Source organism: Henckelia pumila, chromosome 1, assembly GCF_033568475.1.
Source record: "Henckelia pumila isolate YLH828 chromosome 1, ASM3356847v2, whole genome shotgun sequence".
In the NCBI taxonomy this organism is placed as follows: Eukaryota; Viridiplantae; Streptophyta; class Magnoliopsida; order Lamiales; family Gesneriaceae; genus Henckelia; species Henckelia pumila.
In genome coordinates this window covers 73,136,729-73,208,817 of record NC_133120.1, presented here as the reverse complement: position 1 = coordinate 73,208,817, position 72,089 = coordinate 73,136,729, and the positions used below count along the sequence as shown (strand labels likewise).

Genomic DNA, 72,089 nt, shown 5'->3' with positions numbered 1-72,089 from the left:
TCATTCAATAAGCTCTAAAAACCTTAACTAAGCTATTGCATACTCCTAAATAATTTAAGGAGACCATAGCTATACCTGCATCAGTCGTCAGCCCACTGATGACAACTATCCCGCAACTAGGGGTACACCCCTGCTGCAGCACCACAGCTTCGAGCACTACTCCGCTACACGAGCATTGTTCCGCTACTGTGTCAGACACTGTCTGACTATACTAAAATATGTTCCCTACTCCAACTCTAAAATAAAAGTACCCAAAGCCCTAAATAGAGCCTTGCAGGCAAAGGAGAGGAACTCAGAATTGGCAAAAAATGAGGAGCTCGGACCTCATATTTATAGGCATCGATCGGAAGCTCCGTTCCTCGATCGGAAGCTCCGAACGTCGCAGATCGAAATCTCCGTTCCCCGATCGGAAGCTCCGATCGCCACGCGTCAATTCCTTTACATACAACCACACACCTGTCACCGCCGGCCGATCGGAAGCTTCGATCACCGATCGAAAGCTTCGATCTCCTTGCTTCCGATGTGGTTCCAAACTCACCAAGATCGGAAGCTCCGATCCTGGATCGGTGGCTCCGATCCTGCTCGAGTCTTGGGACCCTCTGGACCATTTTCGAGTGTTCTGGATCCATTTCCGAAGTCCGTTAATTCATCTGGAATTTCCTTAATCATGTTTTACTTAGTCTCAACATGATTATACGATTAATTACTCATTAATCATTAGTTTTGAATACGGGCTACTACATTCCCACCACCGTAAAAGGATTTCGTCCTCGAAATCTAGAGTAAACCCCGGGAATATAGTATAAACCATTCGTCCAATTCATTAATAGTTTCGGTTCAAAACATTGGGTCGAATAACCTTCGACAATACCAAACCTCGCTAAACCTGCATGGTCTGTTCATTCACTGAACCACATCAGAACATAAACTCGATTTATAATTCGCACTGATTTCAAACTCGCATGCTTTTAACGATCACTCTGGAAATCACTGCCTTCTTATCAGCAATCCTGCGAGAATCGAATAACACTACTGACTATCGTCAGTTATCCATCGATAACCGCAACAACACGACACCTTCGGTCCAAATTGCCGACTGTATCAGCCATACTGCCTACAAATCTTAGCGATGGCACTCCTGCTAAGATCGTAACTAGCCATCAGCTATTCTCTAAACATGCACGAACTCCATCGCTGCCCACGATAAAACCAGATACAATACATTGTATTTCATTGGTCTAACGGTAACATCGCATCCCTTGACGTTATCGCAAAGTTCTAAAAAAATTGATCTAAATTTGACTTTCGGTCAAATCCTAGATATCCTTCTTCCAAGAACTCATGTGAGTTACTCTTTATCACTAAGGATAAAATATTTCTTCCCAAAACAGTACCTTATGCGAATAGAAATGGAAACTACCGGCCACCAGTTCGCATAGCAATCGCACCACTGCACACCACTCTAACCATCTGAAATCCTCAGACTGATTGCGATAAACCTTGATCCGAATCTCGCTATCGTAGATAGCATCTACTCGATCTCATTAGTCATCCTTCCATGGATAACAACCAAGATCCTGACAATTCCTGGCGTCATAGTACCTACTTTCAGTACTCACTCTGCCCGATGAATGTTTCCCAAAGAACACCAACTAAGTAAACAGATGACAAAATCTTTATACACAATTTCTTGTCTAAATGCATCCTTCGAGGTCGTCGCCTCGAAATTCACTACCATCCTGCTGAAACCCTCAGATGGACCAACACCACCCTCAGCATTAGTAGCCTATATCGAATGCTTACTTCTATCTCGGAACTAGAGATAGTATCGACGAAAACGATTCCGGTTAATCCTATTCCAGATAACCAAATCCTTGGCTCACTAGCGGGGATAACCAAACTGATTAAACTTGATCCCGCACAGAATCTATCAATACTAGTGGCAATTACGTTATCTAATCCTTTCAATGACACATCATATCAAAACGCACCGGGATATCAGTGACAACAATCCTGCAAGACTCAGAAACACAAGTCTCAGCTGTTGTCTCATCCCATGAAACAACTAATGCTAACCTGCTAATGTTCATTGAAATCCATGAGCACTTGTAGAATCGCCTCTCAACAACAAATCTTGAGAAATCTGCTGGAAGCCCTCAAGCTAAACATTCTGACTAGCAGTCCCCAAAATTTGTCCACTGACAATCCTGGGAAAATCACTGAATCCTATTTCCGCAAACTGGATAAATCATTGCTAAAACCAAGCAATGTTCAGATCAAAATCCGTCAATGGTAATCTCAGTAATGCTATTAACTAAAAAATGATCACAAGAGCCAAACTATGACTATTCTCATGATCTGCAGAATCCAAAAAGCCCCGATTCTCGCATCCCTGGAGATTCCTTAGCAACTATAGAATTCCCTAAATGCACTTGAATCGCTATATCAAAGCATACCATACTTAAGTACTATTCCCAGTACTTCTTGATTTACTATATCCCAATCAGTACCGATTGGAATAATCTGATCAGTCAAATCGATATACTGTAGCTCTCGCCATGCCTGACGGTACCAATTCTAATCAGACAATCATTGATCGATGAAACTCTCATGGCCGATCAATATCGATGATCTCACTGCCACACGTCCGCAGATCCCAAATACTTGGAATCAAAAGAATCACAGCTGATTCAATCACTCATCTTTGACAAAGTCAGACAACAGTTACAAGTAGTCACTAGTGCTAAACCTCCACCAGTCTAGACATACTATCCACTGTCTATATTCATTCAAGATGATCATAAGGACTCGTTCAACCCAAGCCGCAATACAAGTCCGAAAGATTTCAACTATCGCTGAACATGCTCCTGATAACTATATCTCTTGCTAAGACTGCAACAAATCGAAACTGATGTTACTTGCCGCGGTGTCCCACCTAAAATCACCATCAAGTGTACACTGGCATAAATCACGCTATCCTCACGCCTCAAATAGTCATGTACAATCCTTAGCATCGGATATAATCTATCACTGAAGGAAACCATCATTGCTAAAAAATACTCATCCCCGAGTCAAATGTTCCAGCAAGTTCACAAACCCATCTCCTGGATAACCCTTATCACAAGAGCATCCAAACACCAACTAGATCCACTAGTCTAGCAGTATCCAATAGGCTAGAATTATCTGCTCAGAGTACGCACTTGTCAAGGAAATCCCTCCAAGACTGGTCCTTATGACAAAACTACAAACCAATATCTCTGACGACAGTCAGTCGATATCTAAACCGCTGATACCTAACCAGGCATCTAATCCAATGTCATACCCCGTCGTGACTGTTACCGAAACTCTAGACTAGGTAGCCTTCCCACCGCCAATCCTGAAGCACAAAGGCTTCCAGGAATTCTCCGAAGTACAAAAGACTCCCAATGTAATACTGGCATAGGGTCGCGCTCCATCATGTCTAGTCATGATCATAGTCCACTACTCTCGGCATGTACTAAACTGGTTCCTTATGAAATCCCATCATCACGAATTCCCAACCTATGAAGGTCAATCAAGCTACTGTTCTACGGAAACAACCTAGAATGAAACTCAAAATTTCAAACAAGATCAAAATTCACATGCCCCCAGATGAATCACCTAATCACTGGCACTAACCCAGTCGAACGACTAATTAGGAAAACACCTAGACTAATCACATGTCAATCCATTACCGCTGGCTTACTCAAAATCCATGAGCTATCCTAGTTGATTAGTCAACTAATTCCAAGCCAAACTTTATAAAATTACTTGCAATCAATCACGAATTGCTGAATAAGTAACACATGTATCATTACTTCAAGTTTGTACAATTTCTTTATTACAATTACATGTAATATCATTACAGTATTCCGAAAATACAACAACATGTACATCCAATAACTTGATATGATACAACCAAATTCTGATGATATATTACAACTGAAATACTGTTTACAACTACAACAATACAGTATTTAACATCATCGAATCCTGTCTTCGTCCCTTGAGCATGAAGCTTCCCATCGACACACGCATCGATACAAGCATACTCCCGTCCAAGTCTCTCTACATGTCCTCCAGCGAAGAACTCCAGAGAAATGGCACGTGATAGCTAGCCAGCTATGCTCTGCGTCAGTGCATGTCAGTCGACTTCTTCTGCTCACGATCTACCATCAGCGTTCTTCTTGTAACCAAATCATGCTTTTGAACATGAAGTTTCCCATATGCCTACCAAAAGCATCGATACAAGCATACCGGCAAAACCATATTCTGCACAAGTTTACAGACCTTACGCTCGAAACCTTTCATGCCTTAGGCACTCAAGGTATCTCCGGTGAAGGTCTATCTGACAATATCTCCAGCTACGAGTGAAGAATCTTCAAGGACTGAAACCACATGGATTACTAAACACCATTCGTTCCAAAAAGTCCTCAGAGATATCTGACGCGATATACTCGATCTTCTCTTCCAGTCTTCCTTGGCTGGAATCCATATGTTCTTCGATCAACATCCCAATGCATCGAATGATGAACCGTTCACAGCAGTCAGTCTATCTATCGATATGCTACTACTGGTGTTCTCATCACTGTTGCATTCCTTATTGTAAAAACTTATGCCGCAAACCTCGGCAATGAAGAACAAATCTTCTTTCGCTAGGCCTCAATAAATCCTACAAGGATAATCAAGAAGTATTATTATCAATTTCCTAAGTCCCTTGCATGCAGCTCTGATACCAATAAATGTAGCGACCCGACCCGGATCCACTACCTAATCAGAGTTAAGAGCATAATTAAGCATACATTAAATAAAATCGCTGCGGAAGACTTAAATACAAATAAATCGGCGGAATAAAACCGGCTAAACAAACTCGATTACAACCCAATCGAATCGAATTTAAATAAAACCTATAGCTAATCCTGCTGTCTTCAGGGTCACTGGCTACTCCAGGCTCCTGGTGCTCAATCCTGCACCTACACCTGCCTCGTTGAATAGGGTATCCAGATACACAGAAAATACTGTACGTGAGCTCTAAGCTCAATACGAAAGCACGGATAAACATACAAGTATGATGCATGCAAATGACAGGATATCCATATCTGGGATAACTGTATATGAACTGCTCAGACTGGTGCCTGGGATATAAGCTCATCACATCGGGGTAGCTAACCACTGTGTGCGACCACTCATTCCCGAATCACGGACGCAGACCACGGAGTCCTTTAGGTATCAGCACCTAAGGGTACTCAATATCAAACGTTCTAACAGGGCTGAGCAACCCTAACTGGCTCATCTCAAAAGATATACAGATGTACAGGCACAAGATGATATGCACATGCCGCATAACAATAATAACATGCAAACACATAAATGCAACATATAAACATGCATATCCGCTGGTAATCTCAGTCAGTACTTACGTACCTTTTTAAGGCAGTCCTAGTAGTCTCACTCTAGGTTCCAAGCCTATCATCAAGTCTACAATGCAAATACTCATGCATCATTCAATAAGCTCTAAAAGCCTTAACTAAGATATTGCATACTCCTAAATAATTTAAGGAGACCATAGCTATACCTGCGTCCATCGTCAGCCTACTGATGACGACTATCCCGCAACTAGGGGTACACCCCTGCTGCAGCTCCACAGCTTCGAGCACTGCTCCGCTACATGAGCACTGCTCTGCTACTGTGTCAGACACTGTCTGACTATACTAAAATATGTTCCCTACTCCAACTCTAAAATAAGAGTACCCAAATCCCTAAATAGAGCCTTGAAGGCGAAGGAGAGGAACTCGGAATTGGCAAAAAATGAGGAGCTCGGACCTCATATTTATAGGCATCGATCGGAAGCTCTGTTCCTCGATCGGAAGCTCTGAACGTCGCAGATCGGAAGCTCCGTTCCCCGATCGGAAGCTCCGATCGCCACGCGTCAATTCCTTTACATGCAACCACACACCTGTCACCGCCGGCCGATCGGAAGCTCCGATCTCCTTGCTTCCGATGTGGTTCCGAACTCACCAAGATCGGAAGCTCCGATCTTGGATTGGTGGCTCTAATCCTGCTCGAGTCTTGGGACCCTCTGGACAATTTCCGAGTGTTCTGGATCCATTTCTGAAGTCCGTTAATTCATCTGGAATTTCCTTAATCATGTTTTACTTAGTATCACCATGATTATACGATTAATTACTCATTAATAATTAGTTTTGGATACGGGCTACTACATTGAGGGCCGATAAGCTCAGAAGATTTTGGAGTTTAGATTTTTGGAGGATTGAAGATGGTATAGTAAGGTTCTTTATTCGAAGATAGTTTTGTTAGAATGATATTCAATTGAATTTTTATTGGAATTCTTGATATTGTAGCTTGATCGATATTGGAAGCTACTTCGAATCGAGAAAGGTAAAAGATGACTTTGGAATGGAATATGACGATTAACTCGAATCCGGATTGATTCGAGTGTCCTAGGGAAAATTACATACTTGCATACTACTTGAAGTTTATGTTGTTTGTTGTTTGAATTGTACTTGCATTAATATTGAGCCTATTTTGTTGTTTTGGAGGGCATGGAGGCCCAAGAGATTTAAACGTTCTGGGAATTGTAGTCGAGTGACATTGGTGGGCGATTTACTACCATTTGTCGATCAACTCTCTATTGAATGCCCCAGAGTTTAGAGGATCGAAATATGCACCTTCCACCTCGATCGGGAGAGTCGGTGTGTTGTGTGATATTTTGTCCTCGGGATCCCAACTGAAACAGAGAATCGTTTCCTGAAATTATCCAGACTTGATTATGCATTTTGATTTGGAGTTATTGACATGCTATTGGAATTTCTTGTTTGGTTGTTTCCTATATCGCTTTCGATATATTATTTGATATGCATGTTTTGTCTCTTTTACTGGAAATGTTATTCTCACCGGATTATCCGGCTGTTGTCTTGTCTTTGTATGTGTGCTTGGCAACAGGTGGGCAGGACCAAGTCAGAGATCGCATGGCTAGGTGGTCGAATGGATAGAAGTGAGGCCTTGGTGTTTAGGAATCGATTTTGTATTCAAACTCGTTTGTATTTCGTGAGTTGTAAGCCTAGAAATTGAAGCATGTTCTAATAGTTTGGAATGGACGAATAATTTTAGAACTACTTTGTATGGTATTGTATTGTGCCTGTTGGACGAGCTCATGTTGAATTTGTTTAGTTTTGGTTTGTTGAATTGGAGGATAAAAGCCTGTTCTGTTTCTGATTTTTCTGGGCAGAGGACGCGCTCGATTGCGCGAGTTCACACGATCGAGCGCGGCCCTTCAATTTGTTGAGACAGTGGCATTGCAAGAATGGTGCGCTCGATCCCTCGAGTTCATCGGATCGAGTGCAACACTTGAGCTTTCCTGGCAGTGCTTAGGACTTTGAGGGCGCGATCGATCGTGTGAGTTCACACGATCGAGCGCGGCCCCCTTTTAAATTTTTTTTTTGGTCCTGTCTTGACTCTTGGTTTTAAATGATGAATGTTTACTTTATCATTATATTAGAGGATTAGAATCGAGGCCTCACAAGCGCCTAGTAGCATCTCCCCATGATTCCCTAGGTATCACTGATAGTGCCTCGAGAACCTTTTGATCATGGTTACAATACAGTACGGTCCCTTCATCTCATATATCTCGATCGAATCTTCAACTATTGGTACATCGAGGGTTGATCGAGATGCGATAATCATGTGAAACACATCAGAAGATACATAGTGACATCACATGTTCAACTAGAAAAACTATTTTCTTTAAAGCACATATTTTGCTCTGGCCAAAGACTCCACGCACTATTATCTCTTCAGATCACATAGGATATCCACGTCCGCAGGCGAGTAGTGAATCCCCGACTACAATATAGTAGCTCCTACATGAGTCGCAACTACACCCAACCTCACCACCTGATGATCCTCATGGAGTCGGTAAACGAGTCAAAGCGCAACCCTAGCACGTAGAGCCTCGGTGTTGTCCCGGGTCATAAGGACTAATGGTTTACTACCATAATCACAGACTTATCCACTCGATAAATGATAACCACTTGGAAAGTTCTAGGGAGGGTAGTTAAATGAACTCATAAAATGAGCACTCATCTTGTATGTTTGAGCATCTCTATGTTCTTACCAATGAAACGTGGTACACTACATCACAGAGGCTAGTTTCGAACTCAATATCCTTATTTTAGACGGTTCAATTGACTAGGAACTTGTTTAGAATATACAATAACTTAAATATGTGTTTTATGATTGTCATCATATGTACAATCTCATATTTATTATAGAATAATGCTAGAGATACAACCAATATATCGTACAACGATATTTACAACAATTATGTCGTGATATTTTGTTATTATCTCGTGAGATTTTGATATGATATCGTGAGATTTTGCATTCAATGTATCGTGAGATTTGATAAATTAAAATTTTGTATTGAATTTTTTGTGGTATAAAAATTGTTGTACAAATTTGGTTGTACATGTAGCATTGCTCTTTATTATACTATAATATATTCAATGTCTTTATCTATGCAGCTTGTATGGGTATACATAGACTTGGCCACTGGACGGGTCCGGGTCCGGGTTGGTATTTTACCAAACCCTTAATCGGCCCGCCCATGGTCGGTTTCGGTCCGGGTTGGTGAACCGGCGGTTCTGGTCCGGGTCCGGGTCCGGTTAACTGTCGATTCCGGGTCCGGGTCAACCCTTTTTTTTTTTTTTAAATAAATTTTTTAAAAATGTTATCAAATATTTCATTATCTCAATAAAAATCTATAAATTTATTCAATAAAAAATATATACATTTAAACTTTTAACATTTTATAATATTACATTTATTCAATAAAAAATATATTATACTTATTAAATTAAAAATATATTACATTTTAATTTTTTACATCTTATATTAAAAATTATATCTATCTCAATAAAAAAATTTATTACATTTATTCAATAAAAATATATATTATATTTCAATTTTCAACATATTAAAAACTCTATATATCTCAATAAAAAATCTATTACATTTTAACTTTAAACATCTTGTATAAAAATTTATTATATTTAATTATATTCAATCACATTCGATTAACCAATGATCTCTTGGCCTAGTGGCAAGAGTGATGCCCCAATACAATTTGGTTTTGGGTTCAAATACAACATTTGGATATCAAATTAATATATATTATATAATATTTTTTAAAAAATAATAAATATGTTATTTAAAAATAGGCCGACCCGACGGGTTGACCCGGGTCGGACCCGTCGGGTCGGCGGTTTTCAAAATGAAAACCTGTGGTCCGGTCATGGTTTTGGGTCAAACCCGTTGACCCGGTTAACCGGCATGTGATCGTTCCGGGCTGGGTTTGGGTTTGACCCGGCAAACTTGTATCCTCTTCACAATCGTCTCTAACAACAGAATTGACATTTATTATTTCTAATGGAGAACACATGTAGTCCTAGATACAACCCGTGTCCTTGCACCACACACTACAAGAAAATTGGCAATACACATCACTCAAAAGACACTGTTGTCTATGAGCATTTTTTTAAAAATACACAACGAGTATTCTAAACCGTTGTCTTTGTGTGTTATGTGTTTTTCTGGAAAAAAATAAAAGATAAAAAAACATTTCAAAAGACCAGAGTCGTGGAATTTTTCCCCCCACAAATGTTTACAAGTAATTGGGGATCGGAAAATCTCTCCCATGGCTAGCTCTAAATCGATCACGCATCAAACATCATCTTGAGCTTCCCCCTTTCCTGCTTGTGGTGAGATCGATTCTAAGTATCTGCCCTTTATCTTGAATCGATTCTCAGCCAGCTTCCTCTTTTCCTAAATCGATCGATTATCTCTTAGCTTTTCCCCTTTTGCTGCTCGTACGTTAATAAACAAAAATCAATCGATTCTCTATTAGCTTATTCTCTCCGATACGGCGGCAGAAGGAAGCGTTGTGGATGGTCGGGAGCTTCATGAGTTCATGTTGGAGTCAAGGTTGTTTTCGATGTGGGGGCTTTTCCCAATTTATGTGTATACTTCCTTTTTATTGTATGCTTTTCTCTTCATTATTTTGAATTCATCACAGTTTTACTACTTTGTTTAGGCTATTGTTTCTTTTGTCAGTGTTGTCCTTGCAATTTTTTCTTTTTGCTGCTTTTATAACCTTGTTGTTTTTTATTTCTTTGTTCACACATGAATATCCGTTGTGACATGGGCACGGTTTTATTAATTCAAATTCTTTGTTTTGTTGTCATATTATTATTTAAGTCCAGAATCATTTAAGACAGTGGCTTCTCAGATTTTTAGTTTCTTTTCAGCAGCTATGAGCCTTGCATTGGAATAGTTAACCGTCCAAAATGAAAATTTCTCCCAATTTCATGTGCATCATCCCTTTTTATTTTGAAAATTTAAGTTCCCCTTGAAGTTTTACAGTGAAGAGTATTAAACTTAATTTTTATGACCAAAGTTAAAATATTTTTTCATTCATTTAATATTTGTTTGATATATATGTTAGAAAGGATGAATGGATCACACGATTAGGTGTGGTAGTGCAAAAATGTTGAGTTATATATATGTTTAATTCGTAAATAAATATTTTCACATGCCATGATGTTTGTGTTCCATACTAGCGTGGTAATTGAGTAATTGACATAACACACTTAGCTGTTTTTTTTTCTTCAGATTTTTCTATATGCTTACACTTGGAGTTGTCGACTAGAAATTTGTTTATTTGTTCTCAATTTCAAATTTTCTTTTATATTCCTAGTTTGTACAAAGTGTATTGTTTAATTCTTATTGGCTAAATTCCATGTTAATGTATTTCTATTTCCATTTCCAAGATCACTTCCCCATCAATATGTTAACATGTCATGTGCACCACAAGTTTTTAATTTAGCGTAAAGTGCAACACTTTGAATTTTATCGGAGCTGTAAAAACTTTACACGAGGTATGTTAATTGAAATTATTTTTTGTGCTGTACTTATTTAATGTGCAAGATGAATTTATGTTGTTTATCCTTCTTTTTATACATTATGTGCAAACAGATGCAAATTTCATCATTATTTTTAAAGTCCAGAAATGTAATCTCCTCGGCTATGTGTCCAAAAATCTGTCCCGACCTTTTTTTTTTTTTTTTTTTTGTCGGGCTAGTTTATTTTGAGTATTACTACGTTATCTTCAATGTTATTTAAGAAAATTGGAGATAGATGGCACTACTTATTCACTCCAAGAATCCTGCTAATTAAATTGATTATGATTGTTTTGTTATTATTATGTACTTGAGATTGTGTTAAGATCTTATTGTATGATGTATAATTTTTTGAAGGTAGGTGTTGTCTAACTTTTGGCTGATTGGTTATATCTAAAATGGACATAGAATGGATGTCAAATCATAAATTATCAACTGAATATGATATTGAAGTAGAGTCTTTCTTGAAATTTTCATTGCAAAACGCCGACGATCCTGATGCAATCTCTTGCCCTTGTGCAAGATGTGGTAATATAAAGAAGAAAAATGTTCAAACTATAAGGGCACATTTGTACTGTAACGGGATAGATTTGACATATCATACATGGATATGACATGGAAAAAAATGTACGAGTAGGAACTTAATGAATTATGATGATCGAACGGGGCAAGCTGAATACAAAGCTTTTGCTAAAGAACCAATAGACAGAGGCGGACCCAACATAGGGTGAAGGTGGGCCACCCAAAAATTGTATGAAATATTTTGTAGTATTTATCTATATATTTCGTGAAATAATAATATATAAATACCTGGCCCCTTCAATTGGTGGACTATGTTCTAAACTTGGATTGGATAAGGTTCAGATTCGAATCTCCCCAAGATTTTTTTCCTTTTAACTTTTTTTTTTTATTAAAATATATAAATTTTTGTTTTCAATATATATATATATATATATATATATAATAATAATAATAATAAAAATTTGCAAACTAATAAAAAAAAAAAAAAGGGCCTATTCATTCAAACTAATAAAAATAAAAAATAAAACCCCATGTTCTTCTAATTTTCTTCTCCTAATTTCCTCTAAAATTATATAAAATAATAAATTTAAAAAGAAAATAAAAATAACATAGATATTCATCGTGAAAGTGAAAATACATATTTCAAACTAATAAAAATAAAAATAAAAGGGTTGTTCATCTTGAAACTAGGCTTCAAAGCAAAATAAATTATGATTTTCTCTCAAATGCATCGATGATATTTATTGAAAGAGACATTGTCAAAATTCTTTATATTGATGATATCATTGAAGATTTTGAAAATTTAAGGAATGTCGAATTACATTTAGTTACAAATATATTTGTTAAAAACAGTCAATTTTTATATTTTATCTTTTAATAATTTTTTTATATTTTGTAAGCGGCCCTCCCAAAGCCGAAATCCTAGTGGATGCACTAAATTCACAAAGTTATCTGCAATTGTGAAACTATTTAACTTCAAGGCAAAATACAGTTGGAGACTTAGAGGGATAAAAGTTTCACTGATCTACTTCTTCTGTTTGGAAATGCTTCCAGATGAAAATGAATTGTCTTTGTCAATGTATGATACAAAGAAAAGCTTACGTGCATTAGAGATGGATTATGTCAGAATTCGTGCTTGCCCTAATGAAACAATGTGGTTATTACGTAATGAGATTTTATGAAACAGATTACTGAAGAAGTGTCAAATATCAAGAGAGATTCACTACGATTGATATAACTATTATTTCTCTTAAATAATTTGAATTATCTATATATCATTTTAGAATTTCATTAATGGTTGATTTTAATAATATAACTCATGTGTGTGTTTCCAGTTCACGAAAGCAGAGTACACTATGGAAGAAATTGATGAGATGCACTCCGAAGTGGTTGAATGCATACAAGATCATATATATGATTAGGTGGGTTTTTTTTATTTTTAATTTTAAAAAATAAAACAAATTCAAAAATAATGTACTACAATCCACCACATGAGGACTTGCAAATGTGCAAACCCCCCCCCCCCCCCCCCCTTCTTTTTTTTTTCTTTTAAATTAATTTTATAATTAATTATATTTTTTAAAATTATTATTTATTTAATATCATTATGATAAAAAAAATTTCAAAAATCTGAATTTTAGTTCTAATTTTAAAAATTGGTGATCGGGCTAAAAAATTATTAAAAAACAAAACAAAAAATTTACGGTTAAAAAAATTAAATTGATTAAATAATTTTTTTGATCAGATATATTTATAAAAAAATTATTTAATCTAAATAAACATATTTTCATTAAATATATTTTATTTTTAAAATATAAATTTTATTTTTAACTTAAATTTGGATAGCAAAGTTATATATTTATTTTAATTTGTTTGGATTTGTAAATGTCTCTCGGTTCTGTGGATCAACTTCTCTAAATTTATCCACAGAACCGAGAGACATTTACAAATCCAAACAAATTAAAATAAATATATAACTTTGCTACCCAAATTTAAGTTAAAAATAGAATTTATATTTTAAAAATAAAATAAATTTAATGAAAATATGTTTATTTAGATTAAATACATTTTTTATAAATATATCTGATCAAAAAAATTATTTAATCAATTAATTTTTTTAACCCTAAATTTTTTGTTTTGTTTTCTTAATATTTTTTTAGCCCGATCATCAAATTCGAAAATTAGAACTAAAATTCAGATTTTTGAAAAAAAAATTATCATAATGATACTAAATAAATAATAATTTTACTAAATATAATTAATTATATAATTAATTTAAAAGCCAAAAAAAACCAAAAAAAAAAAAAGGGGGGGTGGGGATGGGGTTGCACATGGGGACGTGCAAAAATTGCAAGTCTACATGTGCTTATGCTGGCAGCGGACGCGCTGCTAATATTTACAGCGTCCGCTCTCAACCATAGCGGATTGTAGTAGCATGCATTATTTTTGTACTTGTTTTATTTTTTTAAATAAAAAATAAAAAAAACCCATGATTAGGTATATACATGACTTTCATAATTTTGAGTTTTTAACCATCGGTGTTTGACCATTTAGATTTAGATTTCTTTTTAATCTATTTATTGGTCCTTTGTTAGTAATGAGTTTTGGTGGTTTTAAATAGAGTGGGGGCATTGATATATCCAAAAATGTCAAATTATAAACCGATGGTTTTGAATATATGTTTGGATAATGTCATGTGTCGGTGCCAAGAGCAGCTTTCATTTCTGTGTATTTGCATTTCATCGAGTTTTGGATAAGGTTCTAAAAAGCGCAAAGCGTGACGGTTAAGGTTCAAGCTTCACAAGCTTAAACGAGTTTAGAACAAGCTTAAGCGTAAAAAAGTGTTTTTTTATTTTTTGTATAATTTTAGTTATATTAAATTAATTAATAAAATAATTAATATATAAACTTAAAGATTTTAAGAATAAATACATAAAATTTCAAGGTGTAGTTTTGGATCTTGAAAAAGGTTCTAAGAAAAGGTTGCTTATTAGAAAACCAATTCGATCCTTTTGTTTGGGTAGAAATTTTGGAACTTTTGCAGATTTGATAATTCACTTTTCCCTTACCATTCAAACCAGTAGCGAAATTACTAGTACGAGTATTTAACTGTGTTAGGGATCCCTTCTCATGTGCGCGAGTCTGAACTGTAGTCGAGAGATTGGGGGATCTATCTATCTATTAGTATGTGGTATGATCAAATTGCTCCGGTTAATTTAATGAATTACTATATTACCCCTGTATGATATAAATCGTAAAACAATCCATATTTCAGGAATGTTATAAATCATAATAGAAATAGATATGAGTAGAGAAAATTCATGAGTGAAGAGAGAATTCATATGAGTCAATACTCAAGTGCAAATTTCATTGAACTCAATCACTCCTATTTATAGAGAAAGATTACAAGATACAAATCTGTACAAATATTATCTTTACATATTTATCTTGATCACATATCTTTAATAAGATAATCATCTATAAATAATAATATATTTATAACACTCCCCCTTAGATGATTATTTGCACAAGCAACCAATTTTTCAAAATCTTCATTTGGCAAGATGGATGCTCGGGAACTTCATCGGGACTCAAGTGTTGCCTCGTTAAAACCTTGACAGTAAAACCCCGTGGGAAAAATCTGAACGAAGGAAAAAGAGTACAACAACATATATTTTCTTTGGATATCTTCCCGACGATGGATGCGCCTCGTTAAAACCTTATCAGGAAAAACCCAGTGGGACAAAATCCTAATGAAGGAAAAAGAGTACGACATCTCTGGATACTTGTTAATTGCCTCATTAAAAACCTTGTTATGAAAAACCACGTGGGAAAAATCATAGACAAGGAAAAAAAAAATACAACTTTAATTACTCCCCCTCTTGCAAGCATCACTTTAAATTATTAACTCTTAATATTTCAATCTTATGCACTGATTTGCCAAAAATTGATTCAGATGCTGATTTTGCCGTAGGTATGGTACTTCAAGACCAAATATATTTTCTTCTTCTTCAAGTTGGCAAAAACAATATTTTGAGCAACGAATCCTTCGAGGATGTTTCTATATGTATCATCATCAAATCAGTGCATCCAAGATAAGTGCAAATATTTTCTCATAATCCGCTTGAAATACTTGAAGAAACTTTGCTAATATTTGCTCATATTGCCACATATCATTGTTATTGAAAGTTCAACAAGTTGTAGTTTAAAATAATCATCATTTTGCGTAATAGCAAAACACACGAATGATTATATCATTTCGATCCCAAATAATTTGTGAAATCTCATATTTTGATATACTTGTTATTCTGCATGAATAACATAATCCAAATTGGATTCATTGAAATAATTGGTCTTTCACGCTTCTAGCGTCCTTTTTCATTTACTTGCAAGTAATATAAAATATGGTCCTGCAGGACGTCGATTTATTTCATAACGATCAGCCTCCATTGTTCTTTTCACATTGAGATATTCACTCATTTTCTTTAAAGGGGTTCTTCGTCACTAAAGACGATTTAAATTATTCAACTTGAACATAAATAAAGCTAAACGATCTTATACACAAGATCAAATAATGTATTTGAGATTTAAACTTTGAACATCATGTTCACTTTATATTTCATTGGGATCGATCTCAAATATTCTTGTAGCTTCTATTTCCTCCCCCTCAATGTTGGAAACATTGTTTTACAAGAATAATAAATGAGAATTTCGCGTCATAAAATCTCATTTCTCAAGATAATTGATCATAAGATTCAATATATTTCCAACATATTTACAATCCCTTCAAGAGATTTATTGTAGTGCATTTCTCGCACAAACATTAACTTTCAGTACATGAGCATTTGACATAATATTTATAATATATCTTTCAGATATTCCCAAATATGACGCATTTATTCTCATGGTTTAATAGTTGATTGGAGGCAAAATAAATCAACTAAACCAATGTATTTATAATCATGAAATTGATATGCATATCCTCTTTTGATCAAGCTTGTCTTGGTTAAATATTCTGGAAATTTTCTCAATATTGCGTATTTTCGCAAACATCGTGTTGCGATTCGTGGGCCCACGTTATTTATTCATTCCAGATAATATGAGGATTCTCTACCAATTTGAGCTAATGATAGTGATATCAAATTTGATAAGCCAATAAGAATTTATAAAATCTTCTGGATCTTTGATTCAAAAACATCCATATTTATCGATCCAAGAACTTTTGGATTGTTCATTAACAACTTTGTGCACTATCAATAGTTTTTCAACTATTTATATAATTTGAATGCTCAATTCAATCCATTATGCCAAACTCTGAAAGTATTTGTATCAATGATACTTTTGGAGCTTTTTAGCTCTTCTAGAAATATTGATTTGTAATATACTATTTAAACCAAATCAATATCTACTAGATTAAAAAATGCATATACGTCATTATTGTGTATCACTATTTTATAATATCAAGCACATCATCTTTTTTCATCGTCAATCAAGCGATCTTATAGATCTTTCAAACATTCAATCAACATACGATGAAACATATGATTTGGATAGACATCAATGGTCTCCACAAACTTTTATATCTTGCTTGATAGATATCAATAAATTTTTTTTACGTACTTCAGGTACGATAGTGATACGAGATACCGATGTACGTTTAGTACAATACTTGATTATGAAGTATATCTCAATATTTTGTATCGAATTTATGATTCACATCTCGCTTCATACGAGATGACATATTCTTCCTTGAAGAATTAAACTACAATGTATCAACTGTGTTCATTGGCACTGCCACGTTCTCTTAAAAGAACGGACAACATTAATCAGACAATTTTCATAATTGTTTTCCTTGAACAAAATACTATAAATAAGATATTATAATTAAAGAATAAAAAATCGGACGTACCTTTTCAAATACATGTATGCATCAAGTAGATCGTTTACCTTCAAAAGTAACATTCGATCTATCACGAATATCGTTTTACATTAAATTCATGTTCCTATATGTAAGATAATAACATGTCATAAAAATACTCTATCATTTATTTAAAAAATGATAGCTTAATCAAATGATTGAAAAAATTCAAAATTTATATCCACAATCAAAATTGAGGAATTTAAAATCCATAATCAAAATTTTATGGAATAAAGATTTAACAACCCAATATATCCTTAAACTATAAAAAATTTTAAATTAGAAATTTTTTCACCAAATTGCATATTCAATTAATGCAATAACTCATGCAATATATTGATAGAATTTATAAACTATAATCAAAAGTTATCTAAAATATATATAATCAATACATTAGGATTCATACTCCGAATACAAACATGAATCAACCAAATAATAAAATCAAATATGGAATATAAGATATAAACACGATCCATTTATGACATGATATATATAATTATTATCAATGAATATCAAATCATGATCACTTTTCATAAAAAGTGTGACAAATAATAGATAATGTTTCTTCTAGAACATTAACAAATATATGATTTGAATTGATATTTATTCAATATCTTTTGATATATATCTCACATATATCTTTAATAATTTTTTCTTATGGATATTGACAATTTTAGATCATATATCGATATTTTTTAAGAAATTGTACTAAATTTCTCAATTCATAAGATCCTCAACAACCAAAAGGGCATTATATTCTTCGAGAATATTTCCAAACCTTGGATCTTATATTAATATTCTTCATGAATATTATCAAATCTTACATCTTTTTATCAATATTTCAATATTGATATATTTTGACATGATATCAATTTTTTCAATGATATTTATAGATCGTGGATATCATATCAGATATCAATCATGATTTCTTCACTTTCTCAATATACGAAATCATATATCACATCTTTATCATGAATCTATTCAGATTCTCAATATATTATATTATAACTAGGAATCTCTTTAGATTCTCAATATATTTGATCTTATATTAAATCTTAATCTTGAATATTTCAATATTCAATATATTATATCATGAATTCATGAATATCTTTTGATATATCAAAATTGTAATCAGGAATCTCTCAAAATTCTCAATATATTATATCATGATCATTAATTTCTTCAAATTCTCAATATAAAATCATGTTGTGGTATTTTATAGCCATCAACATATTCATGATATTTCATGGACACCAATATATCAATTGTTTTCATTGTGCTACTTCTAAAACATCGATGAATATATCTTTGTGCTACTTCTAGAGCACCAATGAATATCTCTCATAAATTTGAGTATTGACAACACGTTGTGCTATTCCAATAACATCAATAAAACGAGAATTATTTTCATTTTCAGTTGGTTACAACATCGTGCTGATAACGTGTTATAAATCATAATAGAAATAGAGATGAGTAAAGAGAATTCATGAGAGAAGAGAGAATTCATATGAGTCAATACTCAGGTGCAAATTTCATTGAACTCAATCACCCCTATTTATAGGAAAAGATTACAAGATACAAATCTGTACAAATATTATCTTTACATATTTATCTTAATCACATATCTTTAATAATATAATCATTTATAAATAATAATATATTTATAACAAGGAACAAATTATAAAGTTTGACGAAAGTAGAAAAAATTATAAACAAAATCGCAATTGTACAAGTATGAAGTGCACAAAATAGAGCATGCTTTGAAGATGAAACTCCGAACGTTGAAAACATGGTTCAACGCATTAAGATTGTGGTTTTACGTTGTATGTATGCGAACTATGATGTTGTGCCTTCGTGGCTTTGCTAGCTTGCATTTCGATTTATTGTAATCAAGAATTGAACTCATGGATGCAAGTAAAGTGTGAAATTAAGAAAATTCACGATAGGATCAGCAACACAAGTGAAGAATAAAATTGGAACGAAATTGGGACAAAAGCTATCCGGACAAACATTCGTATATCCATACAAATTTTGTCATGATAAAAATTCATTTGCAAGAGATCCAAAATAGATAAAATCCAGAAATCACTAGCTGCACTCGGATGTGCTGATAGAATTTTCACTGTACACAGGTGAAAACAATTTGTAAGTTGGTTGGCTTCTTGCATTTTGTGGGTTCCCAGTATTAATGCCCGAAATCAAATTCCAACTGTCAGTACACGATTTCCTCTCGTTCACTTATCATTATCGTGTCTTTTTCTGAGAAATCAACGTTATGGCCTTATCCTTCACAAAAACAACCAAAACCCAACTCTTGGTTCACAAAGCACCGCCAATTTCCTCTTGCTTGTGCCAGTTTCTTGACTTTGAAGAACCCATCACCAATCACCATTCTCCAATTTTATCATCTTCCCATCCTCCCAGTTTCCGCTCTTTGTAGTTTGATTGGCAAAATCTTGAATCATGGCAGCTGATTACCCAGCAAGAAGGAATTCAAACACACAGATTCTACAAGAACTCGAGGAACTTAGTGAGACCATGTACCAGTCACACTCTTCAAATATTGCCCGAAGAACTGCCTCTCTTGCTATCCCAAGAACAGCAATTCCCGCCATTGATTCGACCGGGGCTGAGAAAAGCGAGACGAAGATCAACCCGAAACCGAGAACAAGGCGCATGTCCTTGTCTCCGTGGCGGTCCAGGCAGAAGATAGACGAAGAAAGCGAGCAGGCAGAACAAAGCGAAAGGCCAGCTCCGAAAGAAGGCAAGAGCAAGTGGACTGACGACCAACCAGCTGCTACATCGGAAAAGAAAGGGATTTGGAACTGGAAGCCGATGCGGGCACTGTCACACATTGGCATGCAGAAGCTTAGCTGCTTATTCTCTGTGGAAGTAGTTGCTGTTCAGGGCCTTCCAGCTTCCATGAATGGTCTTCGAATGGCAGTTTGTGTCAGAAAGAAGGAAACCAAGGAGGGAGCCGTGCAGACGATGCCATCCAGGGTGGCACAGGGAGTTGCTGATTTTGAAGAGACTCTATTCATGAGGTGTCATGTTTACTTCACCCCTGGTAGCGGAACGCAGATGAAATTCGAGCCACGGCCATTTCTTATCTATGTAGGGGCTGTTGATGCTGACGAGCTTGATTTCGGGAAAAGCACGGTGGATTTGAGTAATATGATTCAAGAATCAGTAGATAAGAGCTTTGAAGGGAATCGGGTTCGGCAATGGGATAGTACTCTAAATCTGTCTGGAAAAGCTAAGGGAGGTGCACTTGTTCTGAAACTGGGATTCCAGATCATGGAGAAAGATGGAGGCCTTGGGATATATAATCAGCCCGAGGGGCAGGGGCAGAAGCCCGGAAAAAGCAGAACATATTCACCCTCTATTGCCCGGAAACAGTCGAAGTCATCATTTAGTATTCCAAGTCCAAGAATGTCGAGTCGAGCTGAAGCATGGACACCGTCACAGACTAGAGAGGCTGCAGATCTACAAGGGATTGATGAACTGAATCTCGATGAACCAGCTCCTCCACCTCCTCCTTTAGTTTCTCTTCCGGTGAAAAAGTCCGAGGTACTAGAGACGAAGATGGATGATAATGATATAATCGACTTTGATGTTGAGGATAAAGGAGTAGAATTTCAAGATAAAGACAGAGATGAAGAAGAGCAGTCTGAAGAAAATTCGGACAAAGTATCATTCTCAAGTGAGGTTGTGAAGGAAGTTGTGCAAGTTCAGGATCAACCTCACATCACAAGGTTCACGGAACTAGATTTGATAGCTCAGCAAATAAAGGCTCTTGAATCTATGATGGAGGGAGAGAAACCAATCAAAACAGATGAAGAAACCATGGCAGAAATGTTAGATGCAGACGAAGATAAAGTAACAAGAGAGTTTCTTCAAATGCTCGAGGATGCAGATGATGATATGAAGGTTGATCATGACGAAGCCCATTTGCTGATGCTCAATAAGTACGAAAATACAGAAGACATGGATTCTGAAGCTTTTCTGCCTGATCTTGGGAAGGGATTGGGATGCGTGGTTCAAACAAGAAATGGAGGCTACTTGGCAGCAATGAATCCATTAGATACAGCAGTGGCAAGAAAAGACGCACCAAAACTCGCAATGCAGATATCAAAGCCACTGGTTCTTCAATCAAACAAGAGTGGATTCGAGTTATTTCAGAAGATGGCAGCAATTGGTCTTGAAGAATTGACCTCTGAGATCTTATCATTGATGCCTTTGGATGAGCTCAAAGGTAAAACAGCAGAGCAGATAGCTTTTGAAGGCATTGCTTCGCAAATTATACAGGGAAGGAACAAAGAAGGTGCCAGTTCAAGTGCTGCTCGAAGCATTGCTGCTCTCAAATCCATCGGAACTGCATTGAATAGCGGCAGAAAAGAAAGATTTTCAACTGGAATATGGACTGTCAGTGAAGAACCATTAACGGTCGATGAGATTTTGGCCTTTTCAATGCAGAAGATTGAGAATATGACAGTAGATGGTCTAAAAATTCAGGCAGATATTGCTGAAGAAGATGCTCCATTTGATGTCTCCCCACTTGATGCAAAAACCACTGCAGCTGATGGAAAAGTGTTCAATCACTTGTTTGATTCTGCAATTCCAATTGAGGACTGGATGAAACAGAAAAATGCAAAAGGTTCTGATGATGATGCAGCGACCATAACTATGTCTGTGGTAGTCCAACTACGGGACCCAATGAGGCAGTATGAGGCAGTAGGAGGTCCTATGATAGCACTGATTCATGCACCATGTATATCCAGCAAACCATCTTACAGTTACGAGGAGAACAAGTACAAAGTGACGAGTTTGCAAGTTGGAGGCATAAAAATGAGAACATCAGGAAACAAAACTATGTGGGATGATGAGAAGCAAAGGCTTACTTCACTGCAGTGGCTTGTAGCATATGGTTTGGGAAAGGCAGGAAAGAGGGCAAAATCATTTGCATCAAAGGGACCAGATCTTCTGTGGAGCATTTCGTCACGCGTGATGGCTGATATGTGGCTCAAACCAATAAGAAACCCTGATGTCAAATTCACCAAGTGATTGTCAAAGTTGTATTGATCCTCAAGTGATTTAACTCATGCATGTACGTAGATTCTTTTCAATGATCATAATATAAACGAGGAGAGATTCTTGTGTGTTTTATCATGTTTGCAACCAAACTTTTCATTAGAAACTTCATTAAATATCATTGTGCAACAGAGTTTTTGGTGGATTGTTCAACTTGGTGGTTTAAATATTATGGTTTTACTTTTAATTGGGAAAGCTAAGTTATATATTGATTTGACTTGTTAAACTCGAAGAATGGACGCTGTGCAACTCCCAGGACCAAGTAGCTTTCAATAAATCATTAAACACATAAAACAATAGGATAACATTGCTACTTATTGTGTCTATGAAGAGCATAACAGTCCACAAATAGATGAATGATTAGTGGCCAAAGGTAAACCTGAACAAGCTAACAATCAAGATTTCAGACACATAGCAGACAAACTAGAAAGGCTAAAAACAGAACCTGTGGTTGGCTCAAGTGACATTCTTAAATCCTTTGCTGTTTACCATCTCTTGATACGCGTAGAAGTTATTATAGCTGGAATAAACAAAATGTTGAGAATGACAGGAAGAATACAAGTTAATATGAAGGTGCAACACTACCATCATGACCTGCTAAGGCTCCATACAAGCACACAAATATTATAGTGAAGTAAATATTGGTGGCCACAGTTCCAGAACTTAATTGCTACTTTTGGTATTATTTCCCCCCCAAATTATATTTTCATCTCATTGCCACACCACCATCATACTTCTCTTCGTTCAACTTTTCATTTCATTCCAAAAAGCTTCACCATTATTTTTATTTATAACTTAGTGCACTATATTTGAATTTTAAGCTATCTCATATACCATTAAAAATGGACATATAAACATAAAAAAAAATCTTTAAAAAAAGCGAAATCAAACACACATCGTGTTTTCCGATACAATGTCTCAAACTACAATTACAAAAATACCAGAAACAGGACCAAACACAGAGAGAGTTTCTCATAAAAATGGAGCCCAAAAATCATTATCAGTTTAAGCAGTATTGAACCACGGAGCATAGTGCTGGAATACAGTGGCAAGGAATAATGTTACAAAAAATACACCATACGTATCAAAAGAATATGAATAAGAGGGAAAAAACAGATGAACAATAAACATACATAAGGAACAGACACAATTGGATAATGAGAATAAAACATTAAACGAAATACATCAACCATATAAAGGCTAAGAAGCCTGACCATTAATGTTTAGCTGCTATTGAGTATGCATTTTCTAAGTAGCACTTTGAGGGCTCACAAATGAATAATCAGAAAATAGAAAGCGACAAGTATCATCTTATTTGCTAAACAAGACAATTCAACGTATTTGTCCAAGACAAATCCCACACGAGCAAAAAACTTTTTAAAAGAAAAACAAGAAAGAAACATCCATTGATGAAAAGGCAAAGACATGTAAAAAACAATTACATACAGAAACCAAAATATTTAGATAAAACAGTGAGCAAAAAACTACTATAAATGTCTATAAAGTCAAGAAAAGACAAAGAATGTTATAAATAGACACAGAAAATTAGAGGGAAAATGAAAATAGTGAAGGGTGAACTGCGGAGAGACTGAGAGTTGTTCTATTATCGAGGGAGATCAAATGAGTATAATTAAGACATGCGTGTCACATCTCTGCATGACAATAATAACAATTTGCTTCTGACTTTCCATTTGTATATAGAATCCAATAATTTTTTTTGCTGGTCTATGCACATCGGGAGTTAATCTAAGGTTAATAGGCTATATGAAGCTTCCTCCAATAAAAAGATATAGAAACGGCTAAGTTGGTCTGACAAGCGTACTACACACCATGACCTACCAGTAATCCCCACAAGAACAAGAACCATCTCTGAAGTGATGAAAGCGATGTGCATCCCTAATGACTAATTCTCTGGATGTGGCTTCAGATATCAATTTCATCAGCAAATGACAGTCCCGACAAATTGGTAGACTCTTCATGATATACACAGTCATCCAAGAGGGCAAAGTCATCAAGCCAAAGGCCACAGCAAGCTTCTCACTATGACAACTTTTTGGCCCAGAAAACCCCAATTTATTGACATATTTCCCAGTATCCTCTATCTTCTCCATTAGCTTATCCAATTTTTCATAAACTTCCTTTCTTTGTAGATGACGAGTATCATCTGCAGTGAACACATGAACCCTGTTGTTGACCTGAATCCAGCTGCAGCCTGGGGTTTTACTTATTTGTTTCTGTCTCATTAATTTTCTCACATCTGAAAGACCTTCTAAATTTCCCAAATCAGAGTACATGTTTGACATAAGTGCATAGCTCCCAGAGTCCACCACTCCCAAATTTATCAAATGAGACATTGCTACTTCTGCCAATTCTGTATTTCCATTAATACGGCATGCACCAAGAAGAGCTCCCCAAACTGATGCATTTGGTTCCAGTGGCATTTCATCTATCAAATTTTCAGCCTTCTCCAGTAAACCTGCCCGACCAAACAGATCTACCATACAGGTGAAATGATCAGATGTTGGGGAGATGCCATGGCTTTCAGTCATCGAAATAAAATAATGTTGACCCTCGGATAAAAGTCCAGAATGGCTACAGCCTGATAGTACTGACAAGTAGCTTATGTGGTCTGGTTTATATCCCAATTGTAACATCGATTCAAAAACTCGATCACTTTTCTACCATAACCACTCTGAGCATATCCAGACATCATGGCATTCCAGGATATGGTATTTTTTGTGACTATTGAATCAAAAACTTTTTGTGCATCTCCTATTCTTCCACACCTTGAATACAGAGTGACAATACTATTCACCAGAGAGTTGCGTGAAGCCGAACCACATTTTTCAGCTGTGGATATAATTTGTTCTCCAAGTTTCATCAAAGCTAAACAAGCACATGCAGTCACTGATGTTAAAAAAGTAATATGATCTGGTTTACTCCCAAGTCTACACATCTGAACGTAGAGTTTGAGTCCGTCTTCCCAAAAACCATTTTGTATATATGTGGCTAACATTGAGTTCCATGTGATTACATTCCGCTCGGGCATTTCGTTGAAGTATTCTCTCGCTTTTTTCACGTTCCCAGCTCTAGAAAGTGCAGTTATTATCGTTGTCCATGATATTACATCTTTTACCGGCATCAAATCAAAGGCACGATCTGCATTTTGACCATTAGCACACTTATCATACATTGTGATGACAGCATTCCTCATACATTGTGATGACAGCATTCCCCACGGGCACAGAGGAATCTACTCCAATCCAAAATGAGTATGCGTGTTGACTGTAGTAGTTCCCCCATGGATTTGTCCTCCAAACGACAACAAACTCCAAGAACAGTAGCAAGAGTATATTCATCTGATGGTACAGGCACTTCCCTCATCCTTTTGAATGCCTCCATGGCTTCCATAGGGGAACCAAATTGAGAAACACCCCAAATGAAAGAAGCCCACGCAACCTGATTCTTCTCTTTCAACGTATTAAAACCCTGCTTTGCATACCCCAGCAAACCACATTTGGCATACAAATTGATCAAAGCACTGCCCATATATTCATCAAGATATGGCGTCATCCTAACGATTCGAGCATGTAGATGAGTACCCCACGACAAATCACCAATGCTTGCACACACACTTATAACAGAAGCATAAGTCACGGATTTTGGGATAAAACCATCTTGAAACATCTCACAAAACATATTGAGTGTCTGATTCACTATCCCATGCTGAGATAGAATCGAAATCATTGTGTTCCAAGAAACAACATCGCGCTCAGGGATTAGATAAAATAAGTTAAGAGCCTTGTCAACTCCATACAATTTGGAATACCCATAAACCATGCTATTCCAGCAAAACAAACTGGGTCTAGCTATCCTTAAGAATGTCAGAAGAATGAAATCTCTTATTTCTTCAACGTATGTACACTGGTTTAAATAATTACAGGGAGAAAGACTAAAAAAGGAAAAAATATAAACTATGGATTCATATCTACAAATTCCATAATCTATAGCAATTTACGATTCACATAATCAATCTAATTATATAGCCGATTTGATTGTGATCTCCAACACTCCCCCTCAAGCTGGTAGACATGGATCTTCCATTCCCAGCTTGGAAATCATGTCTTGAAAGGCTGGATTGTTCAGACCTTTAGTGAGCACATCAGCGAGCTGACCATTGGTAGGGACATACGGTGTACAAATAAGTCCACTATCAATCTTCTCCTTAATAAAGTGTCTATCAACTTCTACATGTTTCGTCCTATCATGCTGCACTGGATTGTGGGCAATATTAATAACAGATTTATTATCGCATAAAAGTTTCATAGGTCCTTCCCACTTGATTTGAAGATCATCAAGAATTATCTTGATCCACAATAACTCACATATCCACAAGGCCATTGCTCGAAATTCTGCTTCAGCACTTGATCGTGCTACCACATTTTGTTTCTTGCTTCTCCATGTCACCAAATTTCCCCCTAGGAAAGTGCAATATCCAGATGTAGATCTCCTGTCCACAGGTGATCCTGCATAATCTGCATTGGTATATGCTTTGATGCTCAATCCAGTATTTCTTTTAAACAAAACACCCTTGCCAGGACTTGTCTTTAGATAATGTAGTATCCGATGGACTGCTTGTAGATGTCCTTCTCTTGGATCATGCATAAATTGACTCACAACACTCACTGGATATGCAATATCCGGTCTCGTATGAGAAAGGTATATAAGCTTCCCTACCAGCTTTTGATACACTTCTCTATCGACCACAGGGCCTTTAGTGAATTCTCCAAACTTCTAATTAACATCGATTGGTGTATGGGCTCGTTTGCAATTCAACAGCCCTGTCTCCTTCAATAAGTCTGTGACATATTTCTGCTGTGAAATGAAGATGCCTCTGCTAGAATGTGCCACTTCAATTCCAAGAAAATATTTCAGCCTCCCAAGCTCCTTCACCTCAAATTCTTTTGTCAGACATTTTCTTAGAATCTGTTTTTCGTTTTCATCATTCCCAGTCATGATTATATCGTCAACATACACTAGGAGGATTGTGACTCCCCCTGAGCTTGAGTGTTTGAAGAAAAGCGTGTGATCTCCTTGACTTTGTTTGTACCCAGATGTAAGCATTACTTGGGTAAATCTTCCAAACCAAGCTCTTGGTGATTGTTTGAGTCCATAGAGAGCCTTTTTAAGTCTGCAAACTTTATTATCCCTTTCACCGCCCTTAAATCCTGGTGGTATCTCCATGTAGATCTCTTCATTCAAGGTGCCGTGTAGGAAAGCGTTCTTCACATCAAATTGATTTAAGTTCCAGTTAAAGTTGGCAGCAAGAGAGAGTAAGATCCTCACTGTATTCATCTTGGCAACTGGGGCAAAAGTCTCATGATAATCCACTCCATACGTCTGTGTATACCCTTTCGCAACAAGTCTGGCTTTGTACCTTTCTAAGGATCCATCAGAGTTGTATTTCAATGTATACACCCATTTGCAGCCCACAATCTTTTTTCCCGGTGGTAGATTAGTGATCTCCCAAGTGTTATTCTTCTCTAGTGCCTACATTTCCTGTTTCATAGCAAGTCTCCAATTCTCATTAGATAAAGCCTCAGACAAAGAATTAGGAATATCAATAGTGTTTAGACTCGTTAAGAAACATCTGTAGGATGAAGAAAAATTTTTAAATGTAACATGATTTGCCATAGGATAAAGAGGCCTTGTGGTACATTCTCTAGTTCCTTTTCGAATGGCAATAGGTAAATCATTTGTTTGGACAGATTGTGAGGCTGGGATTTCAGTTTCAGACCATACCTCAGTGACCGGATGTGGTGAGGCTTCTTGGACTTGTACAGGATCAGCGTCAGGCCTTCTCCTCCTTGAGTATACTTGGTTAAAGCGAGTATGACCAGTTTCATTGGAGGGTGATATGGATCACTCACTGCTGGAGTAGAATTTGGTGCTGAGGTGGTAGAAGGCAGTTCTAACAAGAATGCATCCCTATCTTCATCACTAAAAGATGACAAGTGTTCTTCAGGTGAATGAGGCTGGCTGAAATATGTACTGTGTTCATCAAATGTGACATCAATAGAGACAAAAAATCTTTTTGTAGGTGAATGATAACACTTGTACCCTTTCTTTGTAACACCCGGTATTTTAAATACGTAAATCCGCATGCATAATTAGGATATTTAATTATTTAAATTTTAGATTTATGGGTTAAATAATTATGTGAATTATTTGTGCATGATTTAATTTATATTTTAAGCATTTAACCCATAATTAGTGATTTTTATGATTTTTAGTATTTAATTGTTTTTGATCGCGTAGACGGGACCGTGGACGGACGAGATGACAACTTTCTATCCAAATTATTTTATGAGTCTTTAAAATATTATTTTGAGTTTTATTTCCTCAAAATTTTTAGTATCTAATTTTATATGATTTTAGGAGTCCATTTTTATCCAAATTGAGCCAAAATATTGACTTTTAATTACTTTTAAAATTCCCTTAATTATAAATTTCGGGATTTAAGTTAAATTATCAGATTTTTAAATATTATTTAGAGCTTTTAAGTTATATATTGTATATTTAAAACCCTTGTCAATATCTTAATTATTCTATATCCTAATTAAATCAAAAATCACCTAAAATTTCACCCCAAACCTCACGACCTAAACTTTCAGCCGCCTCCATCAGTTTCCTCACCCCCATCCATCATCTTCTTCCTCGAACCACAGCCAAGGAGGTTCCATAGCCGAATTTCTTCGAAGTTTCAAGGTTGCTCGTCGTCCCGTCGTCCCGGAATCGTTTTACACGTTGCTTTCTCTTCAACTTTGGTGCAAGGCATGATTCTTTCTCTTTATTTTCGTGTCATATCAGTTTTCATGCGTGTGTGGGTGTATGCATCAGTTTTATTCAAGGATTTTCAGAAAATATCGAGATTTGTTGGATGTATGCACTTGTTCATGTATTTGTTGAATCATGCTCACGTTTTTATTGGATGGAACGTTCAAGGTCTGTTGGCTAATGTCTAAGTGATGTCTAAGGGTCCTTCGAATCGAGCTAAGTCAGAGTTTTAAGGTGTAATAGGCTGAAACCATAGCATTTCTTTTCTGGTGCACAACTCGCGCAGGTTTTGGATTTTGAGGAAGAAGACTTCGTTCTCCTTCCTCGGGCCACTATTTTAGGTGAGGCCTGAAGCGTTTGAACCACCTAGATGTTGGTTAGGATTGAGAAGTGGTTTCACGGAAATATATGGCCGGAGTAGGAAGAACGATCGAAAGTCCCAGCGTTGCTCAGGTCTGCGCGCAAGTCTAGGATAGGCTAACTTGCAGAGGTTCGTTCTCCTTCGTTAGGTCATCATTTTGGCTGGTTTTTAGCTTTTTGGAAATTTCTTTGAGTGTACTACGTTCGTGAGTTGGTTTCATGTCCAAAGGTGGCCGGAGCAAAGAGAAAGAAAAGAATTAGTACAGCTGCTCAGCAAGCCGTGAGCAGAAAAATCTGCACAAACATAAGTTATGATTTTTGGGATTATTTCGGGCTGGGCTTGGGCTGGATGGTCCGGGTCGGGTCAGTAGGGTAGTGGGTCGGGTTAAGTTGGTCCGGGTCCGGGTTGGTGGGCCGGGCCCGAGTCTTTTTAATTTTAAAGTATTTTAGGATTTAATTGGTTTTCGGGCCAATTAATTTGAAATAAAATGATTTGGGTTTCATTTAATTTCTTTGGGATAAATTTAATTATTTTTGGGCTTAATTAAATTATTTTAAGTTAATCTCTTAAATTTTTATGGGCCTTGGGGCCCATGGAAGTTGTTATTGGGCCAGATTAAGTTGTTATTGGGCCTAGAATGTTTTAATGGGCTTTAATTATTTAATTGGGCTTAGAATAATTTTTATTGGGCTTAAGTATGTTATTGGGCCAATCCCAGTGTTAATGGGCCAGATTTAAGTAAATGGGCTTGGGTGTTAGGGCCAGCAGTCCAGTACAATCCATGAGAAATTTGCATGTGTCCTGATTATATATTTAATTATTTTTATGCATTGAAGTTATTTTAATATTTATATGTTAGTAAGAAATTAAATTAAATATATATGAAGGACACACATTTTATTTAAGTACATGCATTCATGAAATAATTTTATGCATAATTAAATGTTTAAGGTTGAGCAATAATAAAATATTTTATGTTGAAAGTTGAAGTAGTGTGACAATTTAAGGGGGATTCGTCCCCATATGTGAACTATTGAAGGGCAGTTTACTGCCAATTTAAGAGGTGATTCGTCATCGCCACGTACGTTGGTTTCCAAGCTGATCAGTATTTAATGTATGATTTAAGGTTACACTACGGATACAACCATGCGATGTTAGAAATTTAACTGCTCAACAATATTTATGTATTATGTTATTTAAGTTAATTTAAGTTATGTTTATGTCATGATATTTTTAAGCATGTTCATTCATGTATATGTTATGTATTAGTATCAAAGTGATTTAAATTATTTTAAACCCTTGTTATGTTAGCATGTTGGGCCTCTAGGCTCACTACACTGGTATGGTGCAGGTGAGTACGTAGAGGAGGATGTAGTACCCATCGAAGGCAAGGACGTATGAGCAGGCTGGCAGTGATCCCCGTGACCGTGATAGATGTCTGAGTCACATTGCATGTTTTTGATTATGTCAGCATGTTACACATTTTATATTATTTTTCAGTGGTTGTGAGTTTTGAGTATTTTATTGAATATTGTCAGTGCATGCAAACTTTAATCATTTTATTTATGCAGTATTTTTAATTAAATGTTTGACTCAGATATTTATTTTATTTAAAGAATGAAATTTTTATTTAAGTTATTTATTTATTTATTTTAAATTTTTTTATTCTGTGCATGTATGTATGGGCATATATGTGCATATTTTATTTAGTATGTATAAAAAAAAAAAAATCTTTTCGCATATTTATTTATTAATTATAGAGTTAGGGTCGTTTCAGTTGGTATCAGAGCCCGGTCCTTGGAGGGGTCATTACTGCTATGCGAGCTCAGAAATCCACGCTACCGGTCTGTAAGTTTTAAGTGTTTATAACATGATTTACTTTTAAGAATTTAAGTTAGCATTAATTTTAAAACCCCTTAGTTATGCATGGCGATTTACGTAAAGAAACATGGGGTGATGCAATATGCCTCGGAGACGAGTAGTCCTTAGGTGTGAAATTGGGTAAATTAAGATTTTGGTGCAGCTACATGGAAATATTTTCTGCGTGCAGGGAGAATTCTAGTAGGAGGAAATTCCACATGTGCGTTGCTAGATTCGGGAGTTACGCATTCGTTTATCTCCTTGGAGTTTATCAGACGGATAGACATTAAGCCCGAGGTTGCTGAAACAGGGTATGATGTAACCATGCCGTCTGGACAGGTTCTTTCTACCACTAGTACCTACAGAGGCTTGGAGATGGATTTACAGGGGCGCACTACCAGAGCAGAATTAGTGGTCTTATCGTTGACGGGATTCGATCTGATTTTGGGTATGGATTGGTTGTCAGTCAACAAAGTAGTGATTGATTTTCGGCAGAGAACAGTGGCAGTGAAACCGGAGGAGGGCGACCAATTTGTTTTCTATGCATCTCCGAGCAGTGAAATCTCGCCTGTGATTTCTTATACAAGTGCGAGGAAGTTATTGAGACGTGGTTGCCAGGGGTTTCTCGCCAGTGTAGTCACTTCATCAGAACCACCTAGCAGATCATTGTCAGATATAGAGGTGGTTTGTGACTTTTCAGATGTCTTTCCAGAGGACGTTGCAGGAATTCCACCAGCGAGAGAAGTGGAGTTTAGTATTGAGTTAATGCCCGACACTGTGCCTATCTCTAAGGCACCGTACAGACTTGCTCCTACCGAGATGAAAGAGTTGAAGGAGCAGATTCAGAAGCTATTAGAGAAAGGCTTTGTTCGTCCTAGCTTTTCTCCATGGGGAGCTCCGGTGTTATTTGTGAAGAAGAAGGATGGCAGTATGAGATTGTGCATCGATTACCGAGAGCTCAACAGGGTCACAGTGAGGAACAAGTATCCACTGCCGAGGATAGAGGATTTATTTGACCAGTTGCAGGGAGCTTCAGTGTTCTCCAAGATCGACCTGCGATCTGGTTATCATCGGTTGCGTGTTAGAGATGCAGATGTGTCCAAGACTGCTTTCAGGACATGATATGGGCATTACGAGTTCTTAGTGATGCCATTTGGGATGACCAATGCTCCAGCGGTTTTCATGGATCTCATGAACCGAGTCTTTCAGCCGTATCTAGATCAGTTCATCATAGTCTTCATTGATGATATCTTGATCTATTCTAGGAGCATTGAGGAGCATAGACAGCATCTTCAGATAGCCTTGCAGACCTTGAGGGAGCATCGGTTGTATGCCAAGTTCAGCAAGTGCGAGTTTTGGCTTGAGCAGGTGGCATTTCTTGGCCACATTATTTCGAGAGATGGGATTGCAGTTGATCAGTCGAAGGTTGAGGCAGTGCAGAATTGGGGTATTCCGAAGAATGCTTCGGAGATTCGCAGTTTCTTGGGTTTGGCAGGGTATTATAGGAAGTTCATCAAGGGTTTTTCCTCTATTGCAGTACCCTTGACTTCCTTAACCAAGAAGAATGCGAAGTTTATTTGGAGTTCAGACTGTCAGAGGAGCTTTGATCAGCTGAAGAAAGCACTCACTACTGCACCGGTGTTAGCGGTGACAGTACCACACGAGGAGTTAGTGGTGTACACCGACGCGTCTAAGCTGGGTTTAGGCGCAGTACTTATGCAGTGTGGCAAGGTTATTGCGTATGCGTCGAGGCAGCTGAAGGTTCATGAGCAGAATTACCCGACGCATGACTTGGAGTTAGCAGCAGTGGTTTTCGCTTTGAAAATCTGGAGGCACTATCTGTATGGCGAGAAGTGCAAGATTTTCACAGACCACAAGAGTCTCAAGTACTTCTTCACACAGAAGGAGTTGAACATGAGACAGCGCCGATGGTTGGAGTTGTTGAAAGATTATGACTGTGACATTAGCTACCATCCGGGTAAAGCTAATGTAGTAGCAGATGCTTTGAGTCGGAAGTCGGCAGTGGTCTCATATTTGACCATACAGTTACCACTGCAGAGCGAGATTCAGAGATTTGACTTGGAGTGTTATCCGAGTGGTCGCGCACCGAGCTTGTCAGTGTTGACGGTGCAGTCAGTTTTGCGAGATCGGATCAGGGATGGACAGTCTACTGATGAGGAGTTGCAGCGATGGAGACAGAGAGATGAGGCTAGGGGTGACCTCTTGTATACAGTAGTGGATGGTATCGTTCAGTACCGTGGTAGGATGTGGGTACCGAACGTCGATCAGTTGAGAGCTGAGATTTTAGCAGAGGCTCACACATCTCCGTACTCCATTCACCCCGGAAGTACGAAGATGTACAAAGATTTGCAGCTATTGTATTAGTGGCCCGGGATGAAGAGTGACATCGGGAGAGTGGTGTCAGAGTGCTTGACTTGTCAGCAAGTCAAGGCAGAGCATCAGCGTCCAGCAGGACTTCTTAAACATCTTCCTATTCCGGAATGGAAATGGAAGAATATTACGATGGACTTTGTGGTTGGCTTACCGAGGAGTGCCAGAGGTTGCACAGCGATTTGGGTGATTGTGGATAGACTCACCAAGTCAGCTCATTTCTTGCCGTGAGGACTACCTACTCATTGACACAGTATGCAGAGCTTTACATCAAGGAGATTGTTAGACTGCATGGCATACCAGTGTCGATTGTGTCAAACAGAGATCCGAGATTCACATATGCGTTTTGGAAGAGTCTGCACACAGCATTGGGGACTAGGCTTTTGTTCAGCACAACATTCCATCCCCAGACAGATGGTCAGTCTGAGAGAGTGATCCAGGTTCTCGAGGATCTTCTGAGAGCTTGTGTCATTGATTTTCGGGGCTCTTGGGAGACTAGACTGCCATTAGTGGATTTTACCTATAACAACAGTTTTCAGTCGTCTATAGGTATGGCTCCTTATGCAGCATTGTATGGGAGGAGATGCAGATCTCCTGTGCATTGGGATGAGGTTGGTGAGCGGATTTTACTGGGTCCTGAGATTGTGCAGCAGACAGCTGACATTGTGACTCAGATTCGAGATCGGATGAGGACTGCTCAGAGTCGGCAGAAGAGTTATGCAGATGCCAGACGACGAGATTTGGAGTTCGCTGTAGGTGATCACGTATTTCTGAAGGTGTCACCTATGAAGGGAGTAGTGTGTTTTGGCCGGAGAGGCAAGCTTAATCCGAGGTATATAGGGCCATTCGAGATCTTGGAGAGAGTTGGCACGTTGGCCTACCGTTTAGCTCTACCACCAGGGCTAGCGGCAGTGCACAACATTTTCCATGTATCCATGCTTCGGAGATATGTCTCTAACCCGTCGCATGTGTTGGATTTCGAGCCCTTGCAGTTGCCACCAGATCTATTGTATGAGAAGAGGCCAGTGCGGATCTTGGCTAGGGAGGAGCGGAGGCTTAGGACGCGGGTCATACCGATGGTCAGAGTCCAGTGGCTGAATCACTCAGAGGAGGAAGCTACTTGGGAGACCGAGGCAGACATGAGGACTCGCTACCCGGAGTTGTTCGGGTAAGTACTTTAATTTCGAGGACGAAATTCAATTTAAGGGGGGGAGAATTGTAACACCCGGTATTTTAAATACGTAAATCCGCATGCATAATTAGGATATTTAATTATTTAAATTTTAGATTTATGGGTTAAATAATTATGTGAATTATTTGTGCATGATTTAATTTATTTTTTAAGCATTTAACCCATAAATAGTGATTTTTATGATTTTTAGTATTTAATTGTTTTTGATCGCGTAGACGGGACCGTGGACGGACGAGATGACAACTTTCTATCCAAATTATTTTATGAGTCTTTTAAGAGCCCAAAAATATTATTTTGAGTTTTATTTCCTCAAAATTTTTAGTATTTAATTTTATATGATTTTAGGAGTCCATTTTTATCCAAATTGAGCCAAAATATTGACTTTTAATTCCTTTTAAAATTCCCTTAATTATAAATTTCGGGATTTAAGTTAAATTATCAGATTTTTAAATATTATTTAGAGCTTTTAAGTTATATATTGTATATTTAAAACCCTTGTCAATATCTTAATTATTCTATATCCTAATTAAATCAAAAATCACCTAAAATTTCACCCCAAACCTCACGACCTAAACTTTCAGCCGCCTCCATCAGTTTCCTCACCCCCATCCATCATCTTCTTCCTCGAACCACAGCCAAGGAGGTTCCATAGCCGAATTTCTTCGAAGTTTCAAGGTTGCTCGTCGTCCCGTCGTCCCGGAATCGTTTTACACGTTGCTTTCTCTTCAACTTCGGTGCAAGGCATGATTATTTCTCTTTATTTTCGTGCCATATCAGTGTTCATGCGTGTGTGGGTGTATGCATCAGTTTTATTCAAAGATTTTCAGAAAATATCGAGATTTGTTGGATGTATGCACTTGTTCATGTATTTGTTGAATCATGCTCACGTTTTTATTGGATGGAACATTCAAGGTCTGTTGGCTAATGTCTAAGTGATGTCTAAGGGTCCTTCGAATCGAGCTAAGTCAGAGTTTTAAGGTGTAATAGGCTGAAACCATAGCATTTCTTTTCTGGTGCACAACTCGCGCAGGTTTTGGATTTTGAGGAAGAAGACTTCGTTCTCCTTCCTCGGGCCACTATTTTAGGTGAGGCCTGAAGCGTTTGAACCACCTAGATGTTGGTTAGGATTGAGAAGTGGTTTCACGGAAATATATGGCCGGAGTAGGAAGAACGATCGAAAGTCCCAGCGTTGCTCAGGTCTGCGCGCAAGTCTAGGATAGGCTAACTTGCAGAGGTTCGTTCTCCTTCGTTAGGTCATCATTTTGGCTGGTTTTTAGCTTTTTGGAAATTTCTTTGAGTGTACTACGTTCGTGAGTTGGTTTCATGTCCAAAGGTGGCCGGAGCAAAGAGAAAGAAAAGAATTAGTACAGCTGCTCAGCAAGCCGTGAGCAGAAAAATCTGCACAAACATAAGTTATGATTTTTGGGATTATTTCGGGCTGGGCTTGGGCTGGATGGTCCGGGTCGGGTCAGTAGGGTAGTGGGTCGGGTTAAGTTGGTCCGGGTCCGGGTTGGTGGGCCGGGCCCGAGTCTTTTTAATTTTAAAGTATTTTAGGATTTAATTGGTTTTCGGGCCAATTAATTTGAAATAAAATGATTTGGGTTCCATTTAATTTCTTTGGGATAAATTTAATTATTTTTGGGCTTAATTAAATTATTTTAAGTTAATCTCTTAAATTTTTATGGGCCTTGGGGCCCATGGAAGTTGTTATTGGGCCAGATTAAGTTGTTATTGGGCCTAGAATGTTTTAATGGGCTTTAATTATTTAATTGGGCTTAGAATAATTTTTATTGGGCTTAAGTATGTTATTGGGCCAATCCCAGTGTTAATGGGCCAGATTTAAGTAAATGGGCTTGGGTGTTAGGGCCAGCAGTCCAGTACAATCCATGAGAAATTTGCATGTGTCCTGATTATATATTTAATTATTTTTATGCATTGAAGTTATTTTAATATTTATATGTTAGTAAGAAATTAAATTAAATATATATGAAGGACACACATTTTATTTAAGTACATGCATTCATGAAATAATTTTATGCATAATTAAATGTTTAAGGTTGAGCAATAATAAAATATTTTATGTTGAAAGTTGAAGTAGTGTGACAATTTAAGGGGGATTCGTCCCCATATGTGAACTATTGAAGGGCAGTTTACTGCCAATTTAAGAGGTGATTCGTCATCGCCACGTACGTTGGTTTCCAAGCTGATCAGTATTTAATGTATGATTTAAGGTTACACTACGGATACAACCATGCGATGTTAGAAATTTAACTGCTCAACAATATTTATGTATTATGTTATTTAAGTTAATTTAAGTTATGTTTATGTCATGATATTTTTAAGCATGTTCATTCATGTATATGTTATGTATTAGTATCAAAGTGATTTAAATTATTTTAAACCCTTGTTATGTTAGCATGTTGGGCCTCTAGGCTCACTACACTGGTATGGTGCAGGTGAGTACGTAGAGGAGGATGTAGTACCCATCGAAGGCAAGGACGTATGAGCAGGCTGGCAGTGATCCCCGTGACCGTGATAGATGTCTGAGTCACATTGCATGTTTTTGATTATGTCAGCATGTTACACATTTTATATTATTTTTCAGTGGTTGTGAGTTTTGAGTATTTTATTGAATATTGTCAGTGCATGCAAACTTTAATCATTTTATTTATGCAGTATTTTTAATTAAATGTTTGACTCAGATATTTATTTTATTTAAAGAATGAAATTTTTATTTAAGTTATTTATTTATTTATTTTAAATTTTTTTATTCTGTGCATGTATATATGGGCATATATGTGCATATTTTATTTAGTATGTATAAAAAAAAAAAATCTTTCCGCATATTTATTTATTAATTATAGAGTTAGAGTCGTTTCATTCTTAGTCGAGGAATATCCAACGAAGATACACTTCACAGCTCTAGTATCTAGTTTCCCTCTATTTTGACTATGGATGTGAACAAAAGCAGTGCACCCAAAGATCCGTGGGGTAAGAAGAACCAACATCAGTATCTCCTAAATATTCAAATTTCTGAACTAAACCATGCAATTGTAATGCAATCTTCGGATAACCTAGAGTGGCAATAGCCTCATCACGCAAAGAAAAGAAAATAAATCAGGAACACCATAACAATACCAAAACATCGTAACAAACACTCTCACCACATCTTCAGCTTTTCCATTTTTATAATAACCCGACATCATCGAGTTCCAAGACACCGTATCTGTTATGTGCCATTACTCACAAGGCCATACAAGTGACACGTACGAGGAGGTGGAGCATAAATCAGTGGAGATAGTGGAAGATTTGGTCAATGAGATGCATATTTAATTAATTGTTTATTCTATCTCATGATGGCTGATCTTTAGCTTAGTGGGTAGTTTATTCCTTAATTTTAGCATTAGTACGTTATTATTTTTCATTGTAAGACAAATATAAATAGTCTGAAGCTTATCGAATGAAGAACTAACTATTTTTGAGTTTCAATCCTCTTATTCTTTTGTCTTTCTTTCTTCCTAATCCTATTAAATTCATTCATATCAGTGGTAACAGAGACCACACATTCCATGGATACCTGTGGCAAAACCAACGCTGAATTTCGTAATGAGGTCCATGAAATCTTAGGCCGCCATGAATCCAACTTTGATCAGGTGCACACCACTTTGCAAATGGTGTTATCTGAACTACAAGCTCTTCGAACCTCGCATGGCTCATACACTACCCCACCTGACCCCAATGACCCTCGCTCACACAACCATAATACTCCTCATCAGCAACTTAAATTAACATTTCCAAAGTTCGATGGCGAAGACCCCATTGGTTGGGTATACAAAGCTGAACAATATTTTTCTTTTCAAAATATTGTTCACGGCCAACAAGTACAACTAGCATCCTTTCATTTAGAAGGAATTTCCCTCCAATGGCACCGGTGGTTGACAAAATTTCGAGGCCCACTCTCTTGGGAGGAATTTACCAAAGCTGTCCTACTTCGCTTTGGTCCGACTGATTATGAAGATCCATATGAAGCTCTGAGTCGACTCAAACAAACCTCTACGGTTTCGGCGTATCAAGAAGCCTTCGAACAGCTCTCCCACCGAATTGATGCTCTACCCGAGTCTTTTCTCATTGGTTGTTTCATTGCTGGTCTTCGCGATGAAATTCGCCTCGATGTTAAAATTAAACAGCCCAAAACTTTAGCTGACGCTATCAGTGTTGCTCGGTTAGTTGAGGAACGAAACAACTTACAAAAGAAACAGGGCCAGCCCATTCGCACAACACCAGCTTTTGCACCCCACAAGGCTTCCTTACCTCCAACAGATGGCATATTGGGACCTCCTCCCAATAAGTTCACTAATTCTACTTCTTCAACCTTTCGCCGACTCACCAATCAAGAGGCTCGTGAACGTCGTGAGAAAGGCTTATGTTATTATTCCGATGACAAGTTCATTCCAGGTCATCGTTGCGCACGCCCACAATTATTCATGATCGAAGATACTCATCTTCCATGCTCTGAACACATGAACACTTCTAGCCAAGTTCCAGGAGGTCCAGAAGAGGTGCCTGAAATTTCTTTTCATGCAATTTCCGGAACTAATCATCCTCAAACAATACGTGTGGCAGGAAAACTCAAAAACAAGAATATCATCGTACTCATCGATGGCGGCAGCACACATAACTTCATTGATCACGCCTTGTCGATAAGTATGGTTTACTCGTGGTTCATGACAAAAAGTTCCATGTTATGGTCGCTAACCGTGACCAAATAGACTGTTCGGGCTAGTGCCAGGGACTCACTCTCATTATCCAAGGACTTTCTATCACAGCAGATTTTTATGTCCTTCCGGTGGCGGCTTGCCCTTTGGTTCTAGGTGTCCAATGGCTGCAAACTCTTGGTCCTATTGCGACAGATTACAAGACACTCACCATGGCCTTTCATGTGAATGACATCCCCTATACATTCCAAGGGTTGAAACAAACCAGCGTTGAAGCCTTTACAGATAAAGAATTCAACAGTATTCAAGGTACTGGTTTTTTATTCCAGATCATTTCATCCTCTGTTTCTAGCAGCCAACCATCATATCCTCCGAACCTCTGTCAACTTTTAGCCGAATTTCCTCATGTTTTTATGGCGCCCACTCACTTGCCTCCTAGGCGTTTGCATGACCATCACATTCTGTTGCAATCACATGCTGAACTAGTTAGCGTTCGACCTTACCGATATCCTTAGTATCAAAAAACTGAAATAGAGAAATTGGTGGCAGAGCTCTTGCAATCAGGTTTGATCAGACCTAGTACTAGCCCATTCTCTTCCCCGGTACTCCTAGTCAAAAAGGCGGGTGGCAATTGGCGATTTTGTGTTGATTACCGAGCTTTGAATAAGATCACTGTCAAAGATAAATATCAAATTCCTGTTATTGATGAGCTTTTGGATGAACTCAATGGAGTTAAATTTTTCTCAAAATTGGATTTACGCTCGGGATATCATCAGATTAGGGTACAGGAAGATAACATTCCCAAAACCGCCTTTCGAACACATGAAGGCCATTACGAGTTCCTCGTCATGCCATTTGGCCTCATGAACGCACCTGCAATCTTTCAAAGTCTGATGAATGATCTTTTTCGTCCCTACCTTCGGAAATTTATTTTAAATTTTTTTGATGATGTTCTCGTTTTCTCGAGAACATGGGCTGACCATCTCACACATTTGCGAATTGTTTTGGACATCTTCTCTATCAACAGCTTGTTTGGCGTGGCGGTGGATCCCAATAAAATACAAGCAATTCTTGCATGGCCTGCACCGACAACCACCAAAGGAGTTCGAGGGTTTCTCGGGTTAGCGGGCTACTACCGAAAGTTCATCCGTCATTTTGGTTGTATCGCTGCCCCATTGAATCGACTTTTATCTAAGGATGGCTTCCAATGGAATGAGGCAGCCAGTGTGGCCTTCAATCAATTGAAAAAGGCATTGACATCCCCTCCAATTTTATGTCTCCCTGATTTTTCTCAAAAATTTGTGATTGAAAGTGATGCTAGCGGAATTGGAATCGGAGCAATACTCGCACAAAATGGCCGTCCAGTAGCATATTTCAGTGAAGTATTAAAAGGTTCAGCCCTAACATTATCTACCTATGAGAAAGAGATGCTTGTCATTGTCAAAGCAATCCAGAAATGGCGTCCTTATTTACTAAGGAAACCATTTACGGTACGCACTGATAAAAAAAGTCTCAAATATTTGTTGGAGCAACGAATTACTACGCCGGCACAAACTCGATGGCTCCCAAAACTTCTTGGTTATGATTATGAAATTGAGTATAAGAAAGGATCTGAAAATCAAGGTGCGGATTCCTTATCACGTGTTGTGGAATTTCAGTTGTTATCTATTTCATTACCACATGTCACTTGGTGGCCAATTCTCCAACAAAAGGTCCAGCAGGATCCATTTTATGCAAATTTCATCCAGAAGAATTCCTCTATTGCAATTCTCCAACGCGATGGTGTCTGGTTCAAGGGTGACAAAGTTTTATTATGCCCCAATTCTACCTTAATTTCCCGAATTCTTGCTGACTGTCACTCATCACCTATTGGTGGACACTTTGGGTTTCACAAAACTCTTTCTCGCATCAAGCAAAGCTTTTTTTGGTCAAATATGCGCCGCACCGTAAAGAATTTCTTACAACAATGTGATATCTGTCAGCGCAACAAAACTGATTGCATGAAACCGGCGGGATTACTACAACCTTTACCGATTCCTACTCAAGCATGGACTGATATTTCCATGGATTTTATTGAAGGGTTGCCGCCATCTAACGGGTGTACAGTTATCATGGTTTTCGTTGATCGATTGACCAAGTATGCTCACTTTGTACCCATGAAGCACCCATTTACTGCACTCTCGGTCGCCAAGGCATTTGTTGCTAATGTGGTTCGCCTCCATGGCACTCCAACATCAATTGTAAGTGATAGAGACAAGGTGTTTACCAGCTCCTTTTGGCAAGCCCTTTTCCAGTTACAAGGAACACAATTTTGCATGAGTTCAAGCTATCATCCCCAAACCGATGGCCAAACCGAGGTAGTCAATCGTACCTTAGAGCAATACTTACGATGTTTTGCAGGTGCACAACCACGAAAATGGGTGGAATGGATTCCGTGGGCCGAGTTCAGCTATAACACTTCAGTGCATTCTTCCACCAAAATGACTCCATTCGAAGCCGTTTATGGGATTCCGCCTCAGACTCCACTAGCTTATATCCCTGGCACCTCTCGTGTTCAAGCTGTCGATGAGTGTTTTCGTGATCGTGATTCCATTCTCCGCGAATTACGACATAATCTATTGGTGGCCAGAGATCGAATGAAAGTTCAAGCAGAACAACATCGAAGAGAAGTTTCTTTCAATATCGGAGATTACGTTTACTTAAAGCTTCAACCGTATCGTCAATCTTCTGTTGCTATCAGGCGTAATATGAAGCTTGCTTCCCGTTTTTTTGGGCCCTATCAAATTCTTAACAAAGTGGGTACGGTGGCTTACAAATTGGATCTTCCTCCAGGATCACAAAGTCATAATGTCTTCCACGTTAGTTTACTGAAGAAACATAGTGGCCCACTCACTCAAACTTCAGCTCCAATGCCTCCAGTTACGGATGACTCCACCATCCTTCCTCAACCGGAGTCTATCTTAAATCGTCGAGTCAAAAGTAAGGGAAAATATCGTCCCCACACTGAAATCTTAGTTAAATGGAGAGGAGCACCAATTGAAGATGCCACCTGGGAAAATGTGCGTCGTTTTTCCAAGTCATTTCCTAACTTTCTTCTTGCGAACAAGGATGTTGAAGAGGGGGGCAATGTTATGTGTCATTACTCACAAGGCCATACAAGTGACACGTATGAGGAGGTGGAGCATAAATCAGTGGAGATAGTGGAAGATTTGGTCAAGGAGATGCATATTTAATTAATTGTTTATTCTATCTAATTATGGCTGATCTTTAGCTTAGTGGGTAGTTTATTCCTTAATTTTAGTATTAGTACTTCATTGTAAGACTAATGTAAATAGTCTGAAGCTTATCGAATGAAAAACTAACTATTTTTGAGTTTCAATAATCTTATTCCTTTGTCTTTCTTTCTTCCTAATCCTATTAAATTCATTCATATCAGTATCTCTCTCGGGCATTTCGTCAAACAACTTATCCGCCTCAGACATCAAACCCGAATCCGCAAACCCATTAATCATCGTGTTCCAACTAAACACATTTGGACACTCAATCTCCAAGAACACCCTGAAAGCATCATTACTCAACCCGCACCTGGAATATGCGTTCATTAGATGATTCTGCAAAAAGGCTGGCGTGGATTCTTTGCGTCGTACACGTGGATTTCTGATAAGCGGAGGCTTTCAAGGCATCGCAGTACTGCTGCGATATGTCCATGTAGAAATCTTGGAAAACTGGGAATTCTTGAACAGCAAAGTGTTGTTGAGTTGAGATGAAGCGAGAGATGGAGAATGGGATTGTGAGACGCCATGATTGGAGCCTCTGTAGATGGCATAATATGAAACTATCGCATATATTTTGGGAATTCTTCGGAGTCCTGAGATATCGTTCCTCCAATGAGTTTGCTGCAATGGAGAAGGAAGGAGGCTTCGCAGCAGCAGTGGAAATTGAATTTGCCCGCCACTCGTGCATGCGAACCAGATTCTATATATGTATTGAAGAAAGAATTGAGTTATATATTATTATTATTATTATTATTATTATTATTATTATTATTATTAATATTTTGAATATAGGAATATTTCAATTAGACATTCTATTCCTAAGATAGAGATTACAGATTTAATACTAATATGAATATAGGAATATTTCAATTAGACATCCTATTCATAAGGTAGAGATTAGAGATATTGATGCATAAAAAGAAGATTTCATTGATTTATGAATCGATCAAATCATCTTATATAAAACACTCATCTTTTTATTTATATGATTGATGGATAATTTTATGTTGATTCGTACCTTATCAATAAAACTTAATGAGTAAAGGCTGAACCAAGAACTTACACTGTGTTTGGTGCAGGATTTGGATGAAATTTGGTGGAATTTAGATTTGCAAACACTGTTTTAGTGTTTGGAAAAATGAAATTCTAAAATAGGATTGGTATTTGATGGGATTTCATGGGATTTCATTTAACTAAATGAAATCCTTACAAAATTGGTCGGATTTCATGGTATTTGAGTTTATAAAAATAAAATAATTATTTCTAATAATAAATTTATAAACTTTAGTTATAAATTTAAGTTTTCTTAACAATTTTTTTTTCAAAATATCACTTTCTTAAAATTTATGCTATTAAATTTCAATATGTATTTTAACTTTTTTTCCAAACACCAAAATGAAATTTGAATTCTATGATTTTAAAATTCAAATACAATTCCAATTCCAATTCTAAATCCAAATTCTATTTTTTAAGCATTCAAACATACTGTAATGAGTAAAGGCTGAACGAAAATGAAAAAGAACAATAATATATATTCTTCTAATTTCAATTACCCAAAGATCTTTTAATTGATGGGTTTCTATCTTATGCACAATTATCTTGAATTTTGACGTCGGCAATGCTTTTGTGAATAAATCGGCTATGTTGTTGCTAGAATGAATTTGATGGACATCAATATGATTTTTCTCTTGGTGTTCATGTGTTAAGAATTTTTTTGCGGAATATGCTTTGTTCTATCACTTTTAATATATTCTTTTTTTTATTGTACAATGCAAGTAACATTATCTTCAAATATAGTCATCAAACTATATTTATTTTTTGTATTTTGCATGATTCTTGAATATGTTGTATCATGGATTTAAGTCAAGTACTTTCGACTTGCTTCATGCATTACAATGATTTCAGAGTGATTTGATTATGTTAACGTTAAACCTTATTTCGTTGATTTCCATGATATAACAGTGCATCATCATATTATAAACACATGTACATAACCTGTTTGGAAATTAGTTTTGTTTGAATATGAAAAACCGGCAACTGCATATCCTAATAAAGATAAATTTTAATTTTGATAAATAAAACAATCTCATGTTTGATGTAACAGAAAGTATCATCATATATATATAATCATTCATAAAAAAAATTAAAATATAATAATAAAATATAAGTAATATTTTTAAATTCATATCTAATTTAGAATGTTCCTTACAACTTGAAATTTTCTTGAAATAATTAATAACAATTATATTCAACAAGATACAAAATATATATTTATCTATTTTAATATAAAGAATTAAAGTATCATTCAAATATTCATATTTCATTTGACTAATTGATAAAAGTCATTAGTTGAATACCGATAAAGAACAACAAAAATGGAATTAAAGTATCATTCAAATATTCATATTTCATTTGACTAATTAATAAAAGTCATTAGTTGAATACCAATAAAGAACAACAAAAATGAATTAAAATAATAACGAAGAAAGAAATTAAATTTCTTTTCTCTATTCAAACGTGAGTTGCTAGTTAATGGTAGAGGTGTTTATACGATAGTTTATTGTTTTATTAATAATAATTTATGTGTACACTTTTTAAAAACTAAAAATATTCGTCATCGTTCATATAACCTTCTTGTAGTAAATAATCGCGAAGACGATTTTACCCAATGCGCCCAGATTGTTAATTCATACAACAACTTTTGCAAATTTATTGAGAATGTTATCTTGTATATGTCACTGTCAAGAAAACCATATAAATATGCAATAACCACATCTATAAGTAGTATATCCAGTTTTTTCAATACTCAAGACTAGTTTTGGTGATTAGTTTGGATAATCATTGAATTGAAGTTGAATAATTTGTTTTGAAAGTAAAGTGGTTTTTTTTTTTTGGTAGACTTGGCCACGGGTCGGGTCCGGGTCAGCAAAATACCTACTCTTAACCGGTCCTCTCGTGGTCGATTTCGGTTCGGGTCGTGGAACCGTCGGTTCCGAGTCCAGGACGACCCTTTTATTTTTTAAAAAAATTATTTTAAAATACATATTTAAAGAATATAAATAAATTTTTTAAAAAAGTCATTGCACAATTGAACTTATAAAAACTCTATCAAATATTTCATTATCTTAACAAAAAAATCTATTACGTTTATTCAAGAAATAATATATAATATTTTAATTTTCAATATTTTCTCCTATATATAAAGAATATGCCTCTTAGACACCATATTTTTTTTAAAATCAAAATTGCTCTTATTTGAGTAGATATTACGCTTTTGTTTTATTTTTATTTTTTAAAATTTCGACATTTCAAATTCCAATTTAGTCCCTCAATAATTTTTACAACTATGATATTACTCTTATTTGAATATAAATCAAACTGATTATAAAAATATTATACAAGCACACAACAATAAACTAGTCTTATATAAAAAAAATTTATTATATTTCATTATATTCAATCACACTCACTCGAATTTTATCATATTATATATATATATATATATATATACATATATACATTTTTAAAAAATGGGCTAACCTGTCGGGTCAACCCAAACAACCCGTCGGGTCGGACCCGATGGGTCAACGGATTTGACACCCAATAAACCGTAACCGGACCGCCTAATGGTCGGCCAGTCATGGTTCCAGGTCAAACCCGTTGACCCGATTAACCAACCCGTTGAACATAGGCCGGTTTTGGGTCAGGTCTGAGTTAAACCCAACCCTTGGCCAGGTCTAATTATGGCCATTCGATTTAGTCGTCATTCCAAGAAACGAAACATAACTTGCTATTTTAATCTTTAAAGTATCACAATTTGTAACTCGTATTTCTCTGCACATGCTTGAGCAATAGTTTTATTTTATTTAAAAAAAAAAATCGATCAATTTTTATATACAATTAAACTTCACATCTTTGTCATTTTGTTATGGTCGCTTAATATTTTCTGAAAGTATGTGAAATAGGGGTAAATTTATAATCAATGTGTAGAAAATGGGTAATATATTGTCATGTATATTAAAGGGTGGTCTGGCAATTATCAAAGCTTCCATGGGTTACTTGCAGTTATTAAAGCTATCATGTCACATCAACCTACCAATATTATCCATCTTGTAGATTCAAGTTTAATATAGTCGGTCAATGAACATCTGACTCATATAGAGAAGTCTCTTTCGGAGTCAACTTTTTTGAGTTTAATATATATAGTTACTCAATGTTAAGCTTTCAAATGCTCACATGATTTAATTATTAGATAAAATAAATATTTTTAAAAATAATTAACAACTGCGCATGTGAGTTTCGAGATAAGATACCATGTATCATCCAATTATATATTACATAGTATTTACTAATACCCTATATCATCAAAGTTTATATTGTAAATATTATGTAGGGTAAAATTGAAAATAAATTTTGATTTCGCATCGGCACACAGTTATTATCATGCGCTCAAGTATTATATAATAATAAAACAAAATGCCAATTTTAGTATTGATGTTTGACATTTTAAGACCTTTTTGTCTTTCACTCAATCAATTATAATCTTGTAAGAATGATCAATTTTAGTCATTTTTCTTGTAGGATTAAATAACTGCTATCATGTTTGTTGGATTTTAGAATACAAGCAGTCCTGATTTTGATGATAACAAAACTTATTATTATATTTCTAACATATTTACTCTAGTGTCAAGTTGCAAAACTCAAGATGCAAGCCCAAAGCTTGAAGTTAACAAACTGAATCTCTGACAAGCTCTATTATTTTGATGATATCTCATAAATTAGAGATGCAAATGATTATATGCCAACATGAATACAAAGAAAACTCAATTTAAAACATATTCTATTTCACATAAGTTGAGCAAAAACGGATGTTATCTTGGTCAAACGGACGTCGCAATTCCAAACTGATTTGCATCAGTTTAACAGAAAAACAGAATCAGTTTACCTCGAGCAGTTCCGGTATTTTGGCCATATCTTGCAGCTAGATTATCCGAATGGAACGATTCACCATGAGTTGGAAATATAAGACAATTATCTACAAATCATATTCACAAGTAAAAGACTGAATCGGATCCTAAGTAGATGATAAACTGCGTTAAATTTACTGGTTTGGAACAAAAATTCTGCAAAGCATAATTTCTGGAACAGTCTGGTTTATTAAGCATAACTTTTGCATATGAACTCCAAATTGAGTGATTCTTGATTCCATGGAAATATAAGATAAAGGACTACAACTTTCATGTTTATCACTTTGCCCATAAATCAACGAATCAAGAGATATAACACTAAACTACTCATATGCACTCAACTGGTTTTGTGCTAAACCGATTTTGAGCAGCTCTGGTATTTCGAGCATAAATTTTGCATATGAACTCCGAATTGATTCATTTTGTTGGCGTTGGAAAGCTAAATCAAGGGCTACAACTTTTGTATTCATCACATTTCCCAGATATCAACGGATCATGCCAAACTTCATCTAGTTTAACAATTCAATTTACCTCACCAAATTGCTACGAAACTGAAGCTTGCTGACTATTGCGAAACTGAGTTTTCTCAACTGCTACAGCACCCAAACTACTCCAAGTTCAGTTTTGCACCAAATTTCAGTTTAGCAAGATCAGTTTTAATTAAGATCAGTTTAGTGAAATTCAGTTTAGCTCCAGAAAAAATACAGAAACAATACAAAAGTATTTTAACGGCTCTATTTCTGTGTCTAACGGCTATATCACTCTTGGAGCCTATAAATACAATATCTTGGAGTCCAAACACAAGCTTTTGAAGGAGATTCAAAGCATGAGTAGCCTACTTGAATAAATCAACTAGTTGAGAGCAAAGCCCAAGGTGTGAAGAACACATCAGAATTCTTGAGCGTGAAATGTCAAGTTTTTCACACCCAACTCACTCACATATAAAAGATAGATGTATTTCATAGATTAGTTGAGTGAGAGTCTTAACACAAAGACGTTAAAGATTGTGTTTGTAGTTTTGGCATAAAGACGTTAAATATTATGTGGATTGTGAGATTGCAGCCTACAATCATTTGAGTGACTAGGAGTTCTTATTTGAGCAGTGGGTAAGTCTTTACAACGTAGGAGTTGTTGAAATCTCCGAACACCCATAAACAAATCCGAGTCTATTTATCGCATTTATTTTACTTACGCCACTGATTTTTAAGATCCATTGTTGAAGCATTTTTTGTGTTCTTCATAGCATACAAAGTGTTTGATAAAATGCTTCAACCAAACCATTTTCATTATTTCAACTTGCATCCTTTTAAAATGATTTATAAAATGTTAAATTAGTTTATACGAAGGATTATTTCGAGTGTCTTCCGCTTGGTTTGAAAATCAAACTCGATTTAACTCATCGGTGCTCAATATTTCAAGAACCGAGCTATTGTAGCTCAAAATATTTTAAAAGTATGTATTCACCCCCTCTACACACCGTGCCCGATTCTAACAATGTTAAATTTTTATAATTATGTGTTTAAAGAAAATGTATATTTCTCGTAACATGCACGTGTATTAACAAAGAAATTATATATAAAAAAAGTAATAATAAAATTAATCAATTATTTATATGATTCTTAAAAAAAAATATTTATATTATTTTTACTAGAATGACTCAAATTGATAATCAAAACATGGTTACGGTACTATAATAATTTTAAAAAAAAAAAGATACATGAGTAAGAAAAGTACATTTTATTACATGCAAGACTAAAATTGCCAATTTTGTCTGATAGTAAAGATAACCAACACTTTGAAACATGTGTTACGTGCTTGTTTAGTTCTTTAATTTGTTTTTATAAGTTTTCACTAAGCTTGTAATCAATATGTGGAATAAAAATAATTTTGTAACAAATTATTTTAGATTTTTATATATAATAGGACGTATGATAATTATAAAATTAAGAGGAGCTAGCAATTTTGCAATTTATAAAAAGTGTCATAAGAGGAACAATTTTGCAATTTATAAAACGTGTCAATTAAGGAACAATGGTATACATTGATTGAATCTTATTTGTGAACTAATTGGGACATGACACGAGTGATTCGACAACATCAACATCACAGCGTTGGAGTGGGAGCGTGCTTGAGTTTGGAAAAGTGGACCAATCTTTGTAGTTGTGTGCGTGACAAGGTTGAGTTTGTTTGCGTTCCATCGATAACACACATATATACAAGAAATAATAATTCTCTTTGAGAAGATCTCACATATTTTGTGAGATATAAATCGAGACGACGATTCATATTTATAGTTAAAAATAATATATTTTTATAATTTAGGTTGGATTGGATATTTGTTCCACAAAATTTATCGGTGGAATAATCTTATATAAGTTTTTGTGATAAAAAAAATGGAGTATTGTTACACTCCAATTTTTATTAAACACACTCTATTTTTATGGGTTTTGCTACAGTGCCGGCTCCAAGGAGAAGCGGCCTAGGCGGCCGCCTAGGGCCTCTTCTTGGCGGGGGCCTCAATTTTTTTTAAAATTTTTTTAAGTATTATTTTTTGTATATATTTAAAATATTACGTGAATCTATTTATTTTGTTTAAATTCGAAATCGTGGTCAATTTTTTGTATTTTTTTCCATCATTTATTTAGTAAAGAATATATATCTTTCTATTTAAACAAAATTCTCTTTTTTTCGTTAAATTGATCCACTCAAATGAATTAGTTTATTCAAATTGGGCCAAACATCTTTAGTTTATTTATTGAATGAGATTTATTTTTGTGTATTTTTGTATTGCGGTTGATTTTTTTTAATTGATTTAATTTTTGGTCTCGATATACTAGAATCTTGTAATTTGCTTATTCGACAATGAGAATGATTTTTACTTAATTAGATTATAATTATTCCTTGTTTAAGTTACTATTTAAATTATAATTTATATTTTTTGTCAGATTTGTTGTGACAAAAATATATTATTTATGCTTTTTTTTTAATTAGGAGATTCTTATTCTATTTGTATTATGCATTAATTCATCTCTGACTAATGAGATTTGAGAATTCATCAAGTTTTTTTTTAGTTTTAGTTTTATTTTTTATATTTCGATTCAATTGTTTATGTTATTATTTTTAGTTACAAAATTTTGAAAATTTGATTTTTAGATGAAGTGATTGTATCGATGTTTAATTAAAAAAAATTATATAGCTCTATCCCTTGAATATTTGCCTAGGGCCTCTATATTCTGGAGACGGCCCTGTTTTGCTATAATTTTACAATGTTACCCTTCAATCAATCTTAGAAAAGTAGTGTTTTAGGATAACTTCTATGAATCACTTCTCATATTTTCTTTTATAAAATTTTGAAATTTCGTGAAATTTTGTTATAAAAAACTAAAAAGTGCTTTCTGAAAACTCTCACAAATACTACCTAAATTCCTTGATAGTTTCTAATAAGTTATCTAAAACTTTACTAACTCAAAATATTATAGTTGTGTTTGGAAATATTTTTAAAATTTAAATAATATACAAAACAATTTCTTTTAAACAAATTCATCATTAAAAAATTATTAACCGTTCCAAGCAGACAACTTAACAAGGGTTACTCAACCATTCACTATTTTGTAGCATATTTTGAAAACGGTTGAGTAAAGTTTTCTTCTGATATAAGCTACACTTTTCATAAGGATCTCACATACTGTAACAAGAAAAGTTGTTTGATTGATCATGCTCAACATACAAGAAGTCGGAAGATCATAATGTTTCCCAAAAAAGACATAGTGTAGAGTTTTATTGCAGTTTTGTCTGTTTCCGCATTTGAATATGTCAAACTACTCATTTAGTGAATTGTATTATCCTTCAAGAAAGGGCGAAGACAACAATGTTTTTATTATTAATGAGGCTACAATCGAACATTAAATAAGACAATGAAAAATGCACTATAAAAGAAGGATGGCAAGAGAGAGTTCACATATAGAACAAACGCTTGAGATTTCAAACTTGTCAGAGACTTTCAAAGCTTGCATCCTTAAAGAATTTTCTGAGCACTCAAAAAGCTTCATATACCGAGTTCTCTTCAAAATCCTCTCTCAAGATATACCAGATCACCAAGGATCGACTAGGATTCTATAAACTTACTCAACCGCTTCTGTCAAGAATCACTTGATGAGTTGTTTGATAGTTTGAGTCTACGGATTCAAATCATTTATGTTTCTTTGTGTTGTTTGGATATCAGACGTGCTGTCTTAATCATAGGTTTACTAGGAGTTCCAATTTAGGTAATGGATAAGTCCTAAAATTGAAGTGGATTGTATACAAGAGTTGTATAAACCAAAATCTTATAGTACATTCCTTCTTAAGTGGAACAAGGGGATCAAAGACGTAGAAGGATTTTTGCATTAGAACTTCCATATATCTTGTGTTACTTACCTGACTTCACGTAGTAACTCGTACCCTATATTAAGTCAATAAAATGATCAAAAGTTACTAACCAAACAAATCAAGCGCTTAATTGGATTTAAGATACAATTCAAAGCTTTGGAACCATCGGAGAGTTCGGAAGATCCGAAGTGCAGTTTAGAAGCACTTAACTGGACCCTTGACAAGTTCTCAAACAAGACAGTTCAAAAGGCCCGAACATGTTCGGAGGCAATGTTCAAGATCGGATGCAACTTAACAGTTAAGAAAGCCCGAACTGGAGATCGGAATGTCCGATCCCTACCAGACAAGTAAGCCGATGAGTCTACGGTTGGATGCATGCCACGTGGCAGATCAGAAGGTCCGAAGTCCTGATCGGAGCTTCCGAAGCTAGCTGTCGTGAGTTGTCCCTGCATTGATGACTCATTCACTGCATGCAGAGTTCGGAAGGTCCGAAAGTGAGTTCGGAGCTTCCGAACTCAGACACCTCACACCCAGATACGTGTCGAGTATGCATAGTTCAGAATATCCGAACTCTGCCTATAAATAGGGACTCCGAGGCTTAGTTTCAACTCACAATTTCAATGACTCATTTCTTGATTCGGTTATATATTGAGGGTCCGACAATAGTGATGTGCTTCTAGAATAACGAAGGAGTCGTTACTTGAATATAGGGCTATCGACATCAATGGGCTGACGACAGATGAATGTGTGGTCTGAGAATATTATTAGAAAATAAAAATATTTGTTAGCTTAGTTAAGGCTTTGAAAGCACATTTAATGATATGATAGCTACATGACTGTAGGTTTGGAACCTAGGCCCTATTATACTCAATCTATCACCTAGAGGTAATAATTACTGATTGAGATTTCAGCTGGGTATGCATGCTTATATGTTGTATTTATGTGTCATGATACATGTTTTACTGCTTTTCATACATACTGCATGCGTACATACACGTTGAGTCGTATCTTCTTCGAGATGGTCTTTCTTGTAGGGTCACTCAGCCCTACAACTGTTATATTATCTAACACCGGGAGTTACCACAATGGAGGAGACTGACACTACGATGACCTAGACGAGTGTGTGAGCCACCCCCGGTCAGATTCTCAGATGGTGCTACATACTATCTGGCGCTTAGTCTGAGTAGAACTTGGTAGTTGACCAGACACCCAGTCATCTCATGATGCATGCATCATATTAGTTTTGTATACTCAAACTTTCGTATTAAACCATTGTCGCTCACATCCTTGGTATTACCTTGGAAATCTCATTCCACGGGACATCTCTCAAGTTGGACGGAGCGGGAGGATATTCAAACTTGGTGTATACTCAAACTTTCGTACTAGACCATTTATAATAAGATTACATGCCTACAGTTAATTATGTGAATATTGTTGTATGAATACATTGGATTTTTAGTACCGATTGTATGACGCCGATTTATCATGTACTAGGTTTTTAAGTTTTCGCAATAAACTCTGTTATTTTAATCATTTTAGTTATTAAGCTAATTGCATGCTTAATACGGCTAGTTAGTATGTGATCCGAGTTGGATCGATACACTGCATCTTATTATCTTATTGGTGTTGTCTTGAGTTGAGTATAAACTAAAAAAATTCTATCGGACCGTTTTCCGCACTTATTGTGGTTTGACCGTTTTTTAGAGTTGAGAAATCAAGTCTTGTTTAGCTAACTTTACCAAGAACTGCATTATTTGTCAGTGTTGTAGAATTTTTTTTTAAAAATATTTATTTACCTCCTCTAAACACTCAATTGATTGTAACATTTCGTAAATCCAGTTAGTTTTTATAGATCTTATTAAAAAAAATTGACTAACATTTTGTATATCTTACAAAATCTTGAAATAAAATGAATAATTAAATTTTAAGATCAACAAAAGATCCTTTTATTATTTATGGACATGAAGAAAAAACCAGGAAAACAATTATAGATGTTGAAATTATCATTGTTATGAATAAAATGATTGTATTTGAGTTTGAACGTAAATAAAGATTGATCGTCATTAGGAAGAGTTACACTATCTCCTACTTTAATTTCCTCTGTAATTTTTTCGGATTTGGTTTAATGTTATATGTCATGTTTATTTTTTTAAAAAAAATATTGATCGTTGTTCTAAAAAAAATTATGTATCACACAATATGCAAGTTTGCGTTTTTATTAAAACTCAAATCTACATAATTAATTAAGGTCAAGGAGTGAAAAATCTGTAGCAAAGAAAAACCAAATTTTCGAATCTCAAGAGCCTATCCCAAACTGGCAAACTTCACACCAAAAACTAAACATTTCAATTCTGAAAAAAAAAATAACATTTCAAGATTTACAGACTTCCTTGACATCTCCATCAATATATACCTGGTAAACAAAATATGTGTAAGATTTTCGCGAGACGTATCGACCGACGACACACACACACACACACACACATATATATATATATATATATATAGTTAAAAGTAATATTGTTGACATAAAAATCAATATTTTTAATGGTGGATCAAGTCGGAGTCTCGGATATCCACATCGCAAAAATGATCTAAAAAAGTCTTAGAGGAGTTTTCGCGATAAAATATTCTAAATTTTAGATGATTAATCAATTTCAAACATTTGCTTTAAATAAACTAATCAAAATTAATTAATTACCTTTGATGTATATTTGATTATCCACATCCACACACAAACTTCTATTATGAGAAAAATTATTAAAATATAAACATATGATCGAATTGGTTGACATATAATTTAATCATACATTAGTCAAGTCTAATTACTTGGACCCAAATTATATAAACTGGACGTTCGTTTACTTTTTAAAAAAACTTCGGATATATAGGAGCAAATTCTTTCATGTTATTGATTCTAAATGACATAAATTACGTTATGTGAAAGTTGATTCGTATATGCTGTAAAAAAATATATATATTTTGAATGGATATATTTTTATTCTACTTTATTGTTTTTTTAAAAAAAATTATAAAATGTTTTAAAAATTATTTTAAAAATAAACTATTTTATAAAAAAAAATTTAAAGTTAAATAGATAAAATCATTTTTAAAGTTAAAAAGAACATTTAGCTATAAGACAAATGATTTTTAGTTAAAAATAATTAAGAATGTTTTTTTGGACAACTAAAATCTTTTAATTTTCATCTAACTGATTTTTTTATTCTGAAAAAAATTTAAAAAACACATTTTAATTGTTATTTAACAACTGTATTTGAAAAAAAAAATTAAAAAAAAATTTGAATGACATTTTATAAAAAAAAAATTATCTGAACATATATTTTAAGTCTTTAAAATATGTGTCCTCACAAAAGTGAAGACCGTTAATAGTATCTTTTTTTTTATTATTATTTTGAATCACGAAGGTATCTTTCTGAGGAGAAGAATAGTGTAATATATTTTTAAAAATATATGGAAAAGTGTGACATCATGAAGTGACAAAGGGGCCAACAAAGATTATATTAAACAAATTAATGATTATCTTGACACGTCATCGTGACTCACAAGCTTATATATATAGGTATGTTGTATATATAAATAAATAAATTCCTTTCAAAAAAATATATAAATAAATAAATGGTATAGTTTCTATGTGAAACGGAAGACGGGTTGATCCGATCTATACTCGTTTTATGCATAAAGTGAAAAACAATATTTTTAGTATAAAATAATATTTTTTTCATGGACATCGATAGTATTATAAAAAAAAATTGTGATAAATATAAGAGAAAACAAAATTTTTGAATTAGTTTCTACTGAATTTACTTGTATTTTCAAATGGAAATTACATAAACATGTCTAATTTTCCCTCCGCTAAGTTTTCAACTTGAGGAAAATAATTTCACATAAACATTCATGATTAAGATAATTTTAACAATCCATAAACTTGGTTTCAAAAAAAAAAACAATCCATATGTTATAATATTATGGATGTCAAGATAATCAAAGATTGAGTTATTATAGAGTTATATTCAAATCTCAAAGAGATGATATAGAATCGTGATCATATCAATTTATTTGATCTTATCTCCAGTTTCTTGTACCTATAAATAAGTCACTAATGTAACACATTCAATATATTAAATTTACTTGTTTTCTTTGCATATTCTTTGATTAGTTTCTCCTTTATTTTATAACACGTTATCAGCACGATTTGCTATCACTTTTAACAAAAATCACCGTGAAAAGTAGACGCATCTCATCGTTCACTTCGTGAATTTTTCATGCTTGCTTTTCTCATTCGTGACACGTGACTAGTTCATCATCTTCTTTTTATTTGTTAAACTGCATATGTTAACTTACGTGGATGTCTTCCATTAATTCATGTTTTCTTTGTTTTGTTAAATTCATTGAATTAAAAGCATGGCTACTTGGTTATACGTCATTATCAGATTTTAGCATTTTGATTGGTGATTTGATTTATTAAATCTATGCATACGCATGAGCATAACATATATATGAATTCAACTCATATTATTTTGTCTGTTTTATTAAATTATGTCTATTTCATGAATTATCATCTTAAATACATGTTCGAATTTATTTTATCATTTATTGATGAATATTATATGATTCTTAATTTTTTTTTAGATTTCATCATGTCGAATATCTCAAAGCTTGAATTTGCCGCTCTTGATATCTCCGGCAAGAATTATCTCTCTTGGATACTAGATGCTGAAATACATCTAGATGCTATGGGTATTGAAAATACAATCAAAGATGAAAATAATGAATCACCGCAAAATCGCGCAAAGGCTATGATATTCCTTCGTCACCATCTTTATGATGGTTTGAAAATTGAGTATTTGAGGATAAAAGATCCGCTTGATCTATGGAATAATTTGAAAGAGAGATATAGCCATCAAAAGACCGTGATTCTCCCAAAAGCACGCTATGACTGGATGCATTTGCGCTTACAAGATTTTAAGTTTGTAAGTGAATATAATTCTGCATTATTTCGCATCAGTTCACAATTGAAATTGTGTGGAGAGAAAATAACGGATGATGATTTGTTGAAAAAAACGTATTCCACGTTTCATGCCTCTAATGTTCTCCTGCAACAGCAGTATAGAGAGAAAGACTTCAAAAAGTATTCTGAATTGATTTCATGTTTGCTTGTGGCTGAGCAAAATAATGAATTATTGATGAAAAATCATGAAATCCGTCCCACTGGAGCCAACCCATTCCCTGGAGTGAATGCGGCAATGCATGATGAAAAGAGGAAACAAAATAAGACCGAAGTTGGTCGTGGTCGTGGTCATGGTCATGGACGTGGTCGTGGTCGTGGACGTGGCCGTGGCCGTGAGCGTCGTCGAGGACGCTTTCATCCGTATAATCGTGGGCATGAAGAGCCACGTGACTATAGTCATAGCAATCAAAAGAATACAAATTACCAAAAATGGGGTAATGACCAAGGAAAGAAAGTTGAAAGTGATCAAAATAATAAGCCAAAGAAATCAGAAAATGAGTGCTATAGATGTGGAATAAAAGGGCATTGGTATCAAAATTATCGTACGCCCAAACACCTTGTTGATCTCTATCAAGCATCAAAAGAAAAGGCAAATGATACAGAGACCAATTTTATTTATCGAGGTGAAGATTTAAGCCAAGTCCCATCTTTCTCGGCACCTTTCGATGTCTCCATTTCTTTGAAAACCCGGATGAGAGAATTGATCATTTGATTGGAGATGGCAGTGTGCAGAATTATTAAATATTTTATCTATCATTTAGTTATATGTTTTGATTTATTTAAGTGTAATGTTTTTGAGTTATTTTTATTTGAGACAATATTAAGTTGGTTTAATTGTTTTTATTATGAATAAAAGTTATTTATTTCATATTGTCTTTATTATGAATATTTTCTTATTCTTATTAATTTTATTATTTTGAATAGAATATGGACTTTGGACATGAAGTCAATGATGGAGATTTATGTCTTGTTGATAGTGAGACAACGCATTCTATATTTAAGAAGGATAAATATTTCTCATATTTGCAAATGAGAAAAATTAATGTCAACACAATTTGTGGTAGTACAAACATTATTGAAGGCTCCGGAAGAGCAAATATTATATTACATGGAGGGACAAATTTTATTATCAATAATGCATTATTCTCTCCTAAGTCTCAAAGGAATTTATTGAGCTTTCAAGATATCCGATGGAATGGATATCATATTGAGACTGTAAGCCAAGAAGAAAAAGAATATCTTTTTATTACGAAAGAAATGTCGGGAAAGAAATACATTGTTGAAAAATTACCGACATTTACTTCTGGCTTATACTACACAAAAATAAATGTAGTAGAGATCAATGCCACAGTTGACCAAAAAGTCATTGATATGAATACGTTTATGACTTGGCATAACCTTTTGGGACATCCTGGTTCTACAATGATGCGAAAAATTATAGAGAATTCACATGGGCATCAATTAAAGAACAAGAAGGTTCTAAATTTTAAAGAATTCTCATGTGATGCATGTTCTCAAGGCAAATTAATTATTAGGCCTTCACGGAATAAAGTTGGTATTGAATCACCTACATTTTTGGAAAGAATACAAGGTGATATTTGTGGACCAATTCACCCATCATGTGGACCATTTAAATATTTTGTGGTTTTGATTGATGCATCAACAAGATTGTCACATGTATGTTTACTATCATCTCGCAACTTAGCGTTTGCTAGATTATTGGCTCAAATAATTCGATTAAGAGCACAATTCCCAAAATATCCTATTAAGAGGATTCGTCTTGATAATGCCGGTGAATTCACATCCCAAACTTTTAATGACTATTGCATGTCAATTGGGATAATTGTTGAACATTCTGTTGCTCATGTTCATACACAAAATGGTCTCGCTGAGTCATTGATTAAACGTCTCCAATTAATAGCTAGACCATTAATGATGAGAACGAAACTCCCCACGTTAGTTTGGGGACATGCTATTTTGCATGCAGCAACACTTATACGCATCAGACCTACTAGTTATCATGAATTCTCCCCTTTACAATTAGTTTTTGGCCAAGAGCCTAATATTTCCCATATAAGAATTTTTGGGTGTACGGTGTATGTTCCAATTAGTCCACCACAACGCACTAAAATGGGTCCTCAAAGGAGATTGGAAATATATGTTGGATATGATTCTCCATCGATTATCAAATATTTAGAGCCCACGACGAAAGATATTTTCACGGCACGATTTGCCGATTGTCATTTTGATGAAACAAAATTTCCAACATTATGGGGAGAAAATATGAGATCACCAAGTGAATTAACTTGGAATGCATCACTATATCAATTTGATCATCGGACAAGTGAATGTGAAATTGAAGTTCAAAGAATAGTCCACTTGCAAAATATTGCAAATAAATTACCTGATGCATTTAGTGATGTGAAAAGGGTGATTAAGTCATACTTACCGGCTGCTAATGCTCCAGCACATATTGATGTTCCCAAAGAAACATCAAATGATGAGTCAATTGCTCGACTCAAGCGTGGTAGACCAATTGGGTCCAAAGACAAAAATCCACGAAAAAGAAAAGGAGAAAATAATATGAATCAACATATTGAGATATCTGATTCATTGATTTATAACTCTAAAAAAGTTGATCATCAAATCCCCAATGAAGTGTAAGTACTTGACAATGAAGAGATCTCGATAAATTATGTCAAAACGGGAAAACGATTAAATCGAGCAAAAATTATTGTCGACAATAAGTTTGCATATGTCATGGCATTTGATGTTGTTAATGAAGATGATGATCTAGATCCTAAATCTATTACTGAATGTCGTAATAGACATGATTGACCAAATTGGAAAAAGGCAATACAAGAAGAGTTAAACTCACTAGCAAAACGTGAGGTTTTGGGACCTGTTGTCCAAACACCAAAAGGGGTAATTGTAGTACCCCGTAACCGAAATTGGTAATTAAGAGATTAATTATGTTAATTAAACCAATTTGGTATCTGAAGGATCGGAAGCTCCGAAGGTGAGATCGGAAGCTTCGATCAGGATCGGAAGCTCCGATCGATATTACGTCATGCATGACGTGTGGCAGGATCGGAAACTCGGGATTGGAAGCTCCGATCGCCCTATCCGAAGTCAACCAGTGAGATTTTGACATGTGGCAGATAAGGATGTTCGGAAGCTCCGATGGCAGGATCGGAGGTTCCGATTGATGCCTATAAATATAAGGTCTGAGACATTCATTTCTTGCCAATTCCGAATTCTCTCCTTCGCCCTCATGATCCTATTTTAAGGCTTTGGGTACTCTTATTCTAGAGTTGGAGTATGATATTTGTTTTAGTATAGTCAGACAGTGTTTGACATAGTAGCGGAGCAGTGCTAGTGTTGTAGAGCCGTGTTCGAGGCTGTGGATTTACAGTAGGGGAGTGCCCTAGTTGCGGGATAGTCGCCATCAGTGGGCTGACGACGGACGCAGACTTGATGATAGGCTTGGAACCTAGAGTGGGACTACTAGGACTGCCTTAGAAAGGTACGCAAGTACTGACTGAGATTGCCAGCGGATATGCATGCTTATATGTTGCATTTATGTGGTTGCATGTTATTATTGTTATGCGGCATGTGCATATCATCTTGTGCCTGTACATCTGTATATCTTTCGAGATGAGCCAGTTAGGGTTGCTCAGCCCTGTTAGGATGTTTGATATCGAGTACCCTTAGGTACTGATACCTCGAGGACTCCGTGGTCCGCATTCGGGATTCGGGAATGAGTGGTCGCACACAGTGGTTTGCTACCCCGATGTGACGAGCTTATATCCCAGGCGCCAGTTTGAGCAGTTTGTATACAGTTATCCCAGATATGGATACCCGGTCATTTGCATGCATCATATTTGTATGTTTATCCGTGCTTTCGTATTGAGCTTAGAGCTCACGTCCAGTATTTTCTGTGTATCTGGATACCCTATTCGATGGGGCAGGTATAGGTGCAGGATTGAGCACCAGGAGCCTGGAGTAGCCAGTAACCTTGAAGACAGCAGGATTAGCTGTAGGTTTTATTTAAAGTAATTCGATTGGGTTGTATAAATCGAGTTTGATTAGCCGGTTGTATTCTGCCGGTCTACTTGTATTTAGTCTTCCGCAGCAATTTGATTTATTGCATGCTTAATTATGCTCTTATCTCTGATTAGTTAGTGGATCCGGGTCGGGTCGCTACATTTATGGTATCAGAGCACTGCATGCAAGGGACTTAGGAAATTGATAATAAGACTTCTTGATTATCCTTGTAGGATTGATTGAGGCCTAGCGAAAGAAGATTTGTTTCTTCATTGCCGAGGTTTGCGGCATAAGTCTTTACTATAAGGAATGCAGCAGTGATGAGAACACCAGTAGTAGCATATCGATAGATAGACTGACTGCTGTGGACGGTTCATCATTCGATGCATTGGGATATTGCCCGAAGAATATATGGATTTCAACCAGGGAAGATTGGAAGGGAAGATCGAGTATATCGCGTCAGATACCTCTGAGGGCTTTTTGGAATGAATGGTGTATAATAATACATGTGGTTCCAGTCCTTGAAGATTCTCCACTCGTAGTTGGAGAGATTGTCAGATAGACCTTTACCAGGGAATACCTTGAGTGCCTAAGGCATGACAGGTTTCGAACGTAAGGTCTGTAAACTCGTGCAGAACATGGTTTGCTGGTATGCTTGTATCGATGCTTTTAGTAGGCATACGAAAAACTTCATGTTCAAAAGCATGATTTGGATACAAGAAGAACGCTGATGGTAGATCGTGAGCAGAATAAGTCGACTGACATGCACTGACGCAGAGCATAGCTGGTTAGCTATCACGTGCCATTTCTCCAGAGTTCTTCGCTGGAGGACATGTAGAGAGACTTGGACGGAAGTATGCTTGTATCGATGCGTGTGTCGATTGGAAGCTTCATGCTCAAGGAGTGAAGACAAGTCGACGATTTTAAATACTGTATTGATGTATTTGTAAACAGTATTTCAGTTGTAATAAATCATCAGAATTTGGTAGTATCGGTTCAAGTTATTGGATGTACATTTTGTTGTATTTTGAATACTGTATGTATTACATGGGATTGTAATAAAGGAAATTTTACATAACTTGAAGTAATGATACATGTTTTACTTATTCAAAGATTCGTGTTTGATTACAAGTAATTTTTACTAAGTTTGGCTTGGAATTAGTTGACTAATCAACTAGGATAGCTCATGAATTTTGAGTAAGTCAACGGTAACGGATTGACATGAGGTTAGTCTAGGTGTCTTCCTAGGGCTGACCTAATTAGTCGTTTGACTGAGTTAGTGTCATTGATGAGGTAATTCATCTGGGAGCATGGAAATATCGATCTTGTTTGGAATTTTGAGTTTTTGTTCTAAGTTGTTTCCTTAGGACGGTAGTCTGATTGACCTGCATAGGTTGAGACTTCGTGATGATGGGATTTCATCGGGATACCAAGTCGGGTATATGTCAAGAGTTGTGGACTATGACCATGACTAGACATGATGGAGCGCGACCCTATGCCAGTGTTACTCTAGGAGTCTTTCGTACTTCGGAGAATGCTTGGAAGCCTTCGTGCTTCAGGATTTGGCGGTGGGAAGGCTACTTAGTGTAGAGTTTTGGTAACAGTCACGACGGGGTATGACATTGGATTGGATGCCTGGTTAGGTGTCAGCGGTTTAGATATCGTCTGACTGTCGTCAGATATATTGGTTTGCAGTTTTGTCACAAGGACCAGTCTTGGAGGGATTTTCCTTGACGAGTACGTACTCTGAACAGATAGTTTTAGCCTATTGGATACTGCTAGACTAGTGGATCTAGTCGGGGTTTGGATGCTCTTGTGATAGGGGCTATCCAGGAGTTTTGGTTTGTGAAATTCCTGAAACATTTGACTCGGAGATGAGTAGTTTTCAGCATTAATGGTTTCTTTCAGTGATAGATTATATCCGATGCTAAGGATTGTACATGAATATTTGAGGCGTGAGGATAGCGTGATTTATGGCAGTGTACACTTGGTGATGATTTTAGGTGGGACACTGCGGCAAGTAACCTCAGTCTCGATTTGTTGCAGTCTTAGTAAGAGATATAGTTATCAGGAGCAAGTTTAGCGACAGTTGGTAGTGAGTCAGTATCGATGCGAGATTAGTACTGGTGACTACTAATAGCTATTGTCTGACTTTGTCAGAGATAGGTGAGTTGAATCAGCTGTGATTCTTTTGATTCCAAGTATTTGGGATATGCGGACACATGGCCGTGAGATCATGATTATTGATCGAGCCATGTGAGATTTCAAATGACCAAGACCTAGCGGATGGTTGCCATATTTTGGTTGGTGCTGACAAGTTGTGTGATAGTCACAACTTATCGACGAGGTCGATTGGTGGAGCAGATCAGTAATTAAGATATCATGAACCGAGAGATACTTGGGACGATACTATAAGTCGTCGTGCTTATAAGTTTGGATCCTTTAAGTAAATGTCTCGGAACAGTAAGAGAATTATTTGCATTCAGGATTCTCGGGTGGTTGAGATTTTCGGAGTGCAGTCGTTTGGACTTTCAAGTTCGATAGATCACGGGAGGTGATTGCATGTTTTGACTTTGGAAAGTCATGGCTAGTTCGATAACTCGGGTAAAGTTATCAGTGGTAAGAGAAGACATAATTGATCTGAACATTGCTTGGTATTAGCAATGGTTGACCCAGTTTTGGAAATAGAATTGTTCCATGCTATTGGATTACAGTTTTGGGAATTGTTAGCCGAATACTTGTTTAGGCATTTCCAGCAGTTTTCTCGGAGGATTTTCGTTAAATTGTGATTCGACGAGTGTTGCGGAATTCAATGAGCATTAGCAGGCCGATATCAGTTGAAACGACCCTAACTCTCTAAATGTAAATAAATATGCGGAAATTTTTTTTTTTTATACTTACTAAGTAAAAATATGTACATATATGCCCATACATATATGCACAGTATAAATAGATTTAAAAATAAATAACTTAAATAAAAATGCAACCTTTAATAAATTAAATATCTGAGTCAAATATTTAATAAAATACTGACATAAACAAAATAAATAAAATTTGCATGCACTTAAAATATTTAAATAAAATGAGTAATAATATACACCACTGAAAATAAATAAATAAAATGTATGACATGATAAAAATATTCAAAATATGACGTAGACTCAGACAACGGTCACGGGGTTACTGCATGTCCGCTCATAGGTCCTCGCCGCCGGTGGGTACTACGTCTTTCTCTACGTACTCACTTGTACCATATCAGTGTAGTGAGCCTAGAGGCCCAACATGCTAACATAACAAGAGTTTAAAATAATTTAAATCACTTTAATACTAATACATAACATATACATGAATGAGCATGCTTAAAAAATATCATGAACATAACATAAACTTAAATTAAACTTGAATATCATAATAATACATAAACATTGTTGAGCAAAGTATTTTCTAACATCGAAAGGTAGTCTCCATAGTGTAACCATACATACATTAAATACTGATCAGCGTGGTAAACCAACGTACGTGGCGGTGACGAATCACCTCTTAAATTGGCAGTAAACTGCCCTTCAATAGTTCACATATGGGGACGAATCCCCCTTAAATTGTCACACTACTTCAACTTCCAACATAAAATTATTTTCTTTTGCTCAACCTTAAACATTAAATCATGCATGAAAATTATTTCATGAATGCATGTACTTAAATAAAATGTGTGTCCTTCATATATATTTAATTTAATTTCATACTAACATATAAATATTAAAAATAACTTCCATGCATAAAAATAATTAAATATATATTCAGGACACATGCAATTTTTCATGGATTGTACTGAACTGCTGGCCCTAACACTCAAGCCCATTTTCTTAAATTCTGGCCCATTAACACTGAGACTGGCCCATTAACAAACTTAAGCCCAAAAATACATTTCTAAGCCCAATTTACTTATTCAAGCCCATTAATGCATTCCTGGCCCAATAACAACCTATTCTGGCCCAATGGGCCCAAAAGCCCAAAGACTGGCCCAATAACTTCCATGGGCCCCCAAGCCCATAAAAATTATTGGACTAACTTAATTAAATTTAGATAAACTCAAAAAAAATGATTAATTTAACCCAAAATAATTAAATGGAACCCAATTAAATTTTGGGATTTAATTAGGCCCATTAAACACTTAAACTTAAATAATATCTTAAAAATAAAGAATATCCGAGCCCGTCTAACTTAACCCGGACCCGGACCAACCCGACTTGACCCACTACTTTCCAGACCCGACCAGATCAGCCCCCAAAGCTCAAACCCGATCACCCTCTTCCCTGCACTGCTGCGGCCACGAGCAGCTGCAAAGAACACCGGCGGCCGCCCTGCTCCGGCCACCCACCGGCCGGAGAACCACACCTAGGACCTAGCCCACATCTAAACGTTTCCAACAAGCTAAAAACCGACCAAAACCATGACCTATAGCTCTCAAACAAAGCTCTGCACCGGAGCTGTTCCCAAATCGCGTGCAGGTAGGAGCAGTGGCAGCGTTTTCGATCGTGCCACTAGATCCGACCACCAAAAATCATGAAACCACTTGCAAAACTTAGCCAACATCTAGGGGTTTCCAATGCAACAAACCTTACCCAAAACCATGCCCGGAGGAAGGAGAACGAAGCATTCTCCCACAGCCCCAGAACCTGCATGAGCCACCCATGACAGAATTCAATTTGTTTCGTTCCAGCCCTTCTCTAACCTTAACAGATCAAATAGCCCAAGTCTAGGGACCCTAGGACATCCATGAATCTTGGCCTAGCAGCCATACACGCCCATGCTAAAATAAAAACGTGAGATGATGAAAAAAAACCCCAAGAAAACCATGCGCTTACAAACAAAAGTTCGAAAATTCAATCCATGTTTGTGCAAGACTTTGATCGAAAATTCTCCTGATGCAAACACACACATACAAATATACTTACTGAAAAGGTGCGAAATAAAGGAAGGAAACATGCCTTGCACCATTAAAAGAAGAAGTAGGAGCGTGTAGAACAAATCCGGGACGACGAACAACCTTGAAGCTTCGAAAAAAAAACGTCTATGGAGCCTTAGGCTTGCTGATCGATGAATGGAGAAGGAGAAGAGTGGAGGAGAAAACTGATGGAGGCGGCTAGGTTTTAATGTAGGGTAGAAAATTTGTTTTTGATTTAATTAGAATATAGGGTAATTAAAATATTAATAAGGGTTTTAAATATACAATATATATAACTTAAAAACTCTAAATAATAAGTACAATCTGATAACTAACTTAAAAATCTCGAAATAATTATTTTAGGGAATTTTAAAGGTAATTAAAAGTCAATATTTTGGCTAAATTTGGATAAAAAAGGACTCCTAAAATTATATAAAATTAAATACTGAAAATTTTGAGGAGATAAAACTCAAAATAATATTTTTGGGCTCTTAAAAGGCTCATGAAATAAATTGGATAGAAAGTTGTCATCTCGTCCGTCCACGGTCCCGTCTACGCGATAAAATAATTAAATTTCCATAAATCATGAAAAATCACTAATTATGGGTTAAATGCTTAAAAATAACTTAAAACATGCACAAATAATTTCACATAATTATTTAATCCATAATCTAAAATTCTAAATAAATAAAATCCCTAATTATGCATGCGAATTTACGTACTAAAATTACTGGGTGTTACATCAGTTGTTTGTTCGTGGGATGATACGACAGCTGAGACTGTGTTCAGAGTCTAGTGAGATTGTTGTCGGTGATTTCCCAGTACGTTCTGATGTGCTATGCCATTGAGGTGTTGGGATCGACCGAGATCTATCGGGTAAATTCGTTGGTTTACCGCATGTGTCATGGATTGCGCGAAGGGTTGAGGTGAACTAGTTTTGTTCATCTTGGTAGCAAGTCAAGTGTGGCTTGTGATTGTTATCTATGGTTGGATAACCAGTGTTGCGAATTCAATTGATATCTCGAGTGACGAGATAGTGGTGATCTTTAATCTAGACTACTAATGTTGTAGATGTTGCGGTCCCATCTATGTGTTCAGCATTATAGCGGTGATATTCTTTGAGAATATTAGTCAGCATCGAAGAAAATAAGTACGGAATGTAAGTCTGTCGATGATAGGAACTTTCGGGATTGGTTGTATCTCGTCTTTTCGTTAGTACGAACTGATTCTAGCAAGAGGGATAGTCGGTATCAAGTGGTATACTTGACGAGGAACTATCACTGCTAAGGTTCGTAGGAACAGTGGGTATTCGAAGAGCAGTCGAGAGCACTCTATTGATCGTAAGGCTCGGTTATACATCCAAAAGATCGTTCTACTTTATGGATGCCGGTGGGCATTGTCAGCGATCGAGACCCAGGTTTACTTCCATATTCTGGGGGAATGTCCAGCGTGCTACGAGCACTGCTTTCAGTTTAAATACTGAATATCATCCAGAGACAGATGGTCAGATGGAGAGCGCTATCCATACCTTGGGAGGACACCTGTTGAGGCATTGTACGGGCGACTTGTCATACTCCATTCTTCTAGAAAGAAGTGGGGGAGACAGTATTTCTGAGAATGTCACTTTTTCGTAAGATTTTCAGATTTGGTCTTAAAGGCAAGTTGTCTCCCAGGTATATCGGTCCGTTTGAGATCTTGGAGAACATTGGCGATTTCGCTTATCGACTAGCTTTGCCACCGCATCTTTCCAGTATTCACGACGTGTTCCACGTATCACTGTTGCGACGGTATGTGGCGGATGAGTCTCATATTCTGCAGCGGTCTGAGGTTCAAGTGAGCAAGGATTTGACCTATGCTGAGAAACCTATTCGTATCCTGGATTATAAGGATAAGGTTTTACGGAACAAAATCATTCCTTTGGTTTTAGTTCAGTGGCAGCGCCGAGGCACTGAGAAAGCTACTTGGGAGCTTGAAGAAAGAATGCGTGAAGACCATCCTGAGTTGTTTTGATTTCAGTTTAGAGTTGTATTCGGTTGTAACGTTTGATTTGAATAAGGAATGTTTCTGTACCTTGTATTGCATTCGGTACTTAAGATCTATTTTCGAGGACGAAATATCTTAAGTGGGGGAGAATGTAGTGCCCCGTAACCGAAATTGGTAATTAAGAGATTAATTATGTTAATTAAACCAATTTGGTATCTGAAGGATCGAAAGCTCCGAAGGTGAGATCGGAAGCTCCGATGCAGGATCGGAAGCTCCGATCGATATTACGTCATGCATGACGTGTGGCAGGATCGGAAACTCCGATCGGGATCGGAAGCTCCGATCGCCCTATCCGAAGTCAACCAGTGAGATTTTGACATGTGGCAGATAAGGATGTTCGGAAGCTCCGATGGCAGGATCGGACGTTCCGATCAAGGATCGAAAGTTCCGATCGAGGATCGGAGGTTCCGATCGATGCTTATAAATATAAGGTCCGAGGCATTCATTTCTTGCCAATTCCGAATTCTCTCCTTCGCCCTCGTGATCCTATTTTAAGGCTTTGGGTACTCTTATTCTAGAGTTGGAGTAGGATATTTGTTTTAATATAGTCAGACAGTGTCTGACATAGTAGCGGAGCAGTGCTCGTGTTGTAAAGCCGTGTTCGAGGCTGTGGATTTACAGCAGGGGAGTGCCCTAGTTGCGGGATAGTCGCCATCAGTGGGATGACGACGGACGCAGACTTGATGATAGGCTTGGAACCTAGAGTGGGACTACTAGGACTGCCTTAGAAAGGTACGTAAGTATTGACTGAGATTGCCAGCGGATATGCATGCTTATATGTTGCATTTATGTGGTTGCATGTTATTATTGTTATGCGGCATGTGCATATCATCTTGTGCCTGTACATCTGTATATCTTTCGAGATGAGCCAGTTAGGGTTGCTCAGCCCTGTTAGGACGTTTGATATCGAGTACCCTTAGGTACTGATACCTCGAGGACTCCGTGGTCCGCATCCGGGATTCGGGAATGAGTGGTCGCACACAGTGGTTAGCTACCCCGATGTGACGAGCTTATATCCCAGGCGCCAGTTTGAGCAGTTTGTATACAGTTATCCCAGATATGGATATCCGGTCATTTGCATGCATCATATTTGTATGTTTATTCGTGCTTTCATATTGAGCTTAGAGCTCACGTCCAGTATTTTTTGTGTATCTGGATACCCTATTCGATGGGGCAGGTATAGGTGCAGGATTGAGCACCAGGAGCCTGGAGTAGCCAGTAACCTTGAAGACAGCAGGATTAGCTGTAGGTTTTATTTAAAGTAATTCGATTAGGTTGTATAAATTGAGTTTGATTAGCCGGTTGTATTCTGCCGGTCTACTTGCATTTAGTCTTCCGCAGCAATTTGATTTAATGCATGCTTAATTATGCTCTTAACTCTGATTAGTTAGTGGATCCGGGTCGGGTCGCTACAGTAATTCCTGTGGGTTGTAAATGGGTTTTTGTACGAAAAAGAAATGAGAAAAACGAAGTGACTAGATATAAATCTCGATTAGTAGCACAAGGTTTTTCTCAAAGACCCGGCATTGATTATGAAGAGACGTACTCTCGTGTGATGGATGCAATTACATTCCGATATCTTCTTGGCATGGCCGCACAAGAAAGACTTGAAATGCGTCTTATGGATGTTGTTACTGCATACTTGTACGGGAAACTTGATAATGATATTTACATGAAAATCCCTGAAGGATTTAAGATATCAGAAGAATTTGCTTCAAATTTTGCAAATGTTTGCTCCATTAAACTACAAAGATCCTTGTATGGACTAAAACAATCTAGGCGTATGTGGTACAAGAGACTTAGCGACTATTTGTTGAAAGAAGGCTACAAAAATGATCCAATTTTCCCATGTGTTTTTATTCAAAAGAATGGATCAAATTTTGTCATTATTGCTGTATATGTCGATGATTTAAATATCATTGGAAGTCCCGAAGAACTTGAAAAGACAGTTGATGTCTTGAAAAAGAAATTTGAGATGAAAGATTTAGACAAAACAAAATTTTGTCTTGGTTTACAAATTGAACATCTGACGGATGGAATTTTAGTCCATCAATCCACATATACAAAAAAAGTGTTGAAGCGATTTTATATGGATAAAGCCCATCCATTGAGTTCGCCCATGGTTGTTCGATCCCTTGATGTGGAAAAGGATATTTTTCGACCTCGTGATGAGCAAGAAGAACTACTTGGTCCAGAAGTACCATATCTTAGTGCAATTGGTGCATTGATGTACCTTGCTAATAGCACCAGACCAGACATAGCATTTGCTGTAAATTTGTTGGCAAGATATAGTTCTTCTCCTACACGAAGGCATTGGAATGAAATTAAACATTTATTTAGATATCTTCAGGGCACTCGTGATTTGGGTTTATTTTATTCTAATGCTTGTAATTTGCAATTGATTGGTTATGCAGATGCTGGGTATCTATCTGATCCACATAAAGGAAAATCACAAACTGGGTACTTATTTACTTATGGTGGAACGGCTATATCCTGGAGATCTACGAAGAAAACCATGGTCGCTACCTCATCAAATCATGCAGAAATACTTGCAATCCATGAAGCTAGTCGAGAATGTGTCTGGTTGAGATCAATGATTCATCATATAAAAGAGGAATGCGGCTTGTCTTCTACTAAAAACATAGCGACAATACTTTACGAAGACAATGCGGCATATATTGCTCAACTGAAAGATGGATTTATCAAAGGCGATAGGACAAAACATATATCTCCAAAGTTCTTTTTCACCCATGATTTGCAAAAGAAAGGTGATATTGAAGTTCAACAAATTCGCTCATGTGATAACCTGGCCGATCTTTTCACAAAATCATTGCCCACATCAACTTTTGAAAAATTGGTGTACAAGATCGGAATGCGGCGACTTAGAGATTTCAAGTGATGTTCGCAACAGGGGGAGTTAATCCAAACTGCACTCTTTTTTCCTTGTTCATGATTTTTCCCAAGTGGTTTTTCATGACAAGGTTTTTAACGAGGCAGTTTAGCAATAACGAGGGATGTTGTATTCTTTTTCCTTCGCTAGGTTTTTATCCCATTGGGTTTTTCCTAGTAAGGTTTTAACGAGGCACATCCGTCGATTGACATCCAAGGGGGAGTGTTATAATATTATGGATGTCAAGATAATCAAATATTGAGTTATCATAGAGTTATATTCAAATCTCAAAAAGATGATATAGAATCGTGATCATATCAATTTATTTGATCTTATCTCCAGTTTCTTGTACATATAAATAGGTCACTCATGTAACACATTCAATATATTGAATTTACTTGTTTTCTTTGCATATTCTTTGGTTAGTTTCTCCTTTATTTTATAACACCATAAACTTATATGAGATTGTATTATAGATCAATTTTATGAGAATGATATTTAATTTGACCCCATTCGTGAAAATTTATTACTTTTGTGTCAAAAATATTAATTTTATTTATAGACAAGGATCTAATCAACCCGTATAACATATTTATATTCATGAGATCGTCTCATAAGAGTCATATTCTATATCTATTTCTTGAA

General features: G+C 36.2%; 6 protein-coding genes across 6 annotated transcripts; 3 read left to right on the top strand and 3 right to left on the bottom strand.

Moving 5' to 3' along the window:
• The first annotated feature begins 19,748 nt into the window (after positions 1–19,748).
• LOC140888062 (protein PLASTID MOVEMENT IMPAIRED 1) lies at positions 19,749–22,599 on the top strand. Its single transcript, XM_073295738.1, has one exon. It carries the CDS (start codon positions 19,897–19,899, stop codon positions 22,495–22,497), a length of 2,601 nt encoding a protein of 866 aa, XP_073151839.1. The 5' UTR covers positions 19,749–19,896; the 3' UTR covers positions 22,498–22,599.
• Positions 22,600–24,359: 1,760 nt separating this feature from the next.
• Positions 24,360–25,073, bottom strand: LOC140865093 (pentatricopeptide repeat-containing protein At4g02750-like). The gene has a single exon (XM_073269603.1). It carries the CDS (start codon positions 25,071–25,073, stop codon positions 24,360–24,362), a length of 714 nt encoding a protein of 237 aa, XP_073125704.1.
• A 71-nt stretch (positions 25,074–25,144) lies between these two features.
• Positions 25,145–25,738, bottom strand: LOC140865082 (putative pentatricopeptide repeat-containing protein At3g15130). The gene has a single exon (XM_073269591.1). It carries the CDS (start codon positions 25,736–25,738, stop codon positions 25,145–25,147), a length of 594 nt encoding a protein of 197 aa, XP_073125692.1.
• LOC140865072 (pentatricopeptide repeat-containing protein At2g34400-like) lies at positions 25,735–26,364 on the bottom strand. Its single transcript, XM_073269583.1, has one exon. It carries the CDS (start codon positions 26,362–26,364, stop codon positions 25,735–25,737), a length of 630 nt encoding a protein of 209 aa, XP_073125684.1.
• Positions 26,365–57,148: 30,784 nt separating this feature from the next.
• On the top strand, positions 57,149–58,231 carry LOC140865049 (uncharacterized). The gene has a single exon (XM_073269549.1). The coding sequence runs from the start codon at positions 57,149–57,151 to the stop codon at positions 58,229–58,231; it is 1,083 nt and encodes a 360-aa protein (XP_073125650.1).
• Positions 58,232–70,673: 12,442 nt separating this feature from the next.
• On the top strand, positions 70,674–71,453 carry LOC140865029 (secreted RxLR effector protein 161-like). The gene has a single exon (XM_073269522.1). The coding sequence runs from the start codon at positions 70,674–70,676 to the stop codon at positions 71,451–71,453; it is 780 nt and encodes a 259-aa protein (XP_073125623.1).
• The last annotated feature ends 636 nt before the right edge of the window (positions 71,454–72,089 follow it).

What these genes read in the sequence shown, in the direction of transcription:
- LOC140888062 (XM_073295738.1), top strand. Translation starts at nt 19,897, where the DNA reads ATGGCAGCTGATTACCCAGCAAGAAGGAATTCAAACACACAGATTCTA.
- LOC140865093 (XM_073269603.1), bottom strand. Translation starts at nt 25,073, where the DNA reads ATGACTGAAAGCCATGGCATCTCCCCAACATCTGATCATTTCACCTGT.
- LOC140865082 (XM_073269591.1), bottom strand. Translation starts at nt 25,738, where the DNA reads ATGAGGAATGCTGTCATCACAATGTATGATAAGTGTGCTAATGGTCAA.
- LOC140865072 (XM_073269583.1), bottom strand. Translation starts at nt 26,364, where the DNA reads ATGGTTTATGGGTATTCCAAATTGTATGGAGTTGACAAGGCTCTTAAC.
- LOC140865049 (XM_073269549.1), top strand. Translation starts at nt 57,149, where the DNA reads ATGTCGAATATCTCAAAGCTTGAATTTGCCGCTCTTGATATCTCCGGC.
- LOC140865029 (XM_073269522.1), top strand. Translation starts at nt 70,674, where the DNA reads ATGGTTGTTCGATCCCTTGATGTGGAAAAGGATATTTTTCGACCTCGT.